The sequence below is a fragment of the Ylistrum balloti genome, unplaced genomic scaffold (assembly GCF_031769215.1).
Source record: "Ylistrum balloti isolate Yb309-2 unplaced genomic scaffold, AGI_CSIRO_Ybal_v1 Utg369988, whole genome shotgun sequence".
Taxonomy (NCBI): Eukaryota; Metazoa; Mollusca; class Bivalvia; order Pectinida; family Pectinidae; genus Ylistrum; species Ylistrum balloti.
This window is the reverse complement of record NW_026782072.1, coordinates 567,836-639,924: the sequence shown is the minus strand read 5'-3', so window position 1 is coordinate 639,924 and position 72,089 is coordinate 567,836. Positions and strand designations below refer to the sequence as shown.

The 72,089-nt window shown below is 36.1% G+C and overlaps 3 protein-coding genes across 3 annotated transcripts; 1 reads left to right on the top strand and 2 right to left on the bottom strand.

The window, feature by feature from the left end:
• Positions 1-25,664: 25,664 nt before the first annotated feature.
• On the bottom strand, positions 25,665-33,422 carry LOC132547912 (heterogeneous nuclear ribonucleoprotein Q-like). The gene is made up of 12 exons (XM_060211718.1): positions 33,342-33,422; positions 32,027-32,196; positions 31,691-31,914; positions 30,595-30,708; positions 30,135-30,311; positions 29,885-30,020; positions 29,352-29,560; positions 28,992-29,165; positions 28,275-28,405; positions 27,945-28,039; positions 27,715-27,809; positions 25,665-26,525 (listed from the first exon to the last, which is right to left on the bottom strand). Exons 2-12 carry the CDS (start codon positions 32,187-32,189, stop codon positions 26,196-26,198), a joined length of 1,848 nt encoding a protein of 615 aa, XP_060067701.1. The 5' UTR covers positions 32,190-32,196; positions 33,342-33,422; the 3' UTR covers positions 25,665-26,195.
• A 3,131-nt stretch (positions 33,423-36,553) lies between these two features.
• On the bottom strand, positions 36,554-43,872 carry LOC132547911 (heterogeneous nuclear ribonucleoprotein R-like). Its single transcript, XM_060211717.1, has 12 exons — positions 43,787-43,872; positions 42,830-42,998; positions 42,348-42,574; positions 41,884-41,997; positions 41,491-41,667; positions 40,775-40,910; positions 39,715-39,923; positions 39,430-39,603; positions 38,929-39,059; positions 38,319-38,413; positions 37,864-37,958; positions 36,554-37,403 (listed from the first exon to the last, which is right to left on the bottom strand). The coding sequence occupies exons 1-12, from the start codon at positions 43,787-43,789 to the stop codon at positions 37,074-37,076; spliced, it is 1,860 nt and encodes a 619-aa protein (XP_060067700.1). The 5' UTR covers positions 43,790-43,872; the 3' UTR covers positions 36,554-37,073.
• A 3,329-nt stretch (positions 43,873-47,201) lies between these two features.
• LOC132547913 (tRNA wybutosine-synthesizing protein 5-like) lies at positions 47,202-69,247 on the top strand. The gene is made up of 10 exons (XM_060211719.1): positions 47,202-47,620; positions 47,835-47,901; positions 48,794-48,919; positions 49,202-49,251; positions 49,890-49,982; positions 53,973-54,146; positions 56,035-56,107; positions 62,697-62,759; positions 68,725-68,796; positions 68,913-69,247. Exons 1-10 carry the CDS (start codon positions 47,202-47,204, stop codon positions 69,006-69,008), a joined length of 1,233 nt encoding a protein of 410 aa, XP_060067702.1. The 3' UTR covers positions 69,009-69,247.
• The last annotated feature ends 2,842 nt before the right edge of the window (positions 69,248-72,089 follow it).

Sequence of the window (72,089 nt, the reverse complement as noted above, 5' to 3'; positions counted from 1 at the left end):
ACATCAAGTACCCTTGAGCTATCACATTGTACAAACAACTTTTAGCTGTTATATAGTCCATAAAAAGATAAAGGTAAACGATGTGATAATATGTTCATTAAAAAACATATTAAAATATATTTCTGATGCCATTAAAGAATCGCGTCTTTTCAATTTCAATGTTTGTTTACTTACAGTACGGAAGATCTCCTCCTTTGTTGCCCCGTGATATCCCCGGGGGTTTTAAGGGACCCCTTCCTGCTGCCATCTCCGCCTGTAGTTGACCCCCTCCTCATGAGGGATACTTTGTCACCGAGACCAGTCTAAAAATTTGTGGTCTGTGGTAAGACCTGGCCGATATTTTGGCGTGGTCGGAGTCCTGACTAATCCCCGTGTGTTGGTTTGTTGGGTAAGGATCAGACGCAGTGCCACCATAACCTGACTCGAGCCTCGACGATCGGCTGATCACAGATTACTACTTCAGTGCTCATAACTACTTAGGGTATCTTACTTGTTCAATATTAGGGTAAAACGTCTCCATTAATGTCCCAATGTAAAACACTAATCCGTATGTTTCCGTATGACACTGCCCCGAGTACTTACCTAGGAACCTTAGGTAAAATCACTGTATATGATTAAGTATATATCGTGTCATAGAGTAAATTATTGGTGATGTCGAGTTATTGCACTCGTAAACCTTGCAATTAAACTATTCACTGTTGCTAGCGTGCTGCAATAAAAAGGTCAAACATTGATACACCGTGTATACCCTTTAGTTTTTCAGGGTTGTATCTCAGGTAATCATTCTTTTTTCTATTCTACATATCACGAGTTTCATCCAAGGTCTCATAAATTTGCACCGGGTATTAATAAAGGTTCCATCAGGTGTGAAATGAAGTGGGAAGAATCATTTCCCGGGCACATCGGGAGATATCCAGTATTAAATCACACTAATCGAGTGTCACACGACAGACAGACTCGTATAACTTCAATATTATCGTTATGGATAGTAAAGCATTACAACTCTGGTAGTTGTTATTCTATCCATGTGTTCTGGAGGTCCTTCAGACAATATTCATCTAAGCCGACTCTTTAGACGCAATGCGATGACGTGCAGAAGAATAACATGGTTACTTTGAGTTCGTTACAATGCTTTGTTCAAACAGATCTTTAGTGTGGTGAATTGGATAGACATTTCACGGAAGGCAGAGCAGGAAGATTAGTGGAAAGTTCTTTACAAGTCATATCATATGTAGCACGTCCTTACGACACGCACGTGTATTGATTAGAACAGGCATCCCCAAATACCTGTCATTGTAGAATTAGGAATAATCACCAAAGACGGAATAAATCTCTATGGCTTTCTCAATGGTCCTTCGAGATATCATCGAAATCATAAAAGTGAACTGTTCATCGATCAGAAATACACAATTTATTAGAAGTAAAAATCATGTTTTACATGAATACTGTAGTACTGACATGTTATCATGCAGCCAATAAAACCTGGCTAAAACATTGAACCTAGGATTAAACACTCATGGGCATCCAAGCAGCAGGTAGGTCTACACTTGATGCCAACAGGTAGCATGATGAATGTATAAACAAAACCGCTACTGTCTGCTTGTTTAAACACGGACTGGATAACCACCCCTGTGAACCACAGTATAACATAAACAACGACAACTGTTGATTAAAATTTTATCGTGACCATGGTTAAATTTTGAAAATAAAATGGATTTATAGCCTGTCACGTGACTAGTTTTTATCGGAACGTAATAGCATATGCATTTGTCTTTACTAGTTGATATATAAAAACATCATGTCTGATATTATTCTAAACAGTACTTTAACATATTTCTAAATTAAGGGTATAAGCGTTTGATCTCTATCGTGGACGGTCACAACAATTACCATAAATAGTATTATTTAATAAAATACTTAACATAACACATCAATGCAGAAACCTATTTGTCAGACATTGTGAAGGTCAGTATAAACCTATTTCTATCCAGGATAATTTATTAACAACAAAGCTATAAAAACCGAATTTTATAAATGTAGCCTTGAGCACATTACATTCGATATTCAAATGAAATAAATTCTTAGCTTAAAATTGATACTACTGCTTTTTAAATTTGACGATAAAATTTAATTGATCTGTGATTCATTGACCTAGCATATCTTATTGGTTTATATATCAGTGCACATCGTGTCTACAACAGCATATATATATATATCCAAGTGATTTTCTTGTTGATAAACAATAATATATCTTGTGACAACCCAGCTTTGGTTTATTTTTGTCATTAAAAATTCAGCATTGCCAGACATGTCTGGATATTTTAGAAAGATAAAAAAAAACTAATTTAGAAGCAATAAAGACAAGACATATTCATTAAAATACAAAATTATACTATTTCAGATGACGAATTATTTCCTAACGGAGATAATCATATCAAAGGTAAGATAGATATCTAATGTAGAATTGGATAATCACAGATTCATGAAATTTATTATGTTCTTAAACAAATATAAAAATACGACCAGACAGAAAATGAAACATTCCAGATTTTTTTTTCGTGAATATTCTTAAGCAATTGGAAAACATTACTTCCCTTTAAAGCGATTTCAAACAGAAACTGTTCACAGACACGTTATAATTCACCTACTGGATCATCGTAACGTATTGATCAGAGACGTTTGAAACACGTATCAACTAAATCAACATATTAAGTCAATTATGTTTTGTGTCATTTTCCGTCTGTTAAAATCTACTCACCAAATTTACATGAACAGTAAAGACATACAGAAATACAATATAAATGTGTACCGACTTTATGATTTCGTTAGGTCAATATATATACAGAACACAGGTTATGTAGCTTAGGCCAACATTCCAACAGCAGACAATGACGTCTATGTTCAGTAAAAGAAAATTGGAAATGCGATATGTTTAATATAAGCATAGGAAGGGAGACAATTCAAAAAAACGAAATCAAATCATATGAACTGCATGTAACAACTGGCCGTGACAGCATACATCAGTGAAGAAATGTTGGGATATTGGAGTATAGTCAGAAATCAGTTAAATACAAAAGTAGGAAAATATGTTATACAGAAAAAAAGTAAGACATGGAGAAATCATCAAATTATTTAAAGCATACAAGCTCATACCCATCTGTATAAGAATTTTATGGAACTGACTAGTTTTAAAAAGATATCTATTAATATTCAAAGCATGCAGTCAATGGGTTGACTAAATACTACATGGGCATGCTTTTACGATTTGCTCGCAATTAACGATAACAAAGCCGGGTATTGTTGACTAATGTGATTTAAGCTTACTTACAATGTTGACATCCTGCTCGAGAGAATTTGAGTAAAAATGTATGGTGTATTCGATAGAGAATAGAACATAAAAATGTATATTAAAGAATTCAGCACATATTGGGAAACATGGCTATATAATATCTGAAGTATTGAAATATTAAAAAAAATACTAACAAGTTTATCTATATCATATCACATTTCTTTTCACGAGAATTATCAAAATATGTAATGTAGGATTACCCTGTTGTAATAAAGGGAGGTACACTGTGATATATGACAAAGGAAGATTACTCTGTAATGCATACATATAACAAAGGTAGGTTACAACGTATAACAGATAGTAACGGAAAGTGACACTGTAGTATTTATAACGAAGGTAGGTTAAAACGTATAACAGATAGTAACGGAAAGTGACACCGTAGTATTTATAACGAAGGTAGGTTAAAACGTATAACAGATAGTAACGGAAAGTGACACTGTAATATTTATAACGAAGGTAGGTTACTCATTAAGTAACGTTACTGTAACTAGTATTCGATAATTAGGAGCCAAACAATATGTATTTAGTACGTATGAAATTCTACTTACATTTTTGTCTTGCTGAGGACACCAAGGAACTTTCCGAATGCTTTGCTATTTTCACCAGAGGTGTCTTGACTACCCTTTTTCTTGGCCTCTCCGACTGTGGAACCGGGACGACTACCTTCATCTCCTTTCAGGTCTTCCCTGTAAAACATGTGTACAAGTAGGAACGCAACATCGACATTGTATACATTTCTAAACTTATATGCAATTAACAATAGAAGTTATAGAAGTTTACATGAATAACAAATGATATAAAAATGTGCCCTTCAAACGCACCCGTGATCTGTTAGTGGTTCTAGTTACATCACCTAATGTAAAATATGGCCCGCCATTAACGACATGATATAAATACATATATACATGATGGCCTCAGGTATTACATAGCCATGAGGAAACAGCTTTTGCTTTGTCTGACACAGTAATTAACAAGAACAAATACAATGAAATATAACAATTGTAGTAACACTTCCCTTTCCCTAGTTTCGATACTTAAGGAATTGTTCCTATTTATATTATCACCGTGTCAGTGATAGGTATAGAATGCTGTTGCCATCAACAAAACACAATTTTTTAAACAATGATGATAAACAAAGGCTTTACAAATGTTTTATAATCATCGACCTGTCGGGAAAAAGTTCTTTACGAGTAATGAAGCACGACGTTTATGTATGTAGCATTTTTTATAATTGTCTCCGTTCTTTCTTCGACAACTGTAAAACGGGAACGCTGTCGATGAAGGATAAGATGCTACTCGGCTTTAAAACTTATTCCCCTACCCCTTCTACTGCCTCAGTGCAATTGTTGTTTTTTTTGTCATATTTAACTCTTGTTTTATCAATTTCTGGTACGAATTACGAATTTGTATGAGAGGATGGCATTCCCTGGATAGTTTTCAGATAACGATGTGCGTTGCAGTCCTTCCTTTAGCTGTTAATAATGTACAGCTGAATGGCAGCATAACGTTTGTCTTTTTCTGCTACTTCTGTAATGTTGGTACAAGATTGGAGAGAACTTTTATCACGCCATTGGAAGTTCTATTGCTCTACACTATAATATGATATAATCTCATAATTTTGTAATGTCATTTTCCATTTGTGATCATGACCATGTGTGTTTTTAGGCATTTAACGTAAACGAAAGATGAAATTTTACAAGCTTGTTTTGGCAATGCATAACATGAACTGCTTAAATTATATCACCGAAAACGAAATGTGCATTTTAAAGTTTTACCTCTATGAGATAACAGTTTTTCCTGTATATATATCTTTTAAGGTCCCATCTCTGGAATGATATTCCCGCTGGTCATCATGTCGTGACTAAAACTAACATTAATATTTCAAAAGACAAGGAAAACTATGAATTACGGGTTAAATACAAAGTGTACTTTCTGCATATACTTTTGTGTTCGTTCCTGTCAAAGATACATGTTGATAAATATGTAGTTATAGAAAGAAAGACTTTGTTGTTGTGTTCTTGGATATTTCCAAATTAGTTTTTAGCTGTTTGTGTGCAAACTTTGTACAAAAGATACAAATATAGATATGATACAGTAAATTCTAGCAACGAATTTAACCGCATCATATACCTGTTCTAGAAATTGTCAGTGATGCTTTTCACCCACGCACCTTAAATCTTGCATCTCCCGTCCCAATGTACAAAATGTACATGAAGGTGCACAACTCCAATTTGTAATAAACATCCGTGATTGAAAAATAGATATGAGAAATGCTGTACATTTTTCTCTATATCCAAAGATCCTGAACTTCCTGGTTATGGATGAATTATGTGTTTTTTACTATTAAGTTAGGAACTAAATAATTGAAGACAGTTATTTATCACTACTGACGAATCTTAAGCACTGATCTTCACAGGAAAATAACAAGGTCACCCTGGAACTCTAGAGAAACTTATCAATAGCTTTGTCAGCCGTTCTATCCCTTTGATCAACGTTACATCTACGCAGGATAAAAAGACGATAGACTTTCAAAGCAATGCTATTTCAGCAAACGATTTGTTATCAATAATTCAGATACATAAAACCGACGCACTCGAAGTCCGACATTTCTAGTAATTATTGCTATAAATAGTAACGAAATTATATACATTGTATTTCCTTTAGGTCAACGTCATCATGCTACCTTCGTAAACAATGTTCTCAATTTGAAATACGTCAGATTAGAAATATTAGAGGACTGTCAGTGGTAAAACACATTGATTAAAATCATCTAGCATTGCCCAAGGGAACTATCTAGTGGGCGTGCAACATGTATCAGGTACAGTGATTATTGTTTAAAAATGATGAGATTAAAGTGCATATTTTAATTATTGCATTTATATATCAATTGCATCACCTTGTGAACAAGGGAGTTCGTTTTCGCAGAAATATATAATAAAAATGCGTAATTGATAATTATGAAAAGGAATTTCTTATCTGTTGATCAACAGTCTGGATATATAAATATTTGCTTCATACTTGATAACGCATGCGCACAAGACACCGTCGCCTGTAAAGAAAAATGACATCCCGCCTGAATCAGCCTCGACAATGTTGGTGATTAATGTCACCTATTTCGTAATTCTGAATTGAGTTCTCAATTAATATTTGCAACACCCAAAACAACATTCAGTGCTGAAAACCAGCTTTACTTTCTGTGTCACTGTCATTTCTGCCCGCCATCATGTGCCTCGTTTTCAAAATTATTACATAACGTTATCAGCGCTAAATTTGAGAGGGGCTTCCGGAACCAAAGAGGTGGTCAACCTGGGCATTTGAAATCGACTGTGAATCGGGATAGCATAGAAACGGAAATGGAAATGTAAAAACAGCACGTACAATCAATAACAAAGTTAATGTTTCTACCATGATGTCCCTTTTAAGACAAAGGTATGTATATGTGTTTGTGTGTAATGAATGTCCTCCCGATTGAGGTTATCTTATCATGTTGTTTAAATGTTACATGTGTCTTTATCAATAAAATACGTGTACTTAATATGATTGATGCATATGTAAGCTTAAAGCATGGTCAATATGGAGTGTGAAAACATTGTGTCTTTGTCAGCAGTGTGTACGTAAAGCTGTAGGTTAATACAAAGTTATCGTGCCGTAACATAAATAAAACAATTAAAAGAAACAGATTTTTCAGATCGTATACAATGCTACAACACTGTATGATGCTCTGATTATTTCATGCATGTTTAAATGGTTGTCAAAAATTACAGTGGAATCTGTCTAAACCGGACACCTTTGAGACCGAATAATTTGGCCGCGTTGTAGAGAGTCCCGGATTGTAGAGAAATCCATTGTTATAATATTGTTTGAATTGGGACTTAATTATTTGACCGTATTAGACAGATATCTGGTTTGCACATTGTCCGGTTTAGATAGAGTCCATTGTAATACTTTTTATTGACTGTTTAGTCAGAAGGGTTTGTGGGTTATAAAACTCATACGAGGATAAGGCCTACTTTGTATCAGATCGTCTGCATTCTCACTAGGTATTCAATCTTTTCATGTGTTGGACTTTTAATCATGTCGCCACAGTATCACTATTTACAGTATGATTAAAATGTCGACCAGTTACAATCATAGCTACACAGTAATATTCATTAATACAGTGTGTGCGTGTTACCACCAGCTGACAACAATTAACTCTACAAAACACACATCGATCTCTGAAATACTGATCAAGACTCCAATTAGTCTACAACTGTGTCCAGACCTGAAATCACTTAAAAAATGAAATTTGAAACACTCACTCACTAGAACGTTCTCCTAACAAGTGCCTCCTTGAAATTGATTCGTTGACTTACCAGTATTGTATCGTTCGTGGATAAACTGATTCATTATGTTGTCACGTGTACCACGTCTATGAGATACACAGACTGTTCAGTTCTTGTCCTCTAGTCGAGTACTTCGGTCTTAGAGAAACAAGCTACATTACACAATAATATCCAAATATGAAATTGTTTAACTGATGTTTTATCATTATGATTGTTCCATTAAAGTTCGTCGAGAATAAACAAAACGGTACAAAAATAAAACTGAATTGTCATTAACATACACGTTCTGATGAGTAAAAAAAGTTCCGTTACATTACTTGGAAATATTCTGTGTTTGGTTTTATCGCTTTTGTTCGTCTAGTAAAGCAGTGCATGAGTTGTGAGGGAAGACTACAACAGTAAGACGATGACATTGATATCATGGTCTTTCGTTAATTTCAGATGCTATCCACAGAGAAGGCCGTAGATTGGATCTAGTTATCGTACGTAATCTATAAAGATTGAGAGGATTAACCTGGGACGATTTCTAAACATGACAGTGTCTTCTTGGGGGAGAGACATCATTTCTGTGAGTCATCACAATGGCAAGAGACATTTGGGTGCAAACTCTGAGTGTCAGCCCCTCAGGTGCAACAGGAAATAGCTGTTCCTTGTATACCATCTTTTGAGATAATAACAACTCTCGGGATATCATCCTTTGAGATGGCGATAGACATCCTGATTCAGTCTCGGAATGTTACTTCCTGATGTTACACCGTAAGTTAGTTTCGTGATACTATCCTTTGAGGTGCTGAGTGACTCCTCGAGTCAATCTCGGGATGTTACCTCCTGATGTGACACCCTAAGTAGTATCGGGATACTATCCTTTGAGGTACTGAGTGACTCCTCGAGTCAGTCTCTGAATGCCATCCATAACACTTTCTACGGCAGTCTTTGTATAGCATGGTTAATGATTTTCTTTCACGCCATCGGGAATTATTGCTATAGTGAAAGATATGGCCAACATTTTACAAATTAATTACTGTTGTCAGAGTCATTGTATTTTGGACAGATAGTTTGACTGTTGATCAATGATTTTTATTGTTAATCAATCAGCATGGGTCACTGACCGGTGTTTTATCTGGCGTCACTTATCGAGCCTCAGTTTCTGGCCGAGTTGGGAGAGAATAATGACTTCCTTGTACCAATAAAATGGCCAACCGTTCCTTCGGCGAAAATGGATTATATTTTGTACAGCTTTTGTTGGCTTGGTCAGTTTCGTGTGGATGTTCTGAAAATTATTTTGAACATTTGTCTAAAGACTCATTTCAGTATGGCATTGGCGGTATTATATTAAAGCTTGGATCGAAGAACTCCGAGAAAAGTCCATCACATTATGTACATACTCATGAGAGCAAAACCTGGACATATTTTGATTGGCTTTAATACAGAAAGCTTAAAAATCAGATGAAAAAAACTTGTAAAATGTGTCATTTTAGTTTTTTTTTTAATTTACTGACAGCATATACATACATACATACATACATACATACATACATACATACATACATACATACATTATTTCCTTCTGCGATGAAGCTGATGTATTGGTGGAGGTTAACACACCAGTAATTTTTATTGTCACTTCTCCAGTTTTGGGAATGTGGCATGACTTCGATTTTACCTCAATTGATGAACAAGAAAACCATTTTAGAACACCTAGTTAGAACACCTAGTTAAAACACCTACTTAGAACACCTAGTTAGAACACCTACTTAGAACACCTACTTAGAACACCTAGTTAGAACACCTAGTTAGAACACCTACTTAGAACACCTAGTTAGAACACCTAGCACCTAGAACACCTAGTTAGAACACCTAGTTAGAACACCTAGAACACCTAGTTAGAACACCTACTTAGAACACCTACTTAGAACACCTAGTTAGAACACCTACTTAGAACACCTAGTTAGAACACCTACTTAGAACACCTAGTTAGAACACCTACTTAGAACACCTACTTAGAACACCTACTTAGAACACCTACTTAGAACACCTAGTTAGAAACACCTAGTTAGAACACCTACACCTTAGAACACCTAGTTAGAACACCTAGTTACACTACTGAGAACACCTAGAACACCTACTTAGAACACCTACTTAGAACACCTACTTAGAACACCTACTTAGAACACCTACTTAGAACACCTACTTAGAACACCTACTTAGAACACCTAGTTAGAACACCTACTTAGAACACCTACTTAGAACACCTAGTTAGAACACCTACTTAGAACACCTACTTAGAACACCTAGTTAGAACACCTAGTTAGAACACCTACTTAGAACACCTACTTAGAACACCTACTTAGAACACCTACTTAGAACACCTAGTTAGAACACCTACTTAGAACACCTAGTTAGAACACCTACTTAGAACACCTACTTAGAACACCTAGTTAGAACACCTACTTAGAACACCTACTTAGAACACCTAGTTAGAACACCTAGTTGTTTCTAATATTGTAGTTATGCTTCTTGTTTCAGTAAGGCCCACTGTTTTGTGTGTCTGTTATTTTCTTGTTGTAATAATTAATTGCAGCAGGACATAACACCGAAGGCACGTGGAATTTTAAGTTGATGATAATAAATGCGAGCTGAGGTTGGTCTTAGTATTATATTCTACACTTCGACAACAGTTTTACATCTACAATAGTCAAGAGGCGGGAAAGTCATCACAAATCCTCCTCCAAAATAGAGTGTTATTAGTTATCATCACGTTATCAAACGAACATGTTCTTGCTGACTCCTGTAGCGTACGTTTCCATAGTCTCTTATTGACCTCCAGACGGTCTTTGGTCATATCCGGTGAAGGCGGCTGAGATTCCACTTCATGACACCAAAATCCGTGTCTTATTAACAATCGAGACGGCATCCGTCATCAACAATCTTGTCGGGGTTGAGTACTAAGAACAAGAACTTATGCTGGATGCTTCATAGTATTGAGGTCAAGGTCGACGATGAGTCATTTTACACGTAGCCAGTGACGTAAGGAATCTGTGTACCGTCTTTTAGTCATTTTCTATCCGATATATGGTGTTAGCCATATTAGTAATGATTACTAATATGGCTAACACCATATAGTACAAGGGTTTTTCATCTGATAAAAGTATTCTTTGCAAAAGCAAAGATTCCAAACGCTGTTCTGCGTTAAAGTTGGCGGCGGAATTCGCTAAATTTATTATATCGTTCAAAACATTCCCCTTTTTCGAGGAATTTGATTTCCTTGATACAATCCGGTACAAATGACATAGTGATAAGCACTACGGCAGAGGCAAACATTCTGGGAGTTCTTGCTCTGCTTAGATTGAAAAATATACGAACTTTTCACAGGTAATTATTTTTTAATTGTTCCTTCTTCTGCCCTGTTTTAGGCTGCCATTAAAATGTTTAAAATTGTTATCGTGAACGGAAGCATATGACGTCACAGTTTATGCAAGATTGTATTAATGATTAGCCATAGTGAGTGCAATTAGTGACGGTATTCACTGAACCTCATTAGAGAGGTAGTCTGCGCCTGGACGTGGAATGTCGACTTACTCCAGGTCGTAACGCTTAAAGTCAATAAAACGTAAACAGTCACAACATTGAAGACTAAATGTAAACCAATGTAGACCCCTTGACATCACTATAACTTATGAGATACGTGCAACTATTAACGGTCATATTGACACTCGTCCACTGTTCGGTAACTTCGGTTAGAGATTAACGCTCGGTGGTTGTGTTGTTATTCGGCAACAATTCGGTAATTTGAGTTAGAGATTACATGACTTTGCCATAAAAGGTTTTCGCTTGTCTGGCCATTAACCTGAACAAATAAATAAGTCCAACATTTTCCAAATGTATTTAACAGTGTACTTAAGGAAGTGTCGATGTCGTTTATCTGACACGGGTAATGGATATGTCAACAGGACAAGTGGCGTTTTTAATCAAACAAATATTTGTGCAAAATATAAATGGGCGAAAAAGTCTTTAGTAAAATTCAAATTGAAATCGGTTTTATATGTATCATAATATTTAAGAGGACTGACAAGTGACTTTTCGTGAGCAAAGCACACATTCGTAAAGGCGTTAAGCACACATGATAAACTAACATGTATCTCGTGATAAGTAGGTATGTATGTTAACTCAATATGTCTTCAACAACCTTATTCTTAATATTGACGAAATACGCCGAGGGAGTGAGTGCGTTTGCAAAAGGCTATTGGAAACAAAGAACTTGAACAACACTGGGGAAGGGGAATACTCCTTCTAGATAATAGCATGTCTTTGTGAGAAGTTTGAAATTACTGCTTTTAACTTCATTTCAATATGAACAAAGCCTCTATCAAATTACGGATATATGAAACACCTTAATAACACATTCGCTTTAATCACGGGAAAATAATACAGAGATAATATTAACGTCTTAAATAACATATTGATATCAATCATTTTCACGAAAATTCGTCTGGAATGAACAAGTGCCCTCACGTTATTCTGTGGTCTCAGATATCTTCCGACCGGTTAGGAGATTTGGAGCCTGGCTTTGATAACGAATAATAAAAGTAAACTGAGGACGGTACACTATTTCAAATACTATTTTTCATAAGTAAGAAAAAATTATCAACAAAAACTAGTAGGTAAGAAATATCACTAATTTATTAGATGAAACAGACATCAAATACCTGATTTATGAAAATGATTTGAAAACTATATAATTTCAATTAAATGAAGTGTCACGTTGAACTGGTTGAATGTTTGTGTGGAATTGAGGAGCCATTCGATATGATAACCAATCTACCATCCTAGTAATATCAAAAGATTGAGTTGGCTAGCAGAACAAATATCGTCCTTTTAATAACGATACCTGCTATCAGTTTTACTGGTATGTATAGAGTTTCTATATACACTGTTTGGAAACGCCTACTTTGTCGCTACAGTCATTTAAAACGCTATCCTGTATCAACCATTAGTTAACAGGCGAAAGTGAGCACAAAGTACTTACAATGTTTGCTTTAGTTTAAATGGCCCACACAAAGAAAAAAAAACAATAAGACACGATTCACTCCTCTATTTCATCTGTTTGTCATTTAAACTTGTGTGATAAATTCAAATCAGCATATTGCCGATGAAGGTCGCGTGAATTTTTACACCTCTGGTGTAAGTTTCTCACAATGGGTCACATTTTCGCGATTTTCTTTTACATCGCTTCGAAATTTGCACTGTTCTATTGTAAACGAGAACCGATTGAAGAGACACTCAATAACCCTTAGCGTATAGTTGACAAGGCACAGCATTAATGGGCATATACTTGATTCCTGAATAAATACATTAAGATTTACAAATAACGAAACCCGAGGCGGAATCTGGTGTGTTAATATTTAAGTTTTTACGACAATCTTGTGTTGACAATGACGTTTTTACAATAAATATCATCATCTGTCTAAAATCTTGCATTTAAACACTAAAAATCAGTTTTATATTTAAACGATGCGTTTTACCGCTACGAGGTTTCGTCTCATGCTTTCTTGTTATTTCTAGTACTACCTATAATAATCCTTGTTATTATTTCTAGCATCACATATGATAATCCTTGTTTTTTTAAATACCATTAATTTCTGGTATAACCAATAACAATCCTTGTTTTTTAATACCATTAATTTCCGGTATAACCAATAACAATCCTTGTTTTTTTTAATACCATTAATTTCTGGTATAACCAATAACAATCCTTGTTTTTTTTAATACCATTAATTTCTGGTATAACCAATAACAATCCTTGTTTTTTTAATACCATTAATTTCTGGTATAACCAATAACAATCCTTGTTTTTTTAATACCATTAATTTCTGGTATAACCAATAACAATCCTTGTTTTTTAATACCATTAATTTCTGGTATAACCAATAACAATCCTTGTTTTTTTTTAATACCATTAATTTCTGGTATAACCAATAACAATCCTTGTTTTTTTAATACCATTAATTTCTGGTATAACCAATAACAATCCTTGTTTTTTTAATACCATTAATTTCTGGTATAACCAATAACAATCCTTGTTTTTTTAATACCATTAATTTCTGGTATAACCAATAACAATCCTTGTTTTTTTAATACCATTAATTTCTGGTATAACCAATAACAATCCTTGTTTTTTTTAATACCATTAATTTCTGGTATAACCAATAACAATCCTTTTTTTTAATACCATTAATTTCTGGTATAACCAATAACAATCCTTGTTTTTTTTAATACCATTAATTTCTGGTATAACCAATAACAATCCTTGTTTTTTTTAATACCATTAATTTCTGGTATAACCAATAACAATCCTTGTTTTTTTTAATACCATTAATTTCTGGTATAACCAATAACAATCCTTGTTTTTTTTAATACCATTAATTTCTGGTATAACCAATAACAATCCTTGTTTTTTTAATACCATTAATTTCTGGTATAACCAATAACAATCCTTTTTTTTTTAATACCATTAATTTCTGGTATAACCAATAACAATCCTTGTTTTTTTAATACCATTAATTTCTGGTATAACCAATAACAATCCTTGTTTTTGTTTCCAGTATTACTTTGGTAATTCTTCATAGGATGTTTGAACGAAATGATAAATGAATTATACACTGGACTGAGAGAAAATAACAAATTTTAAAGACAAATGAGAGATATCTGACTTGGGAGATGTTTCATATAAACCTCTATCATACTTACATCAAGTTTCGTAATTAGCTGTGCCAGGTGAGTACACCTGTGTAGCGTGGCGCCAGCTGTTAAGTCTTAATTCTCAAGTTTTTTGTGGATTATTTTTCTTCTGTTGATTATCATGAATGGACAGATTATTTTTTACTGCTTAACAAATTGATTATCCCTAAACAAGTGAAGTGATTTGTAGAGCTATTTCTAAATACATTTGTTAATGGTAAACAATATGCTTGTGTTTTCACTTGTAAGAATAATACTATTAGTTAGGCATTATACAGGAATGTATACCCTGTGACCTTCTGTTGGATTAGGGATTTTTACGATGAACAGTAGGAGCTATGAACGATTTGTTTATTTCTTTTTAAAGAATAAAGCATTTTTTTTACATCTATATTCTGTTTCAGCTTGCCACAATATAATTGAAGCATAGATTTGAATTTTTTGGTCAGAGGGTCAAGTGTGGCCTAAACCTGCTCACTAAGACCAGTTATGTCACAAATCCCTGAGATTTACAAAGTGCTTATAAAATGGTTCGTCGTTAACATCGACAACAAGAATATTTATATGTAGTAATCTGGTTCACTGTAGAGGAGGCACGTACGAACGCATGAAAACGATATCAAAGCAATAATATACAAAACAGGTGAAAAATGTCCTCCGTTTAAACAACTTATATAAAGATTTCTAACAGCATTCAACAAAAAGTCAAACTCTGTGAAACAGTAGTACCCAATATACATGCATTCCCATTGTTCGTCCCTGTAGCTTTGTCAAATTTTGAGATGCGACAAAAGGCTAAATACGAGTGCGTGTGAACTAAGGTTGGAAGACTGAGTGGTCATTCTGACCAGACCTGGTGAAGGCTGAGAACAGTTCTATATCAGGCACCTGGTTGTATTTGTAGTTACTTTACCACCGGACATTCTATCCGGCCCCTAGAGATCAAGCTCACAGACATTACTCTATATAGGTAAACCGTTTAATAATGATCTATTCTAAATCGATTGGCCATTTCCAATCAATTTGATTCCGTAATAATGGCTTCTCGTTATTAGTTTCTGTATCTTTGGGACAATCTACACAAAACAGAAGTTGACGGGCATAATAATTGACTTCTATGTCAATAAGCGAGTGTTGGCTTCATCAACGGTAAGTATCTTTGTCACTTTAGTGCTGAAGCAACAACTGACAAGTGTTTCTCGAGGCCCTTCTCAACACTTAAAATACTTCCAAATAGCAAACAGCGGGTGTAGAGTGGTTTAAAATTAGAAAATTTTGTTTGATTTCCGCAAATATTTCCTTCCATCTTTTTTTGATTTGTGTTCCTTATACAAACATAAATGTGAGGTAATGTGAATTTTTATCAAGAGCCTCTTTACAGCAAAAATGACTTTCTCTAGGAGTCAAATACAAGCATATTCTAACACCTGAAAGTGAACTTTATCTGATTGAAAAGTTCAAACGCGGTCAGCAATTAACACCTCGGTCACTAGGTAATAAACCTCATATTTGTCGCTTAAGATGTTAAATAAAGTCCATACTTACGTAGCCTTCTTAAGAATGGCACTTCCAATAGCACGTTTAAACGCCATGGTAACGGTCACTCACTTTACCGTAATCAAAATTTCACCATAAAAGACACATCCATAAGAAAGAGCTAAATAAGATGTCAACTGTCACTTTTTTTCACAATCAGAAACTGAAAATAATAATTCCTTTTACAATTAAGGTCGCACTTTCATTCTGAGATCATTTGGCCTAGATGTCTTGAGAAAGTTACGTCCATCGATGTTACTGACCACGAGTCACCACTTAAACGACACAATTACACCTATCTGACCACACTTACACACCCGAACACCGTAAGTAGGCTGTCTGTTTCTATTGGCTATTCGAGTGTCCATTGATCTTGCCCGATTAAGTGTATAGAACTTGATTGCGGTACGGAGATCGATTGTCGCACTAGCTGTGACTTCACCTGTAGTCCACCACTTTAACACACCTTTCGAGAGTAAATGTCAATACAGTAGAGCCCTTCGTACGGTACGGTACCCATCACGGGACCAGATATCAAACTATGGAAATTAGAACTTTAAAATCTAGTTCGCTAATATACCAATATTAAGATTTTTTTCTAGAGATCTGATTTTGAAGTTTATAATCCATGACCCAACATTTACTAATGTAAATAAATTAAAATGAGATGTGTATTATTGTTCAGAAATCTACATTGAAATGAAACATGTATGATAGTTCAGAAATCTAAAATCTCACTACTACACGCAATAATCACTCTTTCAAGTAAATAACACTTCACTGGTACTGAGTACTTACATTACCTGTTAACTGGATAAGGTCAATTACTATATCTTTGAATTCAAAAACATAGAGTTGATATATCCTCGTGACCCCAGTGTGATCCCAGCAATTCATGTTTTAGGAATTAAACCAGTCACCTCGGTGACCTGTTTAAACTTGACTTTGTACCTCCTGAATTATAACAATTTTTTTAATTAACAGTATAAGAATGCATGCTGTTCAAGGAAAGCTAAACAGTCATAAAGCCAATGTTGAAAGGTCACGTTGACATAGTAGTATTAGATAAGGTAATGGGGCCCTGTGATAGTTTGAACATTATTATTTGCTGATGAAATTAAGTGACTGTTGTTCAGATGATCCTGGGGTGAACTTTATCACTATTCTTGGGACTCATTGTGATTAACCTACTGTTCTTTTCCAACATCCGATTTTAAATGCTGATGATAGTAAATTTACGGTTTCAATCTATACGCTAGACAGAGGTCATTTCGATCACCGAACAAGGACAAAACACGAGTAAACTGATGTTTGAATATACACGTACTTTAAAGGAGTGAGGGGTTCGCGATAGGTGTAGTTCATATGTTGCTAAAATATCACGCCCCTAAGCTTCGACAGGCCCTCATATCAGGTTGGGATTTTTATCATGATTATGATAAGATAAAAATAGAAAGTATATGTATTCCACATCATATTGCACCTGAACAGCTTCACTAACATCACAGTTAAACCGTGAACAGAGACGATCGCGACAAGTCAAAGTCGTAAGAAAATAAACGAATGCATTAAAGATACAATTTCGGGAAATTGGAATGAAGTAGCATAGTGACACAAGCCAAGAGGGTCCCGTAATGTGTCAGACTAAACTTAGCTGGCGGGCGGACAGACGGACAGATTACTATAGACCACCACCCTAATAAATAATATGTTGATGTCTTGAAGACATTTGAGTGTTGACATATTTGCTTCATAATCATAATATCAGAGGAAAACATTTGCATGTTCAAAACAAAAACATATTTCAAAGCTGACCTTAATCTTTGACCTGGTGGCCTTGACCCTTTAGGTCGAGCGACTTTCAATTGATTAAAAAAATTATGCTTCAATGTTTCATTACAATATTATTACTTGACCTATAATTATTTATCATTTGGGTATTTCAAAGTTTCATCTTGACCTTTGACATGTGATCTGATGATTTCAGTTAATTTTGCTTCACTATGTCTTCGGTAAATATTTACCACTAACATTCAGAAATAATATATTGTTTGCTGTAAAATCACCATTGTCATTAATAGCAATGGTGACCTTGACCATTGAACATGAGATCGATTGAAAGTAAGCACTTGTGAAGAAGCAATGAAGAGAGTATATAAGTGTAATCATCCTAGCAGACATTTTACTGAAACCGATTTTCTACTTATAGTCTATTATTTTGACCTTTGACCTCAGCACCCAAAAATATCTCCCGCGCAAGCACTTCCCTCGAAGAATCATTGAGTAAATATTTGGTGCATTTGGCCCAATATAGCTGATAATATTGTACCGAAACAAGTGAAAAACAGAAAGTCAAACATAAAACCTGATTACTATAAGGCATCCGCATTTTCTAGTACGCAAGTACGAGGTAATTAATACCAATTCGTTACCATGTAACTTTCACAAAGTTGTAGCGAGGTTTTTACTCGAAGCCATCTTTGAAGCAATCCATTTCAAGTTTCACACAGTAAATCTCAGATCTTGCATATATAGAGTCAAACCAACGTAGTTTCGCCTGAAGAATAATTTCAGCAATTTCACCGTTAAGTTGTTTTGTATAGGATGTATCTGTATAATTCACTATAAATTCAATCCAAACGTAATATCATGTACTTTTGCGTTTTGATATACATCTACATGTACTTTTGTTACCAATAGCTGTACTGTTTTTACCAAAAGTGGAGCGCTTATTATGGTATCATATAGATTTTTTGTGGAGTTCATTTTGTGACGACGTAGTTGACATCGTGATTTGCTTTGATGTCAATAATTTAAACATCTTTCCATTGCCAGACTAATTCTCTTTGGTATTACTCAGGATGTTTTGGGGAAAGTTTTGCATTATTAACACCACTAATCAGAGTGCGTGTATGTTGGCTTGGTGGATAACTTTTCTTAAACATAGGACCCAGAAATAAGTACTGCAATCTGTGCCTTGATAAAAAAAAAGGAAAGAAAAGAAGACATCTGGGTGAAAACTAACATTTTGAGATAAAGTTTGCTTATCGTTATAGAATCCTTCTATTGCATTTCAATGAGAAAATCGGTTTTCTGGAAACAACAATCGTCTCGGAAATAAAAACGAATAAATTATTATAATAATTATTATTTCCAAAGAAGAAATCGAAATGGATATTTTCTATAATGCGTGTTACTTTCAGACCCTGTTTAGCCTACAGAAACTGGAAGGAAGTCCCGCCGGCTAAAGACAGCGTTTAATTATGATTAAATGGTTCCAATGCCAGCTAGTATCGTCAACTAGAGCAGATATCAACGCATGTAACAATGTGTGATAAGTCACAGGAAATCGGCGTTTTTAGTAGGATCCAAGATTTCAGGTTAAAGGTGGCGCGATTAAAAAAACTCACACTCTTGGGAGGATGAAGCTGGAGAGAAATCAGAGTCGTGTGGTAATTCGTTTTTATGAAAATGATATAACGCAGCTGCTATTTACATGCCTGTTGTCTCCATGTGATAACCTTTAAAACCTTAGATTTCCCTCTGTCCGTAGCTGGGTTAATACAACTTTAAACTGTGACATCGATTGCTCCTTAACAAATCAGACTCCAAATATTTTTCTCATTAGTGAGAAGTAGTTCATACTATTTGTTCTAAATGAGTTATGCTGAATTTTGGACCAAAGCGAAAAAATCTCAGGATCTCTAAGTAGTGTTTTGGAGCACAAATTATGCATGGGCAGTGTTTTAAAGGAAAAGTTTTCGATAAATTGTCAAACAAACTTCCATAGGCATTAATGCTTTCTTATCCATGATTTGTTTTGAGACCGATTGGAAAGTCAACATGCTGTCGCTAGTTGAAATTCTAAATAAATAAATAAAGGGGCAGTGCTGCACATAAATAATTGATCAATATTCCTTTCTGATGTACTTGAAGAATGAGAACTAAAGAACTTCTAGAGGTAGTTAAAATTAAGGAAAATTTGTCGATTACAGACAGATTACCATGGTATGATTCGGAGCGTAGCCCCCGATTGTTTTTGGACATTAATATGTAATGTCCGCTAGTGATTTACACAGAATTTGATACATCGACTATACAGCCCTGCGACTCCTAACTTGTCCGAAATGTAGTCCTTTACAATAGAATAGAAGTATTTATAACACAACCAACAGCAGATTAGAGTGACGTTACGATGGCTACACGGTCACCTTTATCGGACAAATGACCAGTGTGATACGTACTTCCATTCTATTGACATTACCAATCTGAAGAAAATGTTCCTAAATAGTCCTTTATAAAAATGTGAAGTTTGACCAAAGTCCCCCAAGGAATGAAGCCGCTCGAGCGCCGACAAGGAAGTGTAGCATACGTACATATAGAAAAATATCTCCGAAGTGAGATCACCATGACAAAAAAAAAAAAAAAAGGGACTCCTACAATCGGTCTTCATCAACCTGTATCTCTCAGTCCTGTGTTGGGAGTTTATCAATCAGCTGTTGACAAATTGTACGGAAATGATCACGATATTGGGAACATGCTCTTGAATATCGAACCAACTACGACATGTAAACACCATGTTGAAGCAGGCGGTCTTATCTAGAAATGGAGAATTCAGTATAGGGAAATCATAACGTCTACAACTTTCCGGTTTGTCTACTGCAATCAGATCATGTCACAAAGCTGGTGGATACGACCTTAACTCCTACCCCATTCGGGAGGATTTGGGTAAACCGATTGCAAAATTTAACCAGATCCTTCCAAATTTTATTTTGTTTAACCCAGTTATTTAATCTTGAATAAATAGGTGTTAAATAATTTTCAGAGTAAAGGCTTTAGAAAATACGTTCCAATTTTCATTACACTGTATGGCGTTTCGTTAACCAATGTGATCGATTATATCGGGAGCATTTTTTATTATTCTACTCGAAGCGATCTCGAGAATTTTGCGGGTATCATTTTCATCAAATAAAGTTTTTTTTTAAATTTTTATTTAGAACTGAGCGAGATGTCAATAATATCTGTGTAATAATGTTTGTGTCAAATTAACTTACTATGGTCATTATATCTTCATATATTCGGTCGCCTTTGAATATATTTGTACAACTTGGCCATTAGCTGCAAATTGTGCTTTGCTAAATGCAATATGTATCTTCAAAACGTGTGGTGTGAAAACAATCGCTTTCTGGAATTCTACACCTACCTGCAAAATTCTGTCTCGTCCTTTCTTCTGGAAAGAGTGGAGTTATCTTGGTAGTGTTGGGAAACATTTTAAAAAAGTTTTTTGTTTAATTTCTACAACATTTTTTTTGAATGGGTAGCTCAGCAAGAGGGGTTCACATCAGAAGAATGATTATTTTCCGTATCCCGTCTTGACAAAGCCAGCCGGATATCGAAAAATAATCAAAGGTGTACGTTTCCTGTTTTCACCTCTAGTTTTGAGTCTATTCAGCATTTCCTGCATCACCTATTTTCACAAAGATGTCAATGATAGTCGTACCGGGGTAGGATGGTCGCCAGTAAACAATGCCAATGTAGTGTTTTTGATCCACGTCGATATACAAGTCATCGACTTTATCTTCCACATCGGTACAAACACCGACATTTTCATTCCGATCGGGAATGCGGAGCAAGTAAGTGATATCGGGGGACTACGCCACACTAAAGATCACATGACACCATCACTACATTTTCTTGTAACAATGGAATATTTCCAATCAAGTAGTTTCACTAGGCTGGCGAATTACCAAACCTACGAGTGCTTCGATGACGGAGTCTGCTGCTCACTCCGATATAGCCTGGTCCGTCAACACTCGTACTGACAAGGCAATCAATTATCGTTCGAACGAAATGACCCAATATCGGTATATTATGATGGCACTGCGCCGTTCCATATATCTAGTCAAGTGGAATAAACCAACAGATAAATATTTAATTCGACAATAGATTCGCTTCACATGTCCTAAAACTGTTGTCAGACTTCATCAGTCATCGTTAAATCAACAGATTTCAGAATCCATAAAAATTACCTTCGAAAACCTTCACGCGACATTCGACAGGATAAGCAATATATGAAAATAAACCACAGCCAAGTCAGTAAATGATCACTCTCAACAACGAATCGCGTACTTGTCATGGAAAGGCGTTTTGAAGCTAATTTAATGGATTATAGTCAGATATTGCTTCCAGAAGTAGGTCCGACTAAGTGAATTTCGCTGTTTGATGTCTGGCAAGTTTTCGTGGATAATATGAAATATAACAATTAAACATCATTTATCTGTCGGTTCCAGAGATATACATCGACGGTGAAGTGGCCATCACAACTTTCCAGACGTTGGGCCATTTCGTTAGGTAGACAAGAGTTACCTACCTTAGTAAGATTATTGACAGACATGTGGGTACCTGTGGTTCTATTCAGCACAATTTTACTGCCGGATTCTATTTAGCAATATGAATGTTAAAGTTGCATATTACAGTAATAAACAACCACCTACGAAGTATCGAAACATTGCTCAAACGAGTGTGTTGTGAAATAGATAACTACATAACGGAATTTTCCAGTCACTATAATGAGACTTCCTATATACCACTTCCAACACATAAAAATTGCAAATATTTGTTGTGAATAAAGTTTTTATTTTTTCTCTTTTTTTTTTTGTTTCAACACAAAACAAACTTCAAAATCGAATTTTCTTCTTGCTTCATCTTCTTTGCAAGACTTACCTTTTTTATTCCCTCGGCCAGCTTCTGTGTGATCTGGATTCGGTCATGGCATCTTCTTAATTTCATTTCAAATTACAAAACCAGACACTTGCTGTGCAATTTAAGCTAGAAGTTCAAAACAAAATTTGCAAAAGAATCTAATCGAATTTGAATTTTTTCCTTATTAAAATTGGTTAAGACTATGCCAAAATGGCGTTTTGATTTTATAGATACAATAAACCTCCAACATTCGGCCAATCTTGGACGGTCTTGTCTGGATACCTGTTAAAGACAATACATGGGATTAAGTATAACATCCCATTCTCGTACTTCTGAATTAGACCAGTAAAATTCCCTTCTATTTATGTCAGATATCTTCTTTCGACGGAGAACTTCACACCACAACTATATTCGCTGTAATTTGCACCATTTTCATACTACCCATCCCCATTCTTTGTAATTAGAAAGAATGAAAAATACGTTCTCTCTTTCGAGCATTTCATACAATATTCAGGCACTTAAACAAGACTGCTGAACGTTACATCGTAGTACTGTACCTTGGTGGATCAAAATCACGTTTACCTTATAAATGTGCAAAATTTTACGTTTTCCCATATTTGAACTCTAAATTATGTTAAATATCAATAGGTCAAATTTATTCTGCTTTACTTTTGTTTCCAGACTAGTTACTTTTCAATGTCACTATCTGTGAACCTACTTCAAGACGAATGCAGGACAATGAATTACTCATTTCACAATGCATCTAATGCTTTCAGAAAATCTGTAGCCAAATTTCAACCAGCCACATCATTTCCTTAGAACTGCTTGAGCAACGTTTAGAGTTTTTTTTTCTTACCCTTTAAAAACAGGACATTACAGAGCAACCTGAATACCATCGTTTAGCTCTCTGGAACGCGACTTGCAAGGAATGTTTTTTCTTTCCTTGACAAGACTTGAACGTTCAACAGTGTATCATTCCCACACCACAAAAAAAGAGAGAGTTAATTGAAGTCTATACTCTGGCTCGAGAGATATCTTTGTAAATGCTGTCATTTATAATATGCTCAATGCATTAATTTTTCAGTTCTAGTTGTAAAGAGCTCTCCTAGTCCTTTGATATCCATTTAGTCCTTAATAAAAAGACAATATTTCACACTGTCATCTTCGTTAGATATGGTTAAGTATGGATATTATTCACATAGACCAACTACAGGCAGGTGTTGCATTTGTCGGAAACGTGCAATCCACGAAAATTGTTTCTACAAAATAAATTCCTATTAAAACAAGCAAGGACATACTAACGAAATTAAGCTTGGTGGAGGAAATTCAGTCAATGTGAGAGCCAGAGTATAGTCAGAAATATCAACAAATTCAAAGACTCATTTCATCAAGGTCAACATGGCATTCATCAAGATCAATATGACCTTCACATATTCTTCATAAGTATGCAACTTGATATCATATGAGCACTCCGTTTCTCTTCTGAACATTTGCAATGTGAAAATTCCAGTACACACTAAAATTAATTTCTTTTAGATTTTCGAAGTTTTTGTTTGACATGCACTCGACATGTAGCAAATGCGATTCTATTTTGTACGAATGTGTCGATTATGTATCCATGTGCTGAAAAGTTTGAGGGGGAAATGACTGTACACCGTGAATTTTAAAGGATAAATCTCTGCACGAAATATTTCAGCACAACCACTAGCAAATTCACAAAGTTCTATTTGTATTTTACACTTTTCCCTAAAAGTTCTGTTGCTTTCCAGATAGATGAACTTGCACTTCATTGTTAGGATTTTGAAGAGTTTTAGTTGCCACCTCTGTGGACAAAGTCAGATTTTCAATCATTTTTCTTTTTATCTCCCCTTCTTTTTATAATTTTTTGTAATTTCTTTTTTCTGTGAAGGTCTATTTAATATCAAGTTGCCAGGTGACAGCCTTCCTTTGACAACCACATTACCTGTCAGAAGTCGGTCCACTGGGTTGTTGGTGGTGGCCCAGACTGAATGCAGCACACTGGTCAGTGGGGACAGCCTTTCAGATCCCTGGATGGGAGCAACAGGCTGTGGGAACCTATATGCAGCAAAGTTTGTTCGACTTCGCCAAACATTCAGTTCCAAACCAAGTGCCAAAACTAAACTATAAATTATCAAAACTACATGAACTGTTTAAATCACTTTTGAATTGTTTTTCTTGACAAAATCTGCTTCAAATTAAATATTTTCTTAAAAAAAGGTTTAGTAATTTTTTGATTAATTTTAAAACTTTTTTTTCTGATCTTTTCTCTTTGTTTTTGTTTTAAATTAACAATTTCAATGTTTTTTGGTGGCGCATACTTTTTTAAGTCAGGAAGAGAGAAAAAAAGAAAAAGAGAATATGTTAGTATGCAAAAAGATATGGGAAATGCATACATGTAACATAATTGGGGAAAACAATGCTATGTTAACATTTCATTTGAAAATACATATTTAGAAATCATAAAGTTATCTTTCACTATAAACTGTTACTTCTTAACAAGCATGACTATGAATTCATGATTCTAGCATGATCAAAATAATATCCCTGCAGTAAACTTTTTCAAACAACTTGAAACCAAACCAACTGAACTGAACAATTCAATCAAATATGCTTGAATTCAATGTTAGAAACAAGGAAACCCTTGCCAATCTAAAGCACAATTAAGAATGATTTTTGTTTTCACAGATCAAGATTCTTTCAAACTTGGTGCTTATGATTGAAAAGGGTTTCACAAAACAACCAGAAATGCAAAGCACTTTTGTGAACATGACCAAAATAATGCTTCATTTGTTGTTTTCTTTTATATTCTGTTTGCATGCAGGTTCTGGTTCAGGTTAATTAACGAAGTGTGTAAAATTGTAGGGTCATTTTTTTCCTGTTCAGTAAAACAATATCCTTCAACTATTAGCCATTATAGCAGCTTGCAGATTTTTTGATGGTTTTTTTTTTTTTTTTCCCCACTCAAAATCTGAACAAATTGGCAGAGCCAGAAGTAAAAGTATTACATTTTAATCGTGAATTATGATGAAGGATAACTACAATGACACAGACCAAGAACACAAAAATTTAAAAAACAAACACGATGATTCAATTAATTTCCATGAAAATAAAGTCAATGATTTTTGAATTACTTTCCACAATTAAGATTTTTTGTAGAAACTATGGTCCTTTTAAAAATATTCATTTTAAAAATTTCATGATGATGAACTGCTGCATACTGGCAAACCAGTTAATTAAGAGGTATTACGACCTCAAGTATCCTTTCAGAATGATTAGCCTGCCAGAGATTCCTTGGTTCCAAGATGTCTGTATTGAACTTTCAATCAATTAAATCATGTCTACATGATCATAGTCTTTTGATGGCAGATACCAAATAAATCCCAAAGATAATGCCATATCCTTCTCCAAAGGCAGAATTTTTGTGCAAAGATTATTTTTGGCAATTTTCTGGTCATTCCTACAGGGACACAGTAATTTTACACCACTTAACAAAGAACTGAAAATTATTACTAAAGGTTGACTTCTCAACCCCAATTTTGCCCATATGAATCCTGGTACCACTGTGCATCATTGTATCCTCCACCATAACCACCCGATTGGTCAAGAGGCTGCTGTGCGATGGGCTGGGCTCCCCAATTATCTTGTGTATTGCGTCGTTTTGTTTGGGCTTGTCCTAATTCATTTCCTGCTTTTCTCTTTCCTCCTCGGAACTGTGGAACTGGTTTTGGTGGGGGTCCACCACGGCCCCGCATGGCTCCCCTAGGCCCTCGCATAGCTCCTCTTGCTCCCCGCGGTATCATGCCACCTCTAGGACCACCACCCCGTGGTGGTACGCCTCCTCGACCTCGAATTGGCTGTGGCAAACAATACATGTATTTATATCAACATTAAAGGTTTGCTTTGACAGAACAGTAGAAGTATACAATATAAGCATTTCAAATGAATCCAAAACAAAAATTATAGTCAAATTCAAACAGAAAGGTACATATTCAAAATTTCACTGCAACAGAATTATGTACATCATCAAAAGAATATCTTCATTTTTTAAAAATATTTCTCCCATCTACTGTGGATTCATTTATTTTCGTTGGGTTCAATTTTCGTTGTTTCTACAAATTAGACAGTTTCGTGGACTCATAAATTCGTGGATTTTTGATTCTGTGGGAAAAAAATAAAAACGTTAGAATTTTCTCTTTTTGCTTCCAGTCGAAATTATTTCTGTTTGTATTAAGGCTATGTTCACAGGAATTAACACTAATGACAAGAATAAAAGAACGTTTTTTTTCAAGATGGCGTCCTGTGTTTTTATAACGCTGTTTACAACAGTCTCGCATTAATATCAAACCACAAATCAGTATATATCCTGGCGTGTAATCAATCGGTAATTATCAGAAACAATTGTTTTCAGTGGATAAACATTGTGTGCTGATCAGTCGGTGTACCGCAGTCATATGAAAACACCACGCGTAACGATTGGACCATGTGTAAACAGGTGTGTAAACAAGATCTGCATTATTAATAATTATTGTGAACCTGTAGTCGGATAGAAATACGGATCCAATCTTCAATCGACAGGATGGTCCGATCAAGCCTAGTGTCCACAGTGTCGCTAACGACTGCGATCCCATCATACTTAGCATCACAATGGGTACTTACCCTTTGTTATGTTTAATAATATATAATTATATATCGTTGACACCAATTTAGCGTATCCATGTCGAGCCTCAGACTACCCGACTCCCGACTAATTACGGGGCTTCTGTCATTACCGGTGGACGTTTCCGGTGTCGGCAAAGATTACTTGGTCAAATTTCAAAATTACTTTAGTAAGTAGTTCATATTTCGTTGTGTTTTTAAATTCGTGGATTTGCTCATCCACGAAAACAACGAAAATTGGACCCCCACGAAATAAAATGAATCCACAGTATTTAAGACATATCAACATATTTAAAGGACGTATCAACCTTGCAGTGAATTAAAGCACAATAAATTTAATTGAAAATCCAAAAGCAGTCATAGAATTTTAACAGAAGGGAGACTTACTGGTGGTGGTCCGCCACGCCCTCCGCGTCCACGTGGTCCTGGGTGGTAGCCATAGTCATAAAAGTCATCATAACCATAGCAATCATCATAGTAACCTGAAAGATTTGCACAAATCACCGAATTTGTAATAGTTTTAGACACTTCACAAAATTTTTCCAGGAAACTGAGGTAAGTGAAAACCAAACATCTAATGCATATTCATATTAAAGACCATTAGGATTTCAACTCACCATAACCCCTGGGAGGGATTGGTGGACCTGGGCGCCTCATTCCTCCCCTTGGGTGCATGGGTGGCCTCATTGGTGGACCCCAGTAGTCATCATATCTGTGTACATCATTACATGTATAACCCATGTTAATACAGAAGTGGAAATCATGTTGTCAACACCAAAATTGTTCTAAAATTTTTTAAACACATCTTCATGTAAGGAAACCTGTAATCTCTGAAAACACAAGTTTCATATTCACAACCGGGCAGTTTATCCTGCAAAATGACAATGCAGCAAAAAACCTGTACTGCAAGGGACACAAAAACTTGTATTCAAAATTATATATCTTACCCATAGGGACCACCTCTTCCAACAGCCATGAACATTTGCCTTCTCTCCTGCTCGCGCTTTCGCTGTTCTTTCTTCTTATTTTCGGTAGGGGGCTTGGCCATGGACACTTCAATTTCCTGCTTGCCCAATTTCTGCAAAGGAGATTCTTTAAAATCACCTTTTCACCAAGTACTACATACCAATTTGTTCACTGTAGCATGAAAAATGTGTTGAAATAAGGAAGCTATAAACATTATGAAGCTATGAAAAACGTTTTTAACTGATGATGCACAATGTGTGGGTCTAGATAATGATTAGGATAATTGCTTAACAAAATCTTTCAAAACAAAATTTCCCCAAAATCTTCAGGCAAGAAATTCTGTCAATAGAATGTTTCCAAAAAAAGGTAAGTGACCTACATTTGCAAATCATGACAAGTATGTAGCAAAGATCACTTATTTTTCAATTTTGACAAATCAAAACGGACGCCTTACCACAGAAATTTTCTCCTTCGCAATTATTCCTAACAAACCTGCTGAATGTATCAGTAGTTAAATATTTTCCGCAAAAGTGATAGAAATACTGTTCTTAAATCTTTCTCATATCTACAGATAGAGAACCTGCAGACTTCGGAAAGTTTAAAAGTTTTATCTTCACAAGCTGGCAGCCAACCCTGCAACCGACAATGCTGAGAAGGACCTGTGTTGTGATATTCAAAGAGTACAGAGTAATACCCACCTGGCCATTCATGTCTTCCTGAGCCTTAACAGCATCTTCTCTTTCTTCGTAGTGGATAAAACCATAATCCTTTATCTTTTTTGCACGTTCAATCTTGCCATATTCCCCAAATTTTTCTTTCAGAATTTCTTCTGTGACATCACTTGTGAGATTCCGCACATACAAGACTTTAACCTGAACAGAAAAAGAGTTGCTCAAGTCATCATAAAAAAAAAAAAAAAAAAAATTCAAAGTGTAATCTACAACTAGTATGATGGCTGCATATCAAGATATTTTCTCTCTAAACTAACAAGTTATGCTCTAATATTTCTCTCTAAATAAACACAAACTCCCAACTTGTAGTTGGACAATGATAGATACCTTTGCCATTGTACTGTCATCTGGTTCGTCAATTGGATCTGCCCAGTCTACAATAATATCACAGCCCCACACTTTGATTCTGCCAGAAGCCAATTTCCTCTTAGCTGTTGATGCAGATTTGTGAGAATCATATTCAAGGAAGGCAAATCCTCGGTTCTTTTGATTTTCCTTTTCAGCAGACCTGTATATGATAACCTGAGACAATCCCTCTGGAAAAAAAAATTTTTTTTTTACTTCTTAGGTTATTTCAGAAAACTTAACAGAGGAAGTCAAGGTTTGTAGAACACCCAACCACTAGGAAAGGTAAATATTTACTACAGACAAAGCATCCATTTCCCCCAGCAACTTGCATACACAAAATTACTTTACCTACGAAAGATATACCTTACCGCAAGTTCTGTTACAGATTCAGCATAAACTTCACTAAAAAAGGTCTTTCATATAAGACTTGAGCGTCATGCATTAAATTAATAAGAAAAAGATCAAAGCTCTTGATCACAATGATGAAGAAATTTCAAATCTTTCCCAGTTACCTGTCTTTTTTGAGAATTCTTCATGTATTTCTTCCCGCGTCTTGCTTTTTGGGATGTTTCCAACAAACAATCTCTGGTTAGCAACGGAAATGTTTACTTTGATGTGTTTTCCTTCTTTAATGGCATGATTTTCAAGCTGTAAAAATGAAATGGATCATTAATTTGAAAAAAAAAACATACAATGCTCAAAAACTTTAACAGAAGTCGATTTTGTGAAATTTAAGGGACTACCAATTTCCTTTTCGTTTACCTTGCTTACAGCTTCCTGAGCTCCAGATTTTTCACAGTATGTCACAAAGCAATAACCCCTATTGAATCCAGTCATGGGGTCCATCATGAGACGCAAATCCCATATTCTTCCACATTCTTCAAACAACGGTATAAGTTCATCCTCAAAGACATCTTTGGGGATTTTTCCAACAAAGACCTTAAACAGAAATAGAAAGATTATTGCAAAGGCAGCAATATAAATGACCCTGCATGGTGTTGAAAATGATGACTATTGATAAATTAGCATTGATTTTGCTGTAATGAAATTGTGTGTAAAAAGAAACAGCACATCATATTTATTAAACTATTCGAACACAATACATTTGTGAAAGCTTATTTTCATTTGGTCACTGCAGCATTGAATTTGGACATATACAAGTCTACTTTTCTGAAAAAGGCAAGAAATGTGCATCCAGACATTCTTTAAGACTTCAAATTACTTCATGACCAGGTCCTGGTGGAGTTGCATCCTCGTCTGTACCAGGAGGGGGGCCACCATATTTTCTTTGCCCTGTAGTCACATCTAAAGAGTAGCCCGTCCTGTCCAATATTTCCTGAATGAACAAATGTAAATTGACAGCTCACAAGAGGAATTGATAAACATAATCCAACTTTCAAGGAATTCAAAATTCAACAGGACATATTTAAATTTTAAGTATTTAAGCCATATATGTTCTTTTCCAATTCTAATAATTACTTAACTGTATAAGCCTTGACATTTTCCACGCCATTGTAAAGGGATTGTCCTGTTTATTAAAACAACTCTGATTATCTTTAGTGTTCCCAATAAAGAAATGCCACATTTTTTTACCAGGAATAATTCTGTGCGGGAGTCCAAAGTCCTGTTCTCAAAAGATTTTTGCTGGGACTTAAAGTTTCTGAAAATACTTCAGCTTCACAGTAAGGGACCCATTGTCTTTAGCAATGAAGTTGTAAAGGACTCGCAAAAATACATTGTAGATTGATCACAGTTTCCCCCCAGTTCATACAGTTTTTTCAAACATGACCTGCAATTCATTTTTGGGAATTTTATTCGCTACCGTTTCCTTATCACTGATCACTTAACTTGATTGTGTGTGCACTTCATTGTCATGTGTACAAAAAAAGGTCTGGCCATAATAGCATTGCACAAAATTAGACAATTTTATGCTCATTATTGATATGCCTAGTTACAACAAAAGTTCTCATTCGAGATTACAGGAATTCAACCAAGATTCCATAACAGTATTGTCACATAAGCATTGAACAAATTTTATTGAGAGTAATTGTGTTGTTTGCTGGGATAATACTTAAAATTGTTTTTGATTCAATTTTCACCCCCAATGGCCAATTATTAAATGAATTAAAACAGTGTTTGTTCTGCCAAAAAAATTAAATTGAAGTTATTTTCCCAATTTTATGAAAATTATGTTATATTATGATAATTCAGATCCAAGTGGTGATATCCAAAATTGCTGTAAAAGTCCTTTTTGTAATAAACTGAGATCAAAAGGCTTAAACTGATTCTCGGCAATATAACATATCAACAAGTCTTACTTTTAATTTTTGTTCATCTGGTCCTTTTGCTGTAGCTGCCGATGATCCTTGTTTTTTGTTCTGACGATAAGTTTTCATCATTCCACATAAAAATGCACTTTTGTTTGTTACATGTTCTAAACAACTTTCACTGAACTGTTTAAGAACTGCAACACCATCATCTGGGTTGAATTCTTTCAGAGCATCCAGCGCTCTTTCATCAAGTTCGTCATGGTCAAGTTTATCTACAAAATGCAAACATTTTCTGCAATATTACTTCGTCTTAACTGAACCTTCACAAAGAATAATGTCACATATGTAGTAACAATAAACCACCTATCTCTCTCGATTACTTACCTTGATTGCACATTTTCTGGAGCTCATCAGCAACTTTAACATTGATTCCATAGTCCAAAAGTTTCTGACGGTTTTCACTTTTTAATTCGCTGGTGTCCATATCTTCTGCCAAAAGTTGTTCCTCTGCCGCTTGATCCATTTCATTTATTCCATTTTGAGCCATCTGATTTCTGAAAATGGAGTTCAACTAGTAAATGAGTTTTGCTAGATGTTTAGTTGTCTACAGATGGTAAATAATTCTACAATACAATGAATTAAAAATATTCAGCAATGAAATGAACACATTTTACAGATGAACGCTCCCATTACAAAAAAAAATTAAATTCTGAATTTTGTCCGACCTATATGCATTAAATACATATCTTAAAGATCTATATAGTCTTCGATATTTATAAAGCAAAGACTCTCCCAGAAAATCAGTCTTTTCAACAAAATTTCAGCATCCTATTCCTTTTTATCGTTGCTTTAAGACAATACTACTTCTTTCGTTTGATGTTGCCAATGCAAGAAATCAAGTTTATGAATATGTAGGTATCACTGTGGAAAGCCGCATGCAATTCCCAGCTTACTTTTCTATGTGTATCTAGTTTTTCTTTTCCTTTTATGATAAAGCGACATCATAGTTAAATAATTATTTTAAGAAATTGATAATGTGGGTTCTTAATGGCCAGTTTGACCCTCTAATTTTTTTGGAACAATAGGTCTAGACCTAAAAGAAATTCAATGCTAAGATGTATAATTTGGTTACAACAATTATTCCCCTCTCCCCCAACGAATATGCCAAAGCTTTCACATTTTATCGATGTTTCAAAATGGCTGGACAACCGAAGCGGGCGTCATTCACAATTCAATGTCCATGCACAAGGTTTGTTAACAATAGGTCTATACCAATACATAGACAGTCTTCTGCGATCGAAATGGCAATGTGCTGTCTTTATTTCATTGTCTAAAAGGTAAAATTATTTTTATTAAAATATTAATTTATTCCTTTTGCTCTTTCATGCCATGTAAAAAATCTAAGCCTACAGAACCGCTAGAACAAACCGGTCCGACTGGTTTTGGTGCAAATTAGGATTCATGTCATGTTACTTTATAGCAAAGTGAAAGCTTAAATTTGTTTCTAAACAAATAAGCGTGAAAACAATTTTCAGATGTTCGATTAGAAATTTCCGTCAACGGATTTTGCAGGAATTAAGCAGGTGCGCGTGGGTAAGGACTTTCCGTTTATGTCGGCACGTGCATCAAACCAATTCCCCATCTTTCTAACTAATTGTTAAAAAACTTAACGTTTAAAAAGTAATTGCAATGTACATACCTTTTTTTTGAACAGGGGTGCCAAAAAATAAACGTTTTTAGGTTCAAATTCCTGAACCACACACGCCTAAATCGACATAAGCGGCGAGAAAGAATGAAAATTTGGGGTTTACACGTACGAAATCACAATCATACTCTCTAACCTACTTTCATAAACAACAAAAAAAACCTCTTTATTTCCCCTTTTCATCTGTAATTTTTTTTATAAAATTACACCTTAAGTCCACAGAATTATTTTTTGATCACTTCTTTTTCATTTGTCCATTTGTATGCTTTTTATTTAAGTGGTGTAAACAAAGCCTGCGCTCGCCGGAAAAACCCGAACATGGCATTTCCCGGCTTCATCGATCGTAAGGCGTGAAACGAAAGGCGCTTGAGGATTAGAATTTTATTGGAAAACCATTTGGAACTTTACGTCAGTTACCAATGGGCGCGATTTTGTTTCGTTTGTTTTTAATTGTTTTAAAATCAACTAAGAGTAGTCCATCCCTTCAGATATTATGGGATACAACTCGACTAAATGACTGTTATTATACATTTGTATGTCACCATTACATTTAATTTAAATTTTAAGGAATTAATCGTTTGTCCAGTTAAGTCCTTTATAAAGCATAATATATACTTATCACTTAAATATCATGGAAATGCATAATATAATGCATAACTGTCCCAATTTTATTTTGTTTTGGTAATTAAAAATATTTGTTGGTTTTGCTATCAGATCTGTTTTATTACTGCAAAATTGTCTTTAAAACCCCATTTTTTTTCAACTTTTATGTGATAATTATCCATATTTTTTTAAAATTTCTATTAACGCTTTAACGTAAATACATTAAAATTGATAAAAGGCATACATCACCATACTTATACTGAAATTATGATCAATTACAATGCTAGTTGCATTGTGAAATGACATGGTAGTTCAAGTATTGTTCAAGGGATTAAGGTAGCTACTAACCAGATTACCATTAACAAGAAGCCAAGCGGCCTTGATGGTCACCTGAGATAAGCAATATCGAATATATAGGTTAAAGGATAGTTATCAAGTATCATGAAACAGAAACACCCAAAACTGTCATCCTATACTGATAATTCAGATGAAGTTGTTCTCAGTGAGAAATAACCTTATGCTCAAGAATGCAATTTTTCTAAGAAAATAACACAAAAGTTTAAAAAAATATATTCCTCCCTAGGACAAAGTGCGCAACTTTTTTGGTAATTAAAGCACCTTAAGATGCTTCCATTTATGATGAGCATTTGATTCTAGCATACCTGGGTGTGGAGAAGAGGATTTTTGAAATTCGACCCCTTTTAGCTCCGCCCATCAGTCCCTGGAGGTCAGCCAAGATCAATATGGGCATACCATCACACTGTCATCCTTCACTCATAATTCTAACCAAGTTTTAAATATTTCCAATGAAAATGAAACAAATTATGCTGAAAAATCGTTTTCCTATATAAGCCATAGTAAACTTCATCTCTTTCCCATGCAGAAATGCAAGACCCTCAGGCCATGAAATTCACAATTTTGGTTAAACTCCTTAAGATGCTTTCTTCCATGCAGAGCATTTGATTTCATATCTGGATGTTCAGAGATGATTGACCCATTTTGGGGGCTGTATAATTCACAATTTTTATTCATCTTAAATAAGGGAAGGTTTCTGAAAAATTTCATTGAAATCTGATCATAGGTATTGGAGAAGTTGGAAATGTTAAATTGTTTACCAACGCAAGATGCCAGACGAAGTTGATTAGAATTGGTCATCACGAGACTTTGTCTCCGGTAAACAAAAAACTGACAAAACCAGAAAAAATGTGGGATCACTGCCTTAAAGTGCTTTATTTATAATGCAATATTTAAGATATTTAAAGGTTTTGTTTTTGAGGGTAATGAATGTTGTCATATGAACTATACATGCCCAAAATGTTACGAGTTACTGTTTGTTTAGGACATTCTACACAAATGAGAACTTACTTTTAAGGCTTAAAGGGAAGTAAAATAAGACCAAATATTCCTGTCTCTTACATGATGATTTGAAAGTCAATATTCATATCTATTATGCAGTTATTGATATTTTCACTTTTTACTAATTAGGCTCAAAGACAGAATGCAAGTTCAGGTGTTCAAAAACTGAAAGAAACTCATTCACTTAGGATGTGGCAAATCAAGCATTCCCATGTCTTGTGTTCAATCCAGAGTGCCTTGCTAACTTTTCCAGACCTTAAGGTTTGCTGTATTCATGCCATTTCAGTGTTTTCTTCCTTCGCTTTGACTTGAAATATTAAATTGAATTTCTGCTGCCATGATCAATTTTACTAATTTCAGTTTGGCAACTTTGCATATTCTACTACTCGACATGGTCCAGCGGGGTTACTGTGTACGTTGCCAGATTGTATAGTATATCTAGCAAGGCATTTCAACTGAATTTTCAAAGTCAAAGTGAAAGATAAAAACATGATGGAATGACTAAAATAAAGCAGATATTAAGGTCTGAAAATGTTGGTGGACAAGTTAACATGTTTTCAAGATTGTACAAAGACACACAAGTGATTAGCATCTGTACAGTACAGCCAAACAATGATTGAACAGTGTCGTAAGCCGTTTCTCCTAGCTAGGACTTGTCACAGACGTTAACGGCTTAAAGTTTTAAGCCTAGGAGGCAATTGGGGAAAATCCAAAGCGATACAAATAAAAAAAGTAGTATTGAAACGAACCTAAAATTTATTTTGAAAGTTGCTCAATTTACTGCATCCATGGTGGATCATTTCTACCAGTTTTGTGAACACCAATGTTCGATCTCTTAAATGAGAATGAAATTGTAAATATCAATGCCATAATAAATGTTAATTTAAATTGTTATCAAATTATCATTTTTTAGTGGTTTTTCCAATCTTTTGTTACCATAGTCCACCATTATAACAAACCTGTATGAAAAGGGGAGATAATATTAGTGTTAAGTGGTGTCGCAGAATTAATTTTAAGCTTACTCCAATATGAATGAAATGGCAGTGTCACTTGCTTAACCCGATATAATCCCAATATGGATGATGCGGCAGACTGTCCAGGGGTAAATTTTAACCTTATCCCACTCCAATATGGATGATATAGCAGTCAATCTAAACACCCTTTACCATTCAAAAATCTATAATTGACAACATTGTCGTTTTAAATTTGAAACGAACAACATTGAAATAAAGACAAATTCTTAAACATAAAAGTGTCCGATTTTATTCATGATTGATGATGAAGGATGACAACAATGACACAGACCAAGAACACAAAATGACAACAAAAAATTTCAAACGATTGTCTAAAAAAAAAAAAAAAAATTCACGTTTTGATGTTAACTCCCACAATGAATGAATTAAAAATTCTAATCATTAAAAATGTTGCTGTGGTGATCATGAACTGCTGCCGCATGCTGGATGCCAGCTGTATTCGGGGTTATTCCCTGGCCCCGTACGTCCAGTCCGAATGAATGGAATGGACGGCCCTGCTCTTTGGTATCCAGCGGTCAGATTTCCAGAACTTGGTAAACAAGGCAGGTGTCCACTTATAGCAGATACTATCTACCAACCTCCGTTCTATTGTTAACTGCAAATTCATTCCTAACTTCAGGAACGTTGCATTACAATAAGAACTTCCCGAATTTCATTCTTTCGTATTGAACACACTAGTTTTACACCACTGAACAAGAACTGAAGATAATTTAGCAGTTGTTAAGCTATCTGCTCAACCCCAATTTTGCCCATATGAGTCCTGGTACCATTCTGTGTCATTGTAGTCCCCACCATAACCGCCCGATTGATCAAGAGGTTGCTGTGCGATGGGCTGGGCTCCCCAATTATCTTGTGTATTGCGTCGTTTTGTTTGCGATTGTCCCATTTCATTTCCTGCTTTTCTTTTCCCGCCTCTAAAAGGAACCTGTGGGGGTCCACCAGCACCACCACGGCCCCGCATCATTCCCCTAGGCCCTCGCATAGCTCCTCTTGCTCCCCGCGGAATCATGCCACCTCTAGGACCACCACCCCGTGGTGGTGCGCCTCCTCGACCTCGCATTGGCTGCGGCAAACAATACATGTATTTATATCAACATTAAAGGTTTGCTTTGACAAGATGGAAGAGGCAGTCATCACATGCACAATATCATCAATCAGCAAGATTTCAACCCAAGTACCCTCTATAACTTTTCTGCGAATACATTCTCAACTACATAGCATTATCATGTATTAAAAATTGAAATGAAATGATGTAAATTATATGCAACTTCAAGATGTATTTTTTCTTTTTCAGAATTAAAATGTAAAATTTCAGTTTTGAAAGGAGAAAACTTACTGGACCCTTTTATTAATTTCTTTTTTTTTTTTGGTTAAAAATTTGCTTACAATATCATCAACTTTTAATATGATAAAAAGTTAAACTATTGTTCTTAATACAGCTTTATGTAATCGATCAATCTCATTGTTTCATATCTTTACTCTTGTTCCCCAATAGGAGTTTAAAATTAGACAAGAATACTTACTGGTTGACCTCCACGCCCACCGCGTCCTCCTCTTGGGCCTGGTTGGTATCCATAGTCGTAGAATTCATCATAACCATAGTAATCATCATAATAATCTACAAAGTATCAAGCCAAAAGCATATTTTGAAAAACACATGATTATTCAGATCTAATTGGGGTAAAATTTCATTTCATTATCTACCTTTGAAAAAGCTGAACAAAACTAACTTCTACCTTGATCTTTACAGTATCACAACTTATTGCCATACAACTTTTTAAATGAAACAAACTAGAAACAATGATTATTTGTATTGTAGACATACATTAAATTGTAAATGCCATTTCATTGCATCGCCTCAACTTAAATTTCCATTTATCGTCTTCTCTTTACCTTCCTAGGACAGTTTGACAACAAGTACACTACTTGGGTTAGAGCTACTGGCAAAATTCAGCCCTGCAATTAAATTTTAACTCACCATAACCCCTGGGAGGTATGGGTGGACCTGGGCGCCTCATTCCTCCCCTTGGGTGCATGGGTGGCCTCATTGGTGGACCCCAGTAATCATCATACCTGTACAAAGATGTATTTATAATACAATGGTATTTTGCTTCAAGTTATTCATTTTTTCTATAAACAACATCGTTATTTCCCACTGGTCCAAATGACAGAGCACTGGATATTAAGTAATGTGGCATCTTGATATGACTCCCATCAAAAAGCAATCTGCTTATACTGATGTAGACAAAGAAGACAAGGACTCCTTAAATGCAAGGAAACTAAGCTCTTAAATTAGTTATGTCCCTGCATACATGTCAGATAAAAGTGGAATTGGTTGGTTAGTGTGGCTGTGACAGCTCAGATGGTAGAGTGCTTGTGTAGATTCAAGGTGCAAGGTTTGACCCTACTTACCTGTGGCTGTTCGTGTTTATATAATATTGAAGATGACAATGCAGGTTAATTTCAATGTTGAGAAAAAAACCAAATCTTTATGCAGCAGAGACCTCCCCCCTTTAATTATCACTGTGCTATCCAACCAAAGCATGTGATAGCTACGTCTTCCCAAGGCTATAGTAAGTGTCCCTTACCCGTAATAGCCACCTCTTCCCATGGCCATAAACATTTGCCTTCTCTCTTGGTCACGTTTTCGGTGTTCTTTCTTCTTGTTCTCTATGGGTGGCTTTGCCATGGACACTTCTATTTCAAGTTTTCCAACTTTCTAGAAAATGAATGATAGTTTCAGTATTATTGAATTAATGCTGCTTCCATGACTGGCAGATATTGCTCTGACGAATGTTAATTTTTACAGTTCTAATTAACCTGGATGCATATTATAGCAAAACCATTGCATTTAAGGATTTTTTCTTCATGTGAATCATAAACCCTGATTATGAATTTTTATCATTACAGGCAAATGTTAACAAATGATAATTGTACATTCAACTTTGAAAGCTTTTTCAATAACTTAAAGAGAATATTTGCATGAAAAATAGATGAAAGTGTATATGTTGTTGAGAATTTGCTTTAAATCCAATCATTTTATAATTGCCATTTTAAATTACATGTATTTGCTGTAACTATTATCTAACCTGGCCATTCATGGCTTCCTGAGCTTTAACGGCATCCTCTCTTTCCTCATAGTGGATAAATCCATAATCCTTGATTTTCTTTACACGTTCAATTTTGCCAAAGTCCCCAAATTTTTCCTTGAGTAGTTCTTCTGTGACATCACTGGAGATATTCCTCACATATAGTACCTTCACCTGAAACAGATATTTCATATATCAAATTTATATTTGGGGGAAAAAAAAATTAAAAATTAAAGACAAGTCAAATAAAACCAAAGTTCATTTTTTTAGGCCTCATTATAGTACCTTTGCCATGGTCTCATCATCTGGCTCATCAATAGGATCTGCCCAGTCAACAACAACAGCAGATCCCCACACCTTGACCCTGCCTGAAGCTAGACGTCTCTTTGCCAGAGAGGCCGACTTATGTGAATCAAATTCCAGGAAGGCAAATCCTCGGTTCTTTTGATTTTCCTTTTCAGCAGATCTGTATATGATGACATCAGTGAGACCCTCTGGAATGAAAATTTTGAAGATGTTTCACATACTTTGAGTATTAGCACACTTCTTGTCAATGATAATGAATATTTAGGGTATGCTTGATTTTGTTGGCTTGAAATGATTGTGTGAGAGATACATATATCAAAATAATTGTGTATAAAGCTTAATCAACATCAGCACAATGATTTTTAATGATTCTCAAGTTGTAGTTGGAAATTTTCTTGGACAGATGCTGGAGCCCCATTTAATATCCCCTATAAACTTGTTTTACAGGTAATCATGTATTTTCAAGACATTGGGTATATGTTCTTCAAGGACTTCAAGGAAATCTAAAAGGAAAGTCCGCAACATCTGAACAGGCCTGAAAATTAGGGGACTGGGGAAATTTGATTTTTGTTCAAAGCAGAATAAATTGGCAAGATTATTTCAATAATATCGCGAATAGTTGTGAAAACAGTAAATATGAATGGTTGGATTTTTTTCCTTTCTTTCTTGCACAATGGGAATTGCTAAACTTAAAACTGAATTATTGTAATAGAAAACTGAATTAAAGGGTTTTAAAGAAGACGGTAAAAATCTGATCCTAATAGTCAGAAAAAGTCTCATCTTCCAAAATACTGGATTTTAATATTGATAATAATTTAATATAAAATTTGGATAAATACCAGAAAAATTGAGAGATAAAATTTAATTTTTCAGCCAGTAATAAATCACTCATCTTAACAGATCATGTAATTTTTGTATACTATATACAAGTAACGATATGGATATTGAAGCATTGTAAAAATGCCTACATCCATTAACTATCATAATTGGACCCTAAAGTACTGTTTCCTTCATATTCATCTTAGTTAATATTTCATACCTGTTTTACTAGAGAATTCTTCAAATATCTCATCTCTTGACTTGTTCTTTGGGATGCTACCAACAAATAATCTCTGGTTGGCAACAGAAATATTCACTTTAATGTGTTTTCCATCTTTAATTGCATGGTTGTCAAGCTGCAAGAGAAAAAAATTGAATTTACAAATTGGTATTTTCAAATAAATGGCCCATAAGGTCTGCATCACTAACCTGTCTGTTTTTTCCTTTAAATGAAATAGCTTATCAAACCTAAATAAAATGGGATTCAAAAAGGTTTATATTAATTTCCCTATCAGCCACCACCTTCCTGCCCCAAGGGGTTCAGCAACAACCATCCAAATCAAAGTATCCATCATCCAAGAAGGCTTCAGAACAAATTTGACAAGAAGTCCGATTTCTACAGATGGAGGAGGATTTTAATAATTTGCTCTATTTCCCATCTTGGGGCCCCCTGCCTCTTCCATCCAAAGGGTAGAGATCCAATGTACATCCTAAACTGATTCCCCTTCTTCAAAGGATGCTTCTAACCAAACTGGGACAGAATAAGTATTTCAAAGTCCCTTTCCCCAAGTTGATGCCTTTGGCTAGATTTTTTCATAATCCACTGATTAGTGTTTCTAGAAATAACTGATATTATGGCATCTTGGTCCTTGAGCTGAAAACCAAGTAGTTCAGCTCTGCTAAAATATCAAAAATTAAGTCAGAATTGAAAAGCACCTTGTTGACAGCTTCCTGAGCTCCAGATTTTTCACAGTATGTCACAAAGCAGTACCCCCTGTTGGTTCCAGTCATGGGGTCCATCATGAGACGCAAGTCCCATATTCTTCCACATTCTTCAAACAGAGGTATAAGTTCATCTTCAAAGACATCTTTGGGGATTTTTCCAACAAAGATCTGAAACAAAGTGTTACATAATATTAAAAACAACTGCTTATTCGCTGTCCTGAAGTAAACCCACTCAGTTCCTTTGAAAGAAGTTTATTGGACCCATGTGCTGATGGCAGAATGAAGTAATAAAGAAATAATTCCATCAAGTAAGCAAATTTTAAACACAATGGCAGTTATTTATTTCCAATACCAACCCTCTGTTTTCATACTGTTAAATCATACCTCATGCCCAGATCCAGGTGGTGTGGAGTTTTCTTCTAAACCAGGAGGGGGGCCACCATATTTTCTTTGTCCAGTGGTGACATCTAATGAGTACCCCGTCCTGGCCAAAATTTCCTTAAAAAATAAAAAAAGAAAAATCATTTCTTCTTTCTTAATTGCTCTATCACAAGTAATGGGGAAAACCCTTAAAATGGCTTTTCTGACAGATCTAGTGAAAATTCTTTTAATACAGGTGATACAACGCATTCTTGTTCATTGGTAATTTAAAAAGTGGTGTATTTATTATGAAAATTTGAAAGAAGACTTGAAGGAACAAACAACAATAGTATAAACAATGCTAACATTGATTTCCTACACGCTATTATCATATTTATTTTCATATGTTACAAAGTAGAGGTGGATTATAACGGACATCAAAAGGCTAAAACTGATTCTCGGCAACATAACATATCAACAAGTCTTACTTTTAATTTTTGTTCATCTGGTCCTTTTGCTGCTGTTGCTGCTGATGATCCTTGCTTTTTATTCTGGCGATAAGTTTTCATCATTCCACATAAAAATGCACTTTTGTTAGCGACATGTTCCAGACAACTTTCACTGAACTGTTTAAGAACTGCAACACCATCATCTGGGTTGAATTCCTTCAGAGCATCCAGCGCTCTTTCATCAAGTTCACTGTGGTTGAGTTTGTCTGAAATCAAGCATCATGTAACTCTTGCTTTGAAAATTGGCAGAAATCTCTCTTGGCTGATGATGTTGGTGTCTAAAGGTGGCAATAACTTTGAAAACATTGTGAATGGTTTACAAATTTCCTCCTAGGTGTTCTGCCAAAAACCTTTTCTTCGTAGTTCATAATTAGGTTCTTTGTAAACAATTTACATGACTTTATAAAATATTGCTTTCATCGAATTTTTTACTGTTAATATGTAATTAAATTTTTACAAACCTGATTCATAAATGTTCAGAACTTCATCAGCAATTTTTGCACTAATTCCATAATCTAATAGTTTTTGGTGATTTTCAAGGTTTTCGCGCTTAGGTTCTTTGGGTTCCATATTGTCTGCCAAAAGTCTTTCTTCAGTGGCCAGGTCTATTCCATTTTGTGCCATCTGATTCTGAAATGAAAAAGATATATAAAACATTTCTAAATGAACTAATTTTCAATTCTATTTTTTCATGCAAAAAGTATTAATTTGCCATGTTGTATTTCAAGCAACAGGTCATAACAGGAGATTTGTTCATTTTATCACAAAGACAGGTGTTAGTTTTTGTTCCATCCTATGTAAAAACAACATGGGATTTAAATCATGACAACAAAGCACTTGTATGACAAAATATTCTGATTATATATCGTTAACAAGAAATATATGCATAATAAATTGATCATATTATACTATTCAGTCTTAATTGTTTACAAAGGAGTACAGAATTACAGTTTTTATAAAAGAATTTGAAATATAATAGGATAAATAAACCTTTTTCTTATTGTTTCCTTTAATAAAACATACATATCAATATGTTGCCCAGTTGGTTGCATTTTAGAAAACAAATTTTCGACTTGTGGTAAATAATGGTATTTTATGACTATAAAATGGTGAGGATTTAGTATATACTTTTAGTGGTTTTTTTAAATTTCCATATCTAAAGTTTAAATATAAAAAATATCTCTATCAAATCATTTTAAATTGGTAATTGATAGTAGGACCAAAATGCGTCGAACAAAAACCTTTATTTCATGCTGTTATACGGGATATTATTTCATAGGTCGACAGGTGCGCTTCGCGAGAAACTAAACCAACAACTTTGTCACGTGACCTAGATTGTCCAATTAGAGCGCACATAATGTATAACATGAACCCAACAACACAAGAAAACAATGGACAAAACCATACAGGAGCTGTACCATTTTCAACCTTCAGAAACTTTGACAATCCTGTCACATGAAAGAGTTTATGCAATGCTTCTCATTGATACTGCAACAAATTGCTCATCAATCTGTAACCATGCAATCCCCATATATCCTCCCTCACCGCGAAAGCCATGCGGGTCGATGACGCATGAAATTGCAAATGGCGGACCGGTTAGCAAAACATGTGCTGAAGGCATGGTTCTTCATTTATGACTACTTGTGTACACGAGACAGAGCATCCATGTGCAAAATGGTAAATTTATCAAAAATATCCACAATTGGATTACGAAAACACAAACACGAGGCTGCATTAGACAGACAAATGCGATCCCGAAATCGATTAGCAGGTGCGCTTGATGTCCCGCGTTCTTACTCATTGTGTTCTTTACATACACTGATAAAAATGGCATATAAGTCTTGATGTACGCAAATTAGCAGTGAACAAAGCAATTCCAGATTGCATAGCTACGTCAGAATACACCTACCTTTTTGACAATAAAGCCGAAAATTGTTTTTTCGAGGTTCAAATTCCTGAACCTCACCCGCCTAAAGACTCATTCGGGAGTTCTCGGATGCTACAGGTCGACAATGGCACTGTACGAACATGCCTAATTAGGGAGTACTTGGTTCGCATCATATGGCAAATACTCGAAAATTTAGAATCGCTTCATACGTGTTCCATTTTAAAAATCTAAGTTGTAATTATTTCTGATAATTTGTGAACAATTTCAAATGGTATTATTTTTACTACTCTTTGGGTAGATGATAATTCATGTAGCATTAGCTAGATACACTGCTTTGGAGACGCCCTTCCCACAAAAAAAAAAAAAAATACTACCGCTACGTTGGACTATCCGTTAGACTAAAAACAAACACAAAACACAAAAGATAAAAAAAAAAATGTGTGGCTCCTCATACCTTTCAGAACCTGATTGTCCAGGTTGAATCCTGGCATTGTATTTTCAAGGTACATCTCTGATGGTATCACTAAATGATGGCAAGTCTTTTATATGAGTGTGTGGCGTTTCTCTTGCACGTTTTGATGTTCTAAAATGATCAAATACACGAATACACTGAATTTACTGAATTATAGAGTTAGTGCACTTCCCCATCAGGATTTTATCATTTAGGATTTTCCTTAGTCGCCACCTAGGTTTGAACCTTAACATCACTGATGAGCCCTAGAAGGACAAAACAGGTGGTGGACACTGCTGGTGGACTAGGAGTTCCCGGGGTGTTCCACGTTTTAATTTCATTCGAATGATGACACGGTTAAGATTATACACGTGATTCAGTCAGTTTCTTTTGTACAATCTTGGCGCCCCTTATAACCAGTGGTTACAGTCCAGTTGTTGTTGCGGGGTTCCAAACCGACCAAGCCTATTCTCCATCATTTCATCCTGACTAACCATAATATCATAACACTTGATCTCCAACTTTGTATATCGCAAATAGATAATCAGACCACAGAGTGTATGTCATTATCTTGATCGGTTCGTCCGCCCTTACAATACACACAATACAAACAGACAGACAGACAAGCATTTGGACAGCAGACAATCTTGCTGATTTTCTGAAAATTGTTATTATCGATGGAATTAGTTTAGATGTATTTCATGATTCGTCTACAATAAAAATGACAACAAGCGTAGGAAGGATAAATGAGAAAGATTGAGACAAAGTGTTTCGTTGAAACAGTTAACATATACAGTGTTCTAATATTTATATATCATAACATTGTAACTGTTTATTTACACAAAACTTGTATCAATGTTTGTTTATTAGTTTGCCGGGTTTATCGAGCCGTGAGTTAATCTGGGTCGGAGGGGTCTTCTTGTAAATGTAGTATCTGGTGACTATCTTACTGAAAACATATGACAGGCCCGTCAAATATCATCCATAGCAATGAGGTGTCTTTCCCAAAATATCAAGACAGCACTTTCCGGTCGTTTCTCGGTTTGCCGAAAACACAATTCACCATGGATAGGAGGGTTGAACCCTCACCTCGGATCTTCACTCTAGGTTACAAAAGCACAATAAGAGGTTGTTTAACTAAGCGAGGTAGATGGGTCATATATACTTCTTTTATCAGATGCAGTTTTCAATTTTGTCATTTAATTTGGAATTTTAAAAGTGGTTTTATCTCACCTTTTAGTCATGTTTTAAAAACTACAACCACTACTCTTTTACAGGTTAAGTGCCTGAAAGCCATGGAATGTGAAGTTTTAAAATACTACACAAGCTGTTCCTGAATACATACAGGATTTAGTAAAATTTTTAAAAATTTCCTTGTGAATTCAGGAGAGACACAGTCAGGATTCCACTCATTCTCTTATTAGACTGACCGGGCGTGAAACAGCCTCCCAAATGAATTGCGGAGATGTGAATCCTTTCCAGAATTCCGGAGGCTGATCCAAACCTGTTATACTTGCAACTGCCTTTTTTATGCTGCTTAGTCTGGTCAAGAAATTTGGTGAGGAGGGACTGGGACAGCCACCTGTCCTTTGACCTTCAGTAATATTGTTGTTTTACTAGGATGTATTTTTTGCTATTGTTCCTCCTTTGCTTTATGCACTTGTTTTTTTTCTTACTCAACATTATTTTCACTACTTAAATAAGTTCTTGATTATTTCCTGATTTTTACCAAAAATCAATTTCTAAATAAATAAATTCTGTGATTATGATTTAATCTTGTAATTTCATTAAGCTATGGTATTTTTTAGTTGTGTTATGTACCATTAACTCATGTTAATGCCGTGTCTATTACATTATTCATGTTTTATTTAATCTATTCCAATGTTCCTTCTGTGATTTTGTTCTTTGTGTTTGTTTTTATTTGTTTGTCGTAATAATAGCTCTTCAGTATGAGCTGATGTTACATGCTTTATTCAGAGACGTATATATACGTCTCTGGTTTATTGTAGACGACAGAAAATAAAACTACTTGTATATTGTACAATGCTGTGCCGACTAAGCTATCGCAGCCCCTATGCATCGAAGCTCAAATATGAACTGGTAAGGAAGCTGTTGCTACATATGCGCTTCAAAAATGATCAACGTTATTTACGTACAGTATTACGGCCTTTCGGCTTCAGGCGTTCTTTTGCAGCCGATCGAATACGACTTTTTAAACAATAGACCGAGGTGTTCCGAATGAAAATCGAGGTATAATCTCTAAACTAAATTAAGTATAAACTTGTTATGATCGACAAACTCGATACCATTTATGTCGATAAATTTGATGAATTTCTACATACGCATGTGTTATTTAATAAAAGGTATGACCAAATCAGTCAAAATGACATCAAAAACTAATTTTGTAAAACGAAACCGGAAGTGCTGTTTGTAAACAGATGAGCGGTCGCCGACACAGGTGTTTTTTCACATGTACAGCAATAATATGAAGAACATGGAACATCCTTTTGCATTGTTTGTCATCTTAATCATACTGATGTGTACTCACAACATAATCATAGCTGATCTAACAAAAGCACCTGGACACTTGAAACCTTTTGGACAAGGAAGACCGATGGTTGAAGTTGAAGAAACGGACATTATACCCGACCCCGAAACGTTTTGGAAAGCTTATGTTTATGCTCTTAAACCTCTTAAAATGAAAGGTGCCGCATCAATATCACCTGCATTTACAAAATGGACAGACGAATACTTTTTGTCACTCGACATGTCAAATGAAGATACAGTGACAGTCGAAACGGTAAAGAAGGAAAGTAGACAACAAAAAATACGTCAAATGGACTTTCAGCAGTTTGTGCAAGACTACAACAAATCCGAGATTTATATGGTTAACGCAGTACCAAGGACGATATGGTACACACTTTATCTGCCATCTGGCTACATTGAGATAAATGGATACAGATCATCATTATTTTTCTTTATTTTTTCCAGTGTTAATACAACAGTCTGTACTTCATTTATATAGAATCTGTAATAATCTTACATATAATTTTATGGTTTTGAATTATTTTCCTATACAACACTGTCGTCAGTTGGTAAATAATCTGCCTACAAATTATGTTTTCAGTCATGATGTAGTTTTACCCTGTCCAATTCAGTGTCAATATCTGGCCAAAACAGGACTTGTTGAGGCGGTGAGTTTCTGATCAATAGTAGGGGTGGTTATTAGTAATTAATGATACTGGTAGTTACGTTGAGACAACACAGTGGAGTGCATATTATTCCAACAGTGAAACTTAGGAAGTGGTGAATGAAGAATTAATGGGTAACGCAATGGAGATGATGGGTATATGTAATTAATGGAATGCTTCATTGAAGTTTTCTATTCAGAAAAACCAAGTTATTTAAGAAAGGTCTGGTATGATAAAGATAGATGTAAATTGTGTTGAAAACATTTAAGACAGTAACTGTTAATAACACTTAATAACTTTATTTTAAAGTTTAAGTAAATTTTTAATTATATCTTGGGTATATAGAGTTATTAGTCATAATTACAGACACAAGTGTAATTTATGCCATAATAATACATAGCAGATTAGATTTAATGTTTCATGTTTTCAAAAGTTTGGTATTTTGTCCTCTGTAATCAGATGGAATACGAAAAAACACTGGGTGCACATGGGTTTCAGCTACCATGTTTTGAGAAGGCATGGCTGATACAGAGCACATTACTAGCATATGTCATTTCACCTTGTACCCAACTTGGAATTTGCCATACTCTGAAGTTTTTCTTTTATTTATTTGATACTAACTTTTACACTAATTCACATCTCACATGAATATCTATTGAAAAAAGAGAAAGAAATTTATCTGTAATTAAAATGTCACTGTACAGTACGTAAGTATCTACTTGTCAGATATAACATTACAGACACTTATGTCTATTACAGGACTGTGTTCATCATTTCATGATGAAGAGTTTTAAAACTGAAGAGGTTAGAGTGTCTAGAGTTCAGATGTTAAAGTCCCAGTCAGACCATCAAATTTCCTTGTTGCCTATTGTTACTGTGTTGTCTTTGTTAACAGCTGATGTGGTACAGTAGTGGAGGAACAAACTCTGTTGTACATACTGACTCAGTAGACAACATCAACTGTCTGTATCGGGGCAAGAAGGAGTTCATCTTGGTTGACCCTAGCAAGTATGGAGACAAGGTAAATATTTGTGATTGGAATGATATTGAATACAACAATCATGTGGTGTTTCTAATAGTTTTGATGTCTTTTTGATATGTATAATTGTTTAATTATGTTTTATATGATGTAAGACTGTTTCACATGTACACACCCACCCACACACTTCCTAACATGTGAACACAGACACACCAATAACCACCTGCACATTCCTCTTCACTAAGTCAGCTGATTCACATTCTAGTAATTAGCACTGATCAGTAGCCTTGAGATAATTCAGGATCATTACACTTCTATTAACAGGTGGACATGGACCATCCTGAAGGTTCCTATTCTGCTGTGGATGTAGACAGGTAGGTCTCATCACCAGAAGGTTCTTACTTTGTGTTGGATGTAGATATGTAGGTCAAATGATCTGAATGTTCCTAGTCTGCAGTGAATGTAGGTCACATGGCCTAAAGGTTTCTACTGTACAGTGGCTATAGATACGTAGATCACATGACCTGAAGGTTCCTACTTTGCAGTAGATCTAGACAGATAGGTTACCTAATAATCTAAGGTCTTTGCTGGATGTCGGAAGGCAGGTGTCCTTCAACGTTATTCTCAATTATAACATAAAAGTAAAATAATTTATGATTATGGTGAAAAACAGTTTGTTCTTGCCTTTAGTTTCTGAGCCACATTAATTTTCCAGGTTTCATGCTTTAGATAAGGGTTACCATTATAACTTGAAAAATGAAAAAATGATTTCCAGTATCTTGAATATAGCACCGAACATGTTTCAAAGAAAATTCTCAAATTGTTTCTATCATTGGTATGATCACTAATGGCAGTACATTGTTTTTGAAGGTAAATTTTACTACTGTAATGTGTTCTTCAGTGTATTAACTATCATTGATGTTCATGATTAGTGTGTACAACATTTTTATAGTTTTTTGTGTCCGACATGGATAACAGTCCTTGTTGCACCCATTATTATTTGTGGTTACAGAGTCGACTACACAGTGTACCCAGGTCTGGCAGAAGTTGATTTTATACATGTCAGTATGGAGGCAGGCGATTGTCTCTATATCCCATACCGATGGTAAGTTATCAGGTGACTGTCGCTATATCCCATACCGATGGTAAGTTATCAGGTTACTGTTTCTATATCCTGTACTGGTTGTAAGTTATCAGGGTACTGTTTCTATATCCTGTACTGGTTGTAAGTTATCAGGTTACTGTCTCTATATCCCATACCGATGGTAAGTTATCAGGTTACTGTCTCTATATCCTGTACTGGTGGTAAGTTATCAGGTTACTGTCTCTATATCCCATACCGATGGTAAGTTATCAGCTGACTGTCTCTATATCTCATACGGATGGTAAGTTATCAGGTTACTGTCTCTATATCCCATACCGATGGTAAGTTATCAGCTGACTGTCTCTATATCTCATACGGATGGTAAGTTATCAGGTTACTGTCTCTATATCTCATACGGATGGTAAGTTATCAGGTTATTGTCTCTATATCCCATACCGATGGTAAGTTATCAGGTTACTGTCTCTATATCCCATACCGATGGTAAGTTATCAGGTTACTGTCTCTATATCCCTACCGATGGGAAGTTATCAGGTTACTGTCTCTATATCTCATACGGATGGTAAGATATGAGGTTACTATCTCTTTATCCTGTACTGGTGGTAAGTTATCAGGTTATTGTCTCTATATCCCATACCGATGGTAAGTTATCAGGTTACTGTCTCTATATCCATACCGATGGTAAGTTATCAGGTTACTGTCTCTATATCCCATACCGATGGTAAGTTATCAGGTTACTGTCTCTATATCCCATACCGATGGTAAGTTATCAGGCTACTGTCTCTATATCCCATACCGATGGTAAGTTATCAGGTTACTGTCTCTATATCCATACCGATGGTAAGTTATCAGGTTACTGTCTCTATATCCCATACCGATGGTAAGTTATCAGGTTACTGTCTCTATATCCCATACCGATGGTAAGTTATCAGGCTACTGTCTCTATATCCCATATCGATGTTAAGTTATCAGGTTACTGTCTCTATATCCTGTACTGGTGGTAAGTTATCAGGTTACTGTCTCTATATCCCATACCGATGGTAAGTTATCAGGTTACTGTCTCTATATCCTGTACTGGTGGTAAGTTATCAGGTTACTGTCTCTATACCCCATACCGATGGTAAGTTATCAGGTTATTGTCTCTATATCCCATACCGATGGTAAGTTATCAGGTTACTGTCTCTATATCCCATACCGATGGGAAGTTATCAGGTTACTGTCTCTATATCTCATACGGATGGTAAGATATGAGGTTACTATCTCTTTATCCTGTACTGGTGGTAAGTTATCAGGTTACTGTCTCTATATCCCATACCGATGGTAAGTTATCAGGTTACTGTCTCTATATCCCATACCGATGGTAAGTTATCAGGTTACTGTCTCTATATCCATACCGATGGTAAGTTATCAGGTTACTGTCTCTATATCCCATACCGATGGTAAGTTATCAGGTTACTGTCTCTATATCCCATACCGATGGTAAGTTATCAGGTTACTGTCTCAATATCCCATACCGATGGTAAGATATGAGGTTACTGTCTCTTTATCCTGTACTGGTGGTAAGTTATCAGGTTACTGTCTCTATATCCCATACCGGTGGTAAGTTATCAGGTTACTGTCTCTATATCCCATACCGATGGTAAGTTATCAGGTTACTGTCTCTATATCCTGTACTGGTGGTAAGTTATCAGGTTACTGTCTCTATATCCTATACCGATGGTAAGTTATCAGGTTACTGTCTCTATATCCCATACCGATGGTAAGTTATCAGGTTACTGTCTCTATATCCCATACCGATGGTAAGTTATCAGGTTACTGTCTCTATATCCCATACCGATGGTAAGTTATCAGGTTACTGTCTCTATATCCCATACCGATGGTAAGTTATCAGGTTACTGTCTCTATATCCCATACCGATGGTAAGTTATCAGGTTACTGTCTCTATATCCCATACCGGTGTTGTCAGGTTACTGTCTCTATATCCCATACCGATGGTAAGTTATCAGGTTACTGTCTCTATATCCCATACCGATGGTAAGTTATCAGGTTACTGTCTCTATATCCCATACCGATGGTAAGTTATCAGGTTACTGTCTCTATATCCCATACCGATGGTAAGTTATCAGGTTACTGTCTCTATATCCCATACCGATGGTAAGTTATCAGGTTACTGTCTCTATATCCCATACCGATGGTAAGTTATCAGGTTACTGTCTCTATATCCTGTACTGGTGGTAAGTTATCAGGTTACTGTCTCTATATCCTATACTGGTGGTAAGTTATCAGGTTACTGTCTCTATATCCCATACCGATGGTAAGTTATCAGGTTACTGTCTCTATATCCCATACCGATGGTAAGTTATCAGGTTACTGTCTCTATATCCCATACCGATGGTAAGTTATCAGGTTACTGTCTCTATATCCCATACCGATGGTAAGTTATCAGGTTACTGTCTCTATATCTCATACTGGTGGTAAGTTATCAGGTTACTGTCTCTTTATCCTGTACTGGTTGTAAGGTATCAGGTTACTGTCTCTATATCCCATACCGATGGTAAGTTATCAGGTTACTGTCTCTATATCCCATACCGATGGTAAGTTATCAGGTTACTGTCTCTATATCCCATACCGATGGTAAGTTATCAGGTTACTGTCTCTATATCCCATACCGATGGTAAGTTATCAGCTGACTGTCTCTATATCCCATACCGATGGTAAGTTATCAGGTTACTGTCTCTATATCTCATACCGATGGTAAGTTATCAGGTTACTGTCTGTATAGGCCAAAACCATGTATAGTCCTTTATGTATGTATGTATGTATGTACTGAATTAAAGGCAGGATCATGTGATTGATAAGCCTTGTAGTCTCTGGAGCAGGCTGGGATAGCTCAGGCTGTAGAGTGTTGGCCATTGGGGTTACAATCACTACATCCTCAATACTCCAGGGGATATGATCACTACATCCTCTATACTCCAGGGGTTACAATCACTACATCCTCTAAAACTCCAGTGGTTACACTCACTACATCCTTGATAATCCAGGGGTTATGATCACTACATCCTCGATACTCCTGGGGTTATGATCACTACATCCTCGATACTCCAGTGGTTGCGATCACTACATCCTCGATACTCCTGGGGTTATGATCACTACATCCTCGATACTCCAGTGGTTACGATCACTACATCCTCGATACTCCAGGGGTTACAATCACTACATCCTCGATAGTCCACCAGGGGTTACAATCATTTGTGCTTTCTGCACTCGTGGAAGATGTCATGGCAAAATTGAAGGTCCCTTGTGAGACACCTTGTGGTCAAGAAGAAAAGACTAGTTTGATCCTTTAATGTACATCAATTGAATCTCGAGGTCGCATGACAGTATATTGTATTGGCTTTGAAGTTGGGTGTTGCTCCTTTGTAATCTTGGAAAGGAGCTGATCAGTCAAAGATTGGTCTGTTTTTTCCTCCTGGAACCAATCAAACAACTTTTCTTGTGCTTTCAATTTTGCCATGACAAGTTCCAGTGGTGCAGAGAGTGAAAATGATCATAATTCTAGGAGTATGGAAGATGAGTGTTTGCCTACATAACCTCAGGTGAAGATATGAGGTATGTGGTTCGATACTCCCTACCTGTTATGCTTTGTCTTTCTTAGGAAGCTAAGAAGTGGACTGGTCTGTATTGTGTTCATTGTGTCCTTGGGAAAGACACTTAACCTCATTTCTCTGTGTGGCACGCAACAGGTCTCTGACATGTTGTTCAGTCAGTGTGGCAGTTATCAGCTACTACAAGAGGACTCCACTTCAAAGTGACTCTGGTTGATCACAAGGTGAAAACCCAGTAAACAAAATAGATATCTAAAGAGATCAACTCCAGTGAGTTGAATATGGGTACAAATGATCTTATTAAATCTTGGAAATTTTATTCTTTATCAGTTCAGGGTATTTAAAAAAAATAAAGAATAATTTGGAGATAAATTGTGTTTTTCAGGATCCACCAAGTGCGTTCGTATGGTAACAATCTTGCTGTCAACATCTGGTGGAATCATTACGTTGCATCAGAGATCAACCTTGACCTTTGTAATGCCCAGTGTGACCATGAGATGACGTTGGATCGTGTGGAGTTTAGGGGTTTTGGAGAAATGACAAGTGTGGATGGTATAAGGTTTGTAAGAACTGGTTACTACTGTCTGAGTGAAAACAGTTGGACAATCAGTCTGATGTAGCCTTCGAATTTGTTTTTTGAAGGAGACGTATAATTTCTGTGGCCTTATAATGAGGTCTTGTGTAGAGAGACAACAGTCGACCTGTATTAGTCTAGACAACACTTTACAGTTAGTCTAATGAGCATTTATGATAAATTCTTTTATCCAATATAAGGCAAAACATTACATTTCCGAAAAACTGATTTTGACTTTCCTGTAACAAAACAAATTCTAATCTTTTTGAAAAACTAAAAATATTTTTTTGTTGCAGTTCTGTCCTGGTTAAAAATAATAAATAGACTGGACTCTGTGCACCTACATAATTCTATGATGTCCTTGCTCTACTGACTTATCTGACTATTATTAAGCTTCACACACTTCTTGAATGGTTGGTTGGTTGTGAGAGGTATTATATCTACTATTTCATTGGCCAGTCTGGTGTCCAGTCAATGCTAGGAAGATCTCATCCCCTCCTCTTGATGTAGCCTGTCTGGTGCTGGGGCGTTGTCAGAATAGGATTAGATCTCTGGAAAGAATTGGAGCACAGCATGCTCAGAGTTCCCTTAGGTTCTGTCAGGCAATTAGCATTAGTCTGATGTTGGCACTCGAATGGCACACTTCTGGTTAGCTGGATGGGTACTTGTTTTCTGTCTCCTTGACACTTCCTGTTTCTAGGTGTTGCCACACAGATAAACATCATTCTGGAGACATGGAAAAACTCTCAAAATCTGTAGTTCTTGTAGCTGTCAGTATTTGGGTCCCAAGGTGTCCAAGCCTTGGTCACTTTGTCTATAAATAGAATGAGTGACCTTGAAGTCCCACAGATTTTGTTCATGATATGATTGCTGTAGACTGTATACATGTTGCTGAAAGCCTTGTTCATATTTATGTATTCATATATTAGGGTAAGAAGTAGGTGTCAAATCCTTTGTCTTGTCCTCAACTGTAAACAGTTGTCACATACTTCACATACCCTTGGTCACATACTTTGCTCAAAACCATTAAACTTTTATATGATTTTGACACAAACCTGGATTATTGGTCTTAAAGATTTGTGACAGTTTCACTTTGAAGAATTTGTTTATTTTATTTTTTAAATTATTTTTACATTGTACTTTTATTGATTTTTATCTTATTGTACCTTTTGTGTTGTCCTTCTGTCCTTCTGTCCTTCTGTCTTTCCACTAACCTTTCAGGGCTCTATCTCTTACACTAAAATTGTCACTGGGACTTCACTGAAATATGGGTTCAACGTGGCGAGGGATTGTGTCATTTATCAAAATTAGGTCACTCTGACCTACATGTTGACCTTTTAGCTACATCAAAGCAAAAGTTTGTTTTGCATGTAATTTCACATTTATTGTGGAACTGTAATTCACCAAATTATCTTGATTTTCCAGGTCTAAAAGGGGGCTTAGAGGAACTTTTATATGATAGTTTCTTTGTACTTTGTTTCTTGTTCAGAAGTGTGTATTGGTCTAATTTTGTCAGCTACTTTATTTTTCTTAATGTTCAAAAGATTGATTCAGTGTAAATACTGGTTTAGAAAACACATTACATCAGAGTCTAGAGTCTAGATCAGAGAGATTACAACAGGTGTTTTAATTACCCTGAAGCAGTACAGTATATAAATGAAAACTTGCAGGCCAAAGTTGGCATTGTTTTCACATTCTAGTCCCATCAAGTGTAACACTTGATTTTTTTTATCTGATATACACTAATATCAAAATTGCATTTTGTGACAATATATCTAAACCCTATTTTGTTACACAAGTATTATACTGTTAAACTTCTCTTACAGAATTTCCCTTATAAAGTATGTAAGTTTTGTGAAATTTTATTTTTCAGGGATCATTTTGAGTCCTTTTTAGGTGTATCTAGTCGAGTTTCCTTTAAAAGATTCCAAAGAGCTTTACTTGGGGTAAGTATACTAGCGTTACTTACAGAATGTGTGATAATGCACAATGCAACAAACATTTTGTGCGCATATGTTACATAGATCGTCTGGACATCGTGAATTCATTGTGGGAATATATGCATGATAAAGTATCAAGTGCACAACTGTGCGATAGGAATTCACTTTCAGTGCGGTTTGGTAAAAATGGTCGACTAATATTATGGATTGGAAATTAACAGAAAATAAACGGAAAACTTGTAGAGGGGTTAGTGGTGTGCCTCGGGCTAAAAGATATTACTGGCATATGGCTAGATATATGACAGGTCCTTACCGGCTAGGTCTCCTGTGTAACAAACACAACACATAAGGTTTACCTGATTCTGTACACATGACAGGTCGTTACCGGCTAGGTCTCCCATGTAACAAACACAACGCATAAGGTTTACCTGAGTCTGTACACATGACCTGCCAGGTGTCCTGTTTCTAGCTAGGTCTCCCGTTATTAGCTAGGTCTCCCGTGTAACAAACACAACACATAAGGTTTACCTGAGTCTGTACACATGACCGGCCAGGTGTCCCGTTACCGGCTAGGTCTCCCGTGTAACAAACACAACACATAAGGTTTACCTGAGTCTGTACACATGACCGGCCAGGTGTCCCGTTACCAGCTAGGTCTCCTGTGTAACAAACACAACACATAAAGTTTACCGGAGTCTGTACACATGACCGGCCAGGTGTTCTGTTACCGGCTAGGTCTCCTGTGTAACAAACACAACCCATAAGGTTTACCTGAGTCTGTATACATGACCAGCCAGGTGTCCCGTTACTGGCTAGGTCTCCCGTTACCAGCTAGGTCTCCTGTGTAACAAACACAACACATAAGGTTTACCTGAGTCTGTATACATGACCAGCCAGGTGTCCCGTTACTGGCTAGGTCTTCCGTTACCAGCTAGGTCTCCTGTGTAACAAACATAACACATAAGGTTTACCTGAGTCTGTATACATGACCGGCCAGGTCTCCCGTTACCAGCTGGGTCTCCTGTGTAACAAACACAACACATAGGGTTTACCTGAGTCTGTACACACCGGCCAGGTGTTTACCTGGTCTAGCTAGGTCTCCTGTGTAACAAACACAACACATACCGGCCAGGTGTTCTGTTACCGGCTAGGTCTCCTGTGTAACAAACACAACACATAAGGTTTACCTGAGTCTGTATACATGACCAGCCCCGTGGTGTCTCCTGTGTAACAAACATAACACATAAGGTTTACCTGAGTAGGTCTCCTGGGTCTCCTGTGTAACAAACACAACACATAAGCTAGGTCTCCTGTGTAACAAACACAACACATAAGGTTTACCTGAGTCTGTATACATGACCAGCCAGGTGTCCCGTTACTGGCTAGGTCTCCCGTTACCTGCTAGGTCTCCTGTGTAACAAACATAACACATAAGGTTTACCTGAGTCTGTATACATGACCGGCCAGGTCTCCCGTTACCAGCTGGGTCTCCTGTGTAACAAACACAACACATAGGGTTTACCTGAGTCTGTACACATGACCGGCCAGGTCTCCCATTACCAGCTAGGTCTCCTGTGTAACAAACACAACACATAAGGTTTAACTGAGTTTGTATACATGACCAGCCAGGTGTCCCGTTACTGGCTAGGTCTCCCGTTACCAGCTAGGTCTCCTGTGTAACAAACACAACACATAAGGTTTACCTGAGTCTGTATACATGACCAGCCAGGTGTCCCGTTACCGGCTAGGTCTCCCGTTACCAGCTGGGTCTCCTGTGTAACAAACATAACACATAAGGTTTACCTGAGTCTGTATACATGACCGGCCAGGTCTCCCGTTACCAGCTAGGTCTCCTGTGTAACAAACACAACACATAAAGTTTACCGGAGTCTGTACACATGACCGGCCAGGTGTTCTGTTACCGGCTAGGTCTCCTGTGTAACAAACACAACACATAAGGTTTACCTGAGTCTGTATACATGACCAGCCAGGTGTCCCGTTACTGGCTAGGTCTCCCGTTACCAGCTAGGTCTCCTGTGTAACAAACACAACACATAAGGTTTACCTGAGTCTGTATACATGACCAGCCAGGTGTCCCGTTACTGGCTAGGTCTTCCGTTACCAGCTAGGTCTCCTGTGTAACAAACATAACACATAAGGTTTACCTGAGTCTGTATACATGACCGGCCAGGTCTCCCGTTACCAGCTAGGTCTCCTGTGTAACAAACACAACACATAACGTTTACCGGAGTCTGTACACATGACCGGCCAGGTGTTCTGTTACCGGCTAGGTCTCCTGTGTAACAAACACAACACATAAGGTTTACCTGAGTCTGTATACATGACCAGCCTGGTGTCCCGTTACTGGCTAGGTCTCCCGTTACTCCTGTGTGTAACAAACACAACACATAAGGTTTACCTGAGTCTGTATACATGACCAGCCAGGTGTCCCGTTACTGGCTAGGTCTCCCGTTACCAGCTAGGTCTCCTGTGTAACAAACACAACACATAAGGTTTACCTGAGTCTGTATACATGACCAGCCAGGTGTCCCGTTACTGGCTAGGTCTTCCGTTACCAGCTAGGTCTCCTGTGTAACAAACATAACACATAAGGTTTACCTGAGTCTGTATACATGACCGGCCAGGTCTCCCGTTACCAGCTGGGTCTCCTGTGTAACAAACACAACACATAGGGTTTACCTGAGTCTGTACACATGACCGGCCAGGTGTTCTGTTACCGGCTAGGTCTCCTGTGTAACAAACACAACACATAAGGTTTACCTGAGTCTGTATACATGACCAGCCAGGTGTCCCGTTACTGGCTAGGTCTCCCGTTACCAGCTAGGTCTCCTGTGTAACAAACACAACACATAAGGTTTACCTGAGTCTGTATACATGACCAGCCAGGTGTCCCGTTACTGGCTAGGTCTTCCGTTACCAGCTAGGTCTCCTGTGTAACAAACATAACACATAAGGTTTACCTGAGTCTGTATACATGACCGGCCAGGTCTCCCGTTACCAGCTGGGTCTCCTGTGTAACAAACACAACACATAGGGTTTACCTGAGTCTGTACACATGACCGGCCAGGTCTCCCATTACCAGCTAGGTCTCCTGTGTAACAAACACAACACATAAGGTTTAACTGAGTTTGTATACATGACCAGCCAGGTGTCCCGTTACTGGCTAGGTCTCCCGTTACCAGCTAGGTCTCCTGTGTAACAAACACAACACATAAGGTTTACCTGAGTCTGTATACATGACCAGCCAGGTGTCCCGTTACCGGCTAGGTCTCCCGTTACCAGCTAGGTCTCCTGTGTAACAAACATAACACATAAGGTTTACCTGAGTCTGTATACATGACCGGCCAGGTCTCCCGTTACCAGCTGGGTCTCCTGTGTAACAAACACAACACATAGGGTTTACCTGAGTCTGTACACATGACCGGCCAGGTGTTCTGTTACCAACTAGGTCTCCTGTGTAACAAACACAACACATAAGGTTTACCTGAGTCTGTATACATGACCAGCCAGGTGTCCCGTTACTGGCTAGGTCTCCCGTTACCAGCTAGGTCTCCTGTGTAACAAACACAACACATAAGGTTTACCTGAGTCTGTATACATGACCAGCCAGGTGTCCCGTTACTGGCTACAACACATAGGTCTCCCGTTACCAGCTAGGTCTCCTGTGTAACAAACACAACACATAAGGTTTACCTGAGTCTGTATACATGACCGGCCAGGTGTCCCGTTACCAGCTGGGTCTCCTGTGTAACAAACACAACACATAGGGTTTACCTGAGTCTGTACACATGACCGGCCAGGTCTCCCATTACCAGCTAGGTCTCCTGTGTAACAAACACAACACATAAGGTTTAACTGAGTTTGTATACATGACCAGCCAGGTGTCCCGTTACTGGCTAGGTCTCCCGTTACCAGCTAGGTCTCCTGTGTAACAAACACAACACATAAGGTTTACCTGAGTCTGTATACATGACCAGCCAGGTGTCCCGTTACCGGCTAGGTCTCCCGTTACCAGCTGGGTCTCCTGTGTAACAAACATAACACATAAGGTTTACCTGAGTCTGTATACATGACCGGCCAGGTCTCCCGTTACCAGCTGGGTCTCCTGTGTAACAAACACAACACATAGGGTTTACCTGAGTCTGTACACATGACCGGCCAGGTCTCCCGTTACCAGCTAGGTCTCCTGTGTAACAAACACAACACATAAGGTTTACCTGAGTCTGTATACATGACCAGCCAGGTGTCCTGTTACTGGCTAGGTCTCCCGTTACCAGCTAGGTCTCCTGTGTAACAAACACAACACATAAGGTTTACCTGAGTCTGTATACATGACTGGCCAGGTGTCCCGTTACCGGCTAGGTCTCCCGTTACCAGCTAGGTCTCCTGTGTAACAAACATAACACATAAGGTTTACCTGAGTCTGTATACATGACCAGCCAGGTCTCCCGTTACCAGCTGGGTCTCCTGTGTAACAAACACAACACATAGGGTTTACCTGAGTCTGTACACATGACCGGCCAGGTCTCCCGTTACCAGCTAGGTCTCCTGTGTAACAAACATAACACATAAGGTTTACCTGAGTCTGTATACATGACCGGCCAGGTGTCCCGTTACCGGCTAGGTCTCCCGTTACCAGCTAGGTCTCCTGTGTAACAAACATAACACATAAGGTTTACCTGAGTCTGTATACATGACCGGCCAGGTCTCCTGTTACCGGCCAGGTCTCCCGTTACCGGCTAGGTCTCCCGTGTAACAAACACAACACATAAGGTTTACCTGAGTCTGTATACATGACCGGCCAGGTCTCCCGTTACCAGCTGGGTCTCCTGTGTAACAAACACAACACATAGGGTTTACCTGAGTCTGTACACATGACCGGCCAGGTCTCCCGTTACCGGCTAGGTCTCCTGTGTAACAAACACAACACATAAGGTTTACCTGAGTCTGTATACATGACCGGCCAGGTGTCCCGTTACCGGCTAGGTCTCCCGTGTAACAAACACAACACATAAGGTTTACCTGAGTCTGTATACATGACCGGCCAGTTGTCCCGTGTAACAAACACAACACAGAAGGTTTACCTGAGTCTGTATATTTTGTTTACAAATTGATAGAAAAATGAGAGTAATACAGAAATAATGCTGACATTAAGAGAGTTTAGATGATTCATTTCCAAGAAATAAAGGAGATTGTCTATCAAATGTTAAGATATAAAAAGTATACATGAAAAGTGTCTGCACGCTAAGACTAGCCATATGTAGCACTTTGTAAAGTTAAAAAACACACACGTACTCTTAATTACAATTGTAAAGAACTATTCAGTCTGTACCTGTTGATCTACATGTGTCTAAGCTATAGATATATGGCTTATGTAGGAAATATACATACCTGAAATCTGAACCCTTATAAATTTAGAAAATAAATCAACCCTACCCCACACTAATTCATGTCATTTCTAAATTTATGTCAACAATGATATAATCACATATCTGTGCAATGGTACCACACAACCAGATCTGCAGTAGCACATTTCATCCAGTTTACCTATTGTTCACAAATCATGCAGACATCATGCACACATTGTGCAGACATCTAGTACACATCACACATCATGTAATGTATCCTTAAAAGTCTGTCTTTTCATCTGCAAAAAAATAATTATTAGCTCATTTGGTCATCTGCTGTCAATGTTTTTCCTTTCAACAACTTCTTCTCAATAACCAGTTGACCAAATGTTTGATGTTTGGCTGGTATGTCCCTAGGATGAAGCCTGACAAAAGGTCGCAAAAGAAATTATCTTGACCTATACATGTATTAAAGGTCACAGGGGTCAGACTTCTTCTTATGAACTAAAAGGCCCAGAGGCATGATCTATTTCGGTATGTGTCTATGATGAAGCTCAACAAAGTTTGCAAAAAGAAATGACCTTGACCTATGTTCAAGGTCACAGGAGTCAAAATTATTAAAACATTTAAACATCATCTTCTCATTAACTAAAAGTCCTAGAGGCATGATATTTGGGCAGGCGAGTACTGCAGACACATTGCGCCTGTTTTTGTACATTATTATTATAAAGTCTGCCTGTTCATCTGTAGAAATGTCATTATTATACATTTTGTATTCTACAAAGTCTGTCTTTGCTACTGCGTTTAGATTTTTTTCTGAGGAAAAAAAAATACCAAGTTAGAAAAATGCTTCCAAATCCTTATGATGAAGTTTCATCTGAACAACTTACAGAGAAAACAGTTTAAAGTAATTAGTTTTGACATTTATAAAATCAAAATTAAAAAAATATCACATTCCTCAAATTGACTAAAAATATTCACATAATCTGCTGTTATGTATTCCTAATGACATTATTGTGTTTTTGGCTTATAAAACTACAAAACAAGCACTATATCTAGCAAAAGATGTAATCAAAATAAAAACCATTAAATATTAAAAGACATGATAGAAAGAAACATAAACTGCTCATTAAATAAACACTTCCTTATAAATGGATAATTGACTGTTGTTATTGAAAGTAGTAATTGGTAAGAATTTTAATTTGTTACTTTCATTGCAATTATAGGAGGACATTGACTTATTGAAAGAGAGAAATGCAGGGGACGAATATCTATTGTACCTGAGACAGGTGAGTTAGTTGAAATTCCTGATGAATGTTGTACCTGAGACAGGTGAGTTAGTGGAGATTCCTAATGAATGTTGTACCTGAGACAGGTGAGTTAGTTGAAATTCCTGATGAATGTTGTACCTGAGACAGGTGAGTTTGTTGAGATTACTGATGAATGTTGTACCTGAGACAGGTGAGTTAATGGAGATTAATTATGAATGTTGTAGACAGGTGAGTTAATGGAGATTAATGATGAATGTTGTACCTGAGACAGGTGAGTAAATTGAGATTCCTGCTGACTATGTCCAAAATATGTTATGGTCTGGCTACTGGAATAACTATGTACTGTATGTTATGGTTTAGTTACTGGAGTAAATATGTACTGTATGTTATGGTCTAGTAACTGGAGTAAATATGTCCTGTATGTTATGGTTTAGTTACTGGAATAACTATGTACTGTATGTAATGGTTTAGTTACTGGAGTAAATATGTCCTGTATGTTATGGTCTAGTTACTGGAGTAAATATGTCCTGTATGTTATGGTCTAATTATGGAGTAAATATGTCCTGTATGTTATGGTCTAGTTACTGGAGTAAATATGTCATGTATGTTATGGTCTAGTTACTGGAGTAAATATGTCCTGTATGTTATGGTCTAATTATGGAGTAAATATGTCCTGTATGTTATGGTCTAGTTACTGGAGTAAATATGTCCTGTATGTTATGGTCTAGTTACTGGAGTAAATATGTCCTGTATGTTATGGTCTAATTATGGAGTAAATATGTCCTGTATGTTATGGTCTAATAAATATGTCTGTATGTTATGTAAATATGTCCTGTATGTTAGTATGGTCTAGTTACTGGAGTAAATATGTCCTGTATGTTATGGTCTATAAATATGTCCTGTATGTTATGGTCTAGTTACTGGAGTAAATATGTCCTGTATGTTATGGTCTAGTTACTGGAGTAAATATGTCCTGTATGTTATGGTCTAGTCACTGGAGTAAATATGTCATGTATGTTATGGTCTAATTATGGAGTAAATATGTCCTGTATGTTATGGTCTAGTTACTGGAGTAAATATGTCCTGTATGTTATGGTCTAGTTACTGGAGTAAATATGTCCTGTATGTTATGGTCTAGTTACTGGAGTAAATATGTCCTGTATGTTATGGTTTAGTTACTGGAGTAAATATGTCCTGTATGTTATGGTCTAGTTACTGGAGTAAATATGTACTGTATGTTATGGTCTAGTAACTGGAGTAAATATGTCCTGTATGTTATGGTTTAGTTACTGGAGTAAATATGTCCTAATTATGGAGTAAATATGTCCTGTATGTTATGGTCTAGATACTGGAGTAAATATGTCCTGTATGTTATGGTCTAGTTACTGGAGTAAATATGTCCTGTATGTTATGGTCTAATTATGGAGTAAATATGTCCTGTATGTTATGGTCTAGTTAATACTGGAGTAAATATGTCCTGTATGTTATGGTCTAGATACTGGAGTAAATATGTCCTGTATGTTAAGGTCTAGATGCTGGAGTAAATATGTCCTGTATGTTATGGTCTAATTATGTAGTAAATATGTCCTGTATGTTATGGTCTAGATACTGGAGTAAATATGTCCTGTATGTTAAGGTCTAGATACTGGAGTAAATATGTCCTGTATGTTATGGTCTAATAATGGAGTAAATATGTCATGTATGTTATGGTCTAGTTACTGGAGTAAATATGTCCTGTATGTTATGGTCTAATTATGGAGTAAATATGTCCTGTATGTTAAGGTCTAGATACTGGAGTAAATATGTCCTGTATGTTATGGTCTAGTTACTGGAGTAAATATGTCCTGTATGTTATGGTCTAGTTACTGGAGTAAATATGTCCTGTATGTTAACGGGAGTAAATATGTCCTGTATGTTATGGTTTAGTTACTGGAATAACTATGTACTGTATGTAATGGTTTAGTTACTGGAGTAAATATGTCCTGTATGTTATGGTCTAATTATGGAGTAAATATGTCCTGTATGTTATGGTCTAGATACTGGAGTAAATATGTCCTGTATGTTATGGTCTAGATACTGGAGTAAATATGTACTGTATGTTATGGTCTAAATATGTATGTTACTGGAGTAAATATGTCCTGTATGTTATGGTCTAATTCTGGAGTAAATATGTCCTGTATGTTATGGTCTAGTTACTGGAGTAAATATGTCCTGTATGTTATGGTCTAGTCACTGGAGTAAATATGTCCTGTATGTTATGGTCTAGTTACTGGAGTAAATATGTCCTGTATGTTATGGTCTAATTATGGAGTAAATATGTCCTGTATGTTATGGTCTAATTATGTCCTGTATGTTATGGTCTAGGAGTAAATATGTCCTGTATGTTATGGTCTAGATATGGAGTAAATATGTCCTGTATGTTATGGTCTAATTATGGAGTAAATATGTCTGTATGTTATGGTCTAGTTACTGGAGTAAATATGTCCTGTATGTTATGGTCTAGTTACTGGAGTAAATATGTCCTGTATGTTATGGTCTAGATACTGGAGTAAATATGTCCTGTATGTTATGGTCTAGTTACTGGAGTAAATATGTCCTGTATGTTATGGTCTAGTTACTGGAGTAAATATGTCCTGTATGTTATGGTCTAGTTACTGGAGTAAATATGTCCTGTATGTTATGGTCTAGTTACTGGAGTAAATATGTCCTGTATGTTATGGTCTAGATACTGGAGTAAATATGTCCTGTATGTTATGGTCTAGTCACTGGAGTAAATATGTCCTGTATGTTATGGTCTAGATACTGGAGTAAATATGTCCTGTATGTTATGGTCTAGTCACTGGAGTAAATATGTCCTGTATGTTATGGTCTAGTAACTGGAGTAAATATGTCCTGTATGTTATGGTCTAATTATGGAGTAAATATGTCCTGTATGTTATGGTCTAATTATGGAGTATGTCCTGTATGTTATGGTCTAATTATGGAGTAAATATGTCCTGTATGTTATGGTCTTATTATGGAGTAAATATGTCCTGTATGTTATGGTCTTATTATGGAGTAAATATGTCCTGTATGTTATGGTCTAGATACTGGAGTAAATATGTCCTGTATGTTATGGTCTAATTATGGAGTAAATATGTCCTGTATGTTATGGTCTAGATACTGGAGTAAATATGTCCTGTATGTTATGGTCTAGTTACTGGAGTAAATATGTCCTGTATGTTATGGTCTAATTGAGTAAATATGTCCTGTATGTTATGGTCTAATTATGGAGTAAATATGTCCTGTATGTTATGGTCTAGATACTGGAGTAAATATGTCCTGTATGTTATGGTCTAATTATGGAGTAAATATGTCCTGTATGTTATGGTCTAATTATGGAGTAAATATGTCCTGTATGTTATGGTCTAATTATGGAGTAAATATGTCCTGTATGTTATGGTCTATTTATGGAGTAAATATGTCCTGTATGTTATGGTCTAGTTACTGGAGTAAATATGTCATGTATGTTATGGTCTAATTATGGAGTAAATATGTCCTGTATGTTATGGTCTAGTTACTGGAGTAAATATGTCCTGTATGTTATGGTCTAATTATGGAGTAAATATGTCCTGTATGTTATGGTCTAATTATGGAGTAAATATGTCCTGTATGTTATGGTCTAATTATGGAGTAAATATGTCCTGTATGTTATGGTCTAATTATGGAGTAAATATGTCCTGTATGTTATGGTCTAGTTACTGGAGTAAATATGTCCTGTATGTTATGGTCTAATTATGGAGTAAATATGTCCTGTATGTTATGGTCTAGATACTGGAGTAAATATGTCCTGTATGTTATGGTCTAGATACTGGAGTAAATATGTCCTGTATGTTATGGTCTAATTATGGAGTAAATATGTCCTGTATGTTATGGTCTAATTATGGAGTAAATATGTCCTGTATGTTATGGACTGGAGTAAATATGTCCTGTATGTTATGGTCTAGTTACTGGAGTAAATATGTCCTGTATGTTATGGTCTAGTTACTGGAGTAAATATGTCCTGTATGTTATGGTCTAATTATGGAGTAAATATGTCCTGTATGTTAAGGTCTAGATACTGGAGTAAATATGTCCTGTATGTTATGGTCTAATATGGAGTAAATATGTCCTGTATGTTATGGTCTAATTATGGAGTAAATATGTCCTGTATGTTATGGTCTAGTTGGAGTGGATGTAAATATGTCCTGTATGTTATGGTCTAGAGTAAATATGTCCTGTATGTTATGGTCTAAATAAATATGTCCTGTATGTTATGGTCTAGTTACTGGAGTAAATATGTCCTGTATGTTATGGTCTAATTATGGAGTAAATATGTCCTGTATGTTATGGTCTAGTTACTGGAGTAAATATGTCCTGTATGTTATGGTCTAGTTACTGGAGTAAATATGTCCTGTATGTTATGGTCTAATTATGGAGTAAATATGTCCTGTATGTTATGGTCTAATTATGGAGTAAATATGTCCTGTATGTTATTAATATGGTCTGGAGTAAATATGTCCTGTATGTTATGGTCTAATTATGGAGTAAATATGTCCTGTATGTTATGGTCTAATTATGGAGTAAATATGTCCTGTATGTTATGGTCTAGATACTGGAGTAAATATGTCCTGTATGTTATGGTCTAATTATGGAGTAAATATGTCCTGTATGTTATGGTCTAGTTACTGGAGTAAATATGTCCTGTATGTTATGGTCTAGATACTGGAGTAAATATGTCCTGTATGTTATGGTCTAATTATGGAGTAAATATGTCCTGTATGTTATGGTCTAGATACTGGAGTAAATATGTCCTGTATGTTATGGTCTAGGAGTAAATATGTCCTGGAGTAAATATGTCCTGTATGTTATGGTCTAGTTACTGGAGTAAATATGTCCTGTATGTTATGGTCTAATTAATAAATATGTCCTGTATGTTATGGTCTAATATGGAGTAAATATGTCCTGTATGTTATGGTCTAGATACTGGAGTAAATATGTCCTGTATGTTATGGTCTAATTATGGAGTAAATATGTCTGGAGTCTAAATATGTCCTGTATGTTATGGTCTAATTATGGAGTAAATATGTCCTGTATGTTATGGTCTAATTATGGAGTAAATATGTCCTGTATGTTATGGTCTAATTATGGAGTAAATATGTCCTGTATGTTATGGTCTAATTATGGAGTAAATATGTCCTGTATGTTATGGTCTAGATACTGGAGTAAATATGTCCTGTATGTTATGGTCTAATTATGGAGTAAATATGTCCTGTATGTTATGGTCTAGATACTGGAGTAAATATGTCCTGTATGTTATGGTCTAGTTACTGGAGTAAATATGTCATGTATGTGGAGTAAATATGTCATGTATGTTATGGTCTAGTTATTGGAGTAAATATGTCCTGTATGTTATGGTCTAGATACTGGAGTAAATATGTCCTGTATGTTATGGTCTAATTATGGAGTAAATATGTCCTGTATGTTATGGTCTAATTATGGAGTAAATATGTCCTGTATGTTATGGTCTAGTTACTGGAGTAAATATGTCCTGTATGTTATGGTCTAGTTACTGGAGTAAATATGTCCTGTATGTTATGGTCTAATTATGGAGTAAATATGTCCTGTATGTTATGGTCTAGATACTGGAGTAAATATGTCCTGTATGTTATGGTCTAATTATGGAGTAAATATGTCCTGTATGTTATGGTCTAGTTACTGGAGTAAATATGTCCTGTATGTTATGGTCTAGATACTGGAGTAAATATGTCCTGTATGTTATGGTCTAGATACTGGAGTAAATATGTCCTGTATGTTATGGTCTAGTTACTGGAGTAAATATGTCCTGTATGTTATGGTCTAATTATGGAGTAAATATGTCCTGTATGTTATGGTCTAGTTATGGAGTAAATATGTCCTGTATGTTATGGTCTCGTTAGGTAACCTTGCATATTCTTCATTGCAGATATTCGCATTACTAGATGAAAACTCGGATGACATACTTACTAAACAAGAGCTTAAGGATGCACCACCAGAGGTATGTAAAGTTTTCTGTCGTTTTAACCATTGTGTTATCTCTGATGTATCCTTTGTAAAAGTTTCTTACCTGTTTAACTTGTTACTGAATTTATGTTAAGATTGTTTTTGTTACAGAACTGGACTCGGATCCAAAAAGTGATGATGGAGATGGATAGTTATTTGGACAGGACACTTGGTGTCCCTGAAGATAGTCCACATGATGAATTGTAATGAGGACATACACCATATCAACAACACCTCAGGCTATAACAGTTGGACACCATATCAACAACACCTCAGGCTTTAACAGTTGGACACCATATCAACAACACCTCAGACTATAACAGTTGGACACCATATCAACAACACCTCAGACTTTAACAGTTGGACACCATATCAACAACACCTCAGGCTATAACAGTTGAACACCATATCAACAACACCTCAGGCTTTAACAGTTGGACACCATATCAACAACACCTCAGACTATAACAGTTGGACACCATCTCAAAAACACCTCAGACTATAAAAGTTGGACACCAGATCAACAACACCTCAGGCTATAACTGTTGGACACCATATCAACAACACCTCAGACTATAACAGTTGGACACCAGATCAACAACACCTCAGGCTATAACAGTTGGACACCATATCAACAACACCTCAGACTATAACAGTTGGACACCATATCAACAACACCTCAGGCTTTAACAGTTGGACACCATATCAACAACACCTCAGACTATAACAGTTGGACACCATATCAACAACACCTCAGGCTTTAACAGTTGGACACCATATCAACAACACCTCAGACTATAACAGTTGGACACCATATCAACAACACCTCAGGCTATAACAGTTGGACACCATATCAACAACACCTCAGGCTATAACAGTTGGACACCATATCAACAACACCTCAGACTATAACAGTTGGACACCATATCAACAACACCTCAGGCTTTAACAGTTGGACACCATATCAACAACACCTTCTCATAGAGGAATTTAAAATCTACTGATTTTAGTATCTGGGGTCAAAGGTCACTTAGTTTTCACTTTAATTAAGAGAAATCATGAGAAGGAGGATATGATTCAACTTCTTGTATTGTGTTTAGAAGTGAAAGATTGGGTCACAGTGATGACTTTAAATGAAATAGATATGAAGTTATATTACCATTGATGGAATGCTTTTCAAGGTGGGTAATGATGCTAATTTTTGAAATATATTTTGATGAATCTTTGTCAAAGATCAATAGCTTCCATGAGGAGATATCAGGTGGATATATTTACAGATGTTAGAGTTGATATAGAGTTGATATCTTTACTGTCTACCTATCACTAATCAATGATACTTAGTATTGGGATTAAAGCTACAAATGGTAGGAACTTTGTAACTTCATGAAGTTAATTTGTGCCAACTCTAGTATAAAAATGTGTAATAATGATGACAACTATTGATGAAATTATATTTTATTGAATTATTTACAAACTTAAAGATTTGTAATAGTTTTATCTCATGTTTTTTGTTTTGATTGTATTTCTATCACATCTGTCTGTGGTCAGAACTGCTTTTGTATATTACTTATGTGAGTGAGGGAGAATGGACAGACATCAATACTGTAGAGATTTTTATGTGAATGTGAATGAGGAAGAAAGGACAAAAATGGATGCTGTAGAGATTTTTTTATGTGGATGTGAGAGAGAGAATGGATAGATATGGATGCTGTAGAGATTTTTTTATGTGGATGTGAGTGATGGAGAATGGACATACATGGATGCTGTATAGAATTTTTATGTGGATGTGAGTGAGAGAATGGACATACAATCAGCGTGACCAATCACTCAACAACATATACCATTCCTTATTGATACATTACTTCCTTTATTTCAATACACATCATACACAGCATCTATGAGTGGCTACGACACTTTCATGCTGATATGAGGGAAAATGCAAAGATATGGATGGTGTAAAGATTTTTATGTAGATGTGAGTGAGGAAGAAAGGACAGACATGGATGCTGTAGAGATTTTTATGTGGATGTGAGTGAGGAAGAAAGGACAGACATGGATGCTGTAGAGATTTTTTATGTAGATGTGAGTGAGAGATTGAACAGGTATCGTAGTTGTAGAGATGATTTTTAAGAAGCAGTGCATCTTATAGCCATCACCCAGATCAGAGCTTGCTAGGCTATTTATAGCACAAAATACCCAAAAAGCACATATACCTCTACGGAAAGGATGTAAAATATGTCTTGAAATAAGTTCATGAAGTAGTTAATGCTGTTATATAAGATAAATAGATAAAAGAGAAAATGCGAAAATGTTACAAGACATCATGTTTTATATGACAACTTGGAGCTATTTCACACAGTTATTACCACACTTCTCTGTTTGGAAGAAAATCCATGTCATCTACGCTGTTTGATTTACCTCCCTTCGTCCACACTGATGGAGTTTCTTTTACACCAGTTAAGATGCTATAAAATCATAATTCCAAGAAGTATAAAGATGTTAGATTATTTTCAGTTACCTGGTATTCTCTGGAAGATATAAGTGTTGCTTAGATGATCATACCTATTTGAGAGGGTAACTGATTTCCAACAATTATAACACAGGATGTTTGTATTTGTTTAATTTTCAGTAGGCCTATCACCACAGACCTCCAAAATCAAGTTTCTGACAAGATTTCTGGAATAAATGTTTGTAATACTTTTCTTTTTTTGATAGAAAGTTATATATTTGATAACATAAATTAATTGAAAAGTTTGTGAAAACTTTAATATAAATATAGATATAAACTTTATTTATTTTACAACAATTGCAAAACAAGTTATTTCAACTTATACTAATCATTTTTGTTGGCCCGGATGTATGCGCACCAGGGGTCTTATTGTGGGAGGAAACCGGACTACCCGGGAAAAACCCACATGGTCGGGCAAGTGACCCCTTACCTTTTCACGTCCGTTCTAGGAATCGAACCCTGGACGGCTAGGTGAAACGCAAGTGCATTACGACTGCACCACCTGACCACTTATGTATGAAAACTTTAATATGAAAAAACACTGACTAGTGTAGAGTTAGCTTTTTATGGTAAATGACTGTTGGGATTTTTTTATGTGGATGTAGTGAAAGGATGGACAGATATGGAGGGTGTAGATTTATTGATGTGGATGTAGTGAGAGGATGGACAGATATGGAGGGTGTAGATTTATTGATGTGGATGTAGTGAGAGGATGGACAAATATGGAGGGTGTAGATTTATTGATGTGGATGTAGTGAGAGGATGGACAAATATGGAGG

Bases quoted from the DNA above. Each gene is read 5' to 3' on its own strand.
- LOC132547912 (XM_060211718.1), bottom strand. From the start codon at position 32,189: ATGGCTCAAAATGGAATAAATGAAATGGATCAAGCGGCAGAGGAACAA. The intron at 29,561-29,884 runs GTAACTGGGAAA...TTTTTTTTCCAG, and splicing joins AGAATTCTCAAAAAAGACAG to AGGGATTGTCTCAGGTTATC. The intron at 29,166-29,351 runs GTATCTATCATT...TTTTCTGTTCAG, and splicing joins ATGACAGTACAATGGCAAAG to GTTAAAGTCTTGTATGTGCG.
- LOC132547911 (XM_060211717.1), bottom strand. The intron at 39,924-40,774 runs GTATGAAATATT...TTTTCATTCCAG, and splicing joins AGAATTCTCTAGTAAAACAG to AGGGTCTCACTGATGTCATC. The intron at 39,060-39,429 runs GTTAGATAATAG...TTCATTTTCTAG, and splicing joins AGGAAGCCATGAATGGCCAG to AAAGTTGGAAAACTTGAAAT.
- LOC132547913 (XM_060211719.1), top strand. From the start codon at position 47,202: ATGGAACATCCTTTTGCATTGTTTGTCATCTTAATCATACTGATGTGT. The intron at 49,252-49,889 runs GTAGGTCTCATC...TTGTGGTTACAG, and splicing joins TCTGCTGTGGATGTAGACAG to AGTCGACTACACAGTGTACC. The intron at 62,760-68,724 runs GTGAGTTAGTTG...TCTTCATTGCAG, and splicing joins ATCTATTGTACCTGAGACAG to ATATTCGCATTACTAGATGA.